The sequence below is a fragment of the Camarhynchus parvulus genome, chromosome 1A (genome assembly GCF_901933205.1).
Source record: "Camarhynchus parvulus chromosome 1A, STF_HiC, whole genome shotgun sequence".
NCBI classification, from domain to species: domain Eukaryota; kingdom Metazoa; phylum Chordata; class Aves; order Passeriformes; family Thraupidae; genus Camarhynchus; species Camarhynchus parvulus.
In genome coordinates this window covers 56,797,085-56,860,674 of record NC_044586.1, presented here as the reverse complement: position 1 = coordinate 56,860,674, position 63,590 = coordinate 56,797,085, and the positions used below count along the sequence as shown (strand labels likewise).

The 63,590-nt window shown below is 41.5% G+C and overlaps 1 protein-coding gene across 1 annotated transcript; it reads right to left on the bottom strand.

Annotated features, from left to right (window-relative positions):
* Window positions 1–21,116: 21,116 nt before the first annotated feature.
* On the bottom strand, window positions 21,117–51,474 carry NAMPT (nicotinamide phosphoribosyltransferase). Its single transcript, XM_030960238.1, has 11 exons — window positions 51,310–51,474; window positions 39,269–39,425; window positions 37,903–38,006; window positions 35,002–35,130; window positions 34,390–34,548; window positions 33,912–34,048; window positions 31,874–32,099; window positions 30,570–30,689; window positions 25,204–25,344; window positions 24,923–25,057; window positions 21,117–23,206 (listed from the first exon to the last, which is right to left on the bottom strand). The coding sequence occupies exons 1-11, from the start codon at window positions 51,367–51,369 to the stop codon at window positions 23,093–23,095; spliced, it is 1,482 nt and encodes a 493-aa protein (XP_030816098.1). The 5' UTR covers window positions 51,370–51,474; the 3' UTR covers window positions 21,117–23,092.
* Between the last annotated feature and the right edge of the window lie 12,116 nt (window positions 51,475–63,590).

The following is a 63,590-nucleotide window of genomic DNA, read 5'->3' as shown; positions in this document are numbered from 1 at the left end:
TTGTTACAGAGTCTGTTTAGAGATTGAAAGCAATGAAATGCACTGAGTAGATAATATATTTTAAATCATGAATTGCAAAAATACATAAAGGTTAAATAAAATGCAAACAGCTATGAGAAGTAAAGTGAAAACTGAAACAGAGGACGCAAGAAAATGAAAATGTCGCTTTGTAGTTAATTCAGTTATTATCTGACTGGACTAAATTCTCTAGAAATTGAAATAGAAACTAAATAAGTCTCAAGCAGCCCATGTAAATGAAAAAGCCTTTCTTAATGTCATTAAATGCAAATGCTACTCAGTTCATAAATCCTTAGTCTAAAAGTTCATAGTCCTTCAAATGCAAGGGTGTGCTCTCTTTAGGTGCCAGCCAAGTATTTGGCCAAAATCATCTTCAGGCAGAAAAAGCAAATTGCACTTTTGGCACTGCAATTTGGCAGCTGCATGTTTAACATCTTTCCTCAAGACTGCTTCAGCACCTGACATTTAGCAGAAACAAATCAAGCAGGCACACAGTGCTCCTGGCCTTTTCTTGCTGCTTTGAGTCAGGGGATAAATTGAGCCACTACTGGTACCTGCCTGTCACACTGCAGGGCTCGACTGGAGCATGACCTCTGGCAGGAAAATTGAGCAAGGAGATATTGCAATGTTGGCAAATTATCCTAGGAAAGCAATATCACAGGGAAAACAAAGGAAAAAATCTCCTTTATGTGACCTGACAAGTCTAGGTTTTCAAGTACTTCGGCTGCTAAAAGCTGGGCCTTATAGAAAGAATTTAGAAGTCATGTGTAAGAGTTGCTTTAAGACTTTTCAATTTTCAAAAAAGTTTTCTTAACTTTCTAGACCTTATTAATGCAGCATGTGCCAGTATGAATGCAGAGTAAACTGTAATAGAAAATGCAGCAGAAAACCTTCATTTCCTAAGATGTTTCAGCTGCAGCAACTGAAATGTGGCCAGGGGCCTTCCTGAACTCTGAGCCAGGTGCCATGGTGTTCTGTGACTTTGTGCTCATAAAGCCTCAGCCTCCAAACCATGGTGACTCTGTGTGCTGGTTGTAACCAGTCCTGAACCACTGTCACTCCTGAAATGTGCCTGGGAATTATTTGGGAACATGTCTACGTGACCGGTTCCTGCCCTGGAGTGCCTCACGAGTTTGCTGACTGACAGCACTCGAGGGCAGGCGGCTCCCCTTGCCACTCTTGAATTTTCCTCATATCAAAGCAGCATTTTTGTGGGAGGGCTGGAGCACCCATAGAGGGAGGAGTTGCCTGGGATTTTCTTCTCATTCCCTCTTGCAGAGACTCTCATCCCTCTCCCATCTCCCCAGGCACTTACCTGCTTGTGTCAGTGCTTGCAGGCCTGGTTTCTCCCTCCAGCCATCACCTCCCTCCTTCACACCGCCTCCGTTTCTCACAGGGCTCTCTCATGTTAATCAGTCCTGGGGGGTCCTCCCGGAATGGGAGATAGGAGGCCGCAGGAGGCTGGCAAGAAGCCAGCCAGGCACAGAAATAATAATAATGCTGCCTTTTATGCTCCAAATCCATTTCATTGTAAGCATCCTGCTATACAAGCCATTTCACGAGCCATTCATCGTGCTCATCAATGAGCCCTTTGCTCAGAGAAAACGTTGAAGAACAGAAAGCTGAGAAGGAAGATCTGTGTTTCTTAATTATGTGGATACTCTGGGGTCATTCATACCTGCTGGTATCACTGCAATGTGTCTTCCAGGCTGTCAGTAGTGCCCAGCTGTGGGACGTGCCCCAGCTGTGCTGGGGGAGGCACCCGAGTGCTGCCACCTCCCTGTGTGACCGGGAAACTCAAACACGAACCCAGGAGGCAGTTCCAGGCACTACCACGGCTCGTGTTTCAGGGTGGAAACGCTGTGTTTTGACAAGCTTCCCGGGGATTTTTCCAGTAGCTGGTTTAATCGGTCCTGCTGGAAGTCTGGCACCCAGGCAAGCGTCTGGGAACATAAAGCTGCAGCAGCCCCCGAGGAGCACAGGCAGCAAACTGCGAGGCTGTCCCAGCTAGGCTGGTGCTGCAAAGCCATAAATCCACTTGTATTTCCTCCCTTCATCCCTTCTGCACTGAGCATGCATCGAATTTTCTGTTCATAGTTAGGCTGTTCATAGTGCCTAAAATTTCTACCTTCTCCATGCTCTCCTGTTAACATCCAAAACAGACGGTGTGAGATTTTTAGGATCTTCCTCAAACAGGTATATATAGGCTTGGCATGAAATGTATGCGCACATAGTCTACATTAAGATACAAACTTCAAGCGCCTGTTTAAAATGCCTATTGTTAATAGAAGGCAGAATTTAGGCCCTAAAAGATTTGACAAAACCTTCTGTAGGATAGATTTGATTTTTTTCATTAAGTTGCTATAAATTCATTAAGTTGCTATAAAAATAATAAATGGAATAGCAAACGGAATCCCTCACCAAATCCTGTGTGTCACATCTCATTTGAGTCTGGGACAAAACCTTCCACACTTTTAGATATCTTTCCCCCAGTTTTGAGCACTGCCAGAGGGTATGGGTATACACAGGCAATAGAAATTTAAAATTTCCCATACCACACTTCTTGCACTCACAGTACATAACTGACGAGGTGTCGAGATGACCCCGAGGTGTCAGAAAGTCTCTTTTTCCCAGCCCTGAGACTGAAGAAGAAGACAGGATTCCTTGGCTCTCCTTGGTTCTCAAGGTTATTTATTTTCTCTTATCTAATTCATCGTCTTTCTGACCTGCTGTGGTCTGTCCAGCAGGTTGGTTTGTGGCACACTGACCCCGTCAGGGTGGTCTTATATTTTTATACTAAAAACTACATGTACATTATTTACAATAACTTTCCAATACCTATTACCTATGTTAGACAGTCTGTCTCTACTCTAAACCAATCCAAAAGTGCCACCATCACAGCAAAAAATGGAGGCTAAGAAGAAGCAGGAGGAAGGACAGGACACATCCAAGTCCCTCCATCTTGCCCCCTGAGCCCCCATTCTAAAACCCAAAAATTCTACATTTTCACTTGGTGATAAATTCCCATCATTCTATTCAAACTCTTGTGGCTTGTAACTCTTTGCACAAAGTTGGTAATTGTTTCCACGGGTTAAAATAGAAGGCACAGGTGTTTTTCACTCCGAGCCAAGGTCTCTGAGCCCCCTGGCAGGGTCTTGAGTCCTCCAGGGCAGTCAGAGGAATGTCCTGGGTTCTGACACATAATTGCTCTGTAGCCTCCTTTTTAGCCTCCTTTTGCAAACGCCCTTTGCCAAGTGAGAGGGTTTAATGGCTTGGCACAAGATTCAAGGGGTGCTGGGAATGTCCTTGCTGAGCTGTGATTGAATGTCAGCAAGCTGTTGGAACCAAGGAAATTCCTCTGGCCGCCCTGGAGGACTCGAGCCCCTGTCTGGGGGGCTCGGAGATCTTGGCACAGAGCCCCAAGACACCCGTGACTTTGATTTAGCCCTTGGAAAAAACAATTACCAACCTTTATATGAAGAATTGCAAGCCACAAAAGTTTAAGTAGAATGATAGTGAATTTATCACGGAGGGAAAAATAGATTTTTGGGGTTTTTAGAATGGGGGCTCAGGGGGCAAGATGGAGGAATCTGGGCGTGTCCAGCCTTTCTCCTTCTTCTTCTTGGCCTCCATCTTCTGCTGTGATGTTGGCACTTTTAGATTGGTTTAGAGTAGAAGCTCACTGTCTAACATAGGTGATAGGTTGGAAAGTCACTGTAAATATTGTACATGTAGTTTTTAGTATAAAAAGATAACATCTCCCTGGGGGCAGGCAGAGGGCCTCTGTCTGTCCTGCTGAGTGGACCTCGGCAGGACAGGAGAAAGAATTTTATAGCTAAGATACAATAAACAACCTTGAGACCAAGAAATGAAGAGCTCTGACTCCTTCTTCGAAAGCGCTGGGCTGGGAAAAGAGACTTTCTAACGCATCTCGGGGTCACTCTGACCAGCTAGAGACTCCGAGAGCGAGCCATTTGCTGGATGGTTTATTCCCGGAGGAACACTTTACTTCCATTTAAACAGTTTGAATACAAGCGAAGGCTCGCTCCCCAGGCCAGGCGGAGCCCCCGGGCCGGCAGTGCTGCTCGGTCCTGCCCCGCGTCCTGCTCGCTCACAGCACCCGGCGTGCCCCGGTCCAAAGAGCCCTGCATCCCTGGCAGCCAGCCCGCTTGTGATTTTCCAGCGGCACGTGTTCAGCGACGGCTGCCGTCGGCTTTGGCAGATGCAAGGAAAACATTTTGTAAACCTGGAAAATTCCCAGTACTCGCGCTCTGTCTGACTGGTGTCCACTGGCAGCTCCAGACTGAGAGCAGCCAAGGAGCATAAGCAGCAGGATGGAGCCTTAGAAAGGAAGGAAGAAGTGCAAGGAGGGAAGAAGAAAAAAAGCAAAAAGCAATTTTTTCCCTCTTCACGAAACTATTCAAAATTTAACAGTAGTCTTCAAAATGATGCTGTTTTTCAGCTATGCATTTAAAATTCAGGCGCTTGATGTAGCTCAGATCTCTTTGATTTGTTTTTTGATCCATAACCTTTTGGAGGTCACATTTGCCAGCTTTTCTCCACAGTCTCAATGACTAAAACCCTGCTTTTCATTATTGTGAAAGCTGAGATCCTCACATAATCATATGACTCCCAAAGCTGGAGATAGCAGTACACCGAGTTCCAGGGGACCAGCCATCAGAATGCTGGCAACGCTGCAAAATTTCCCTGGAGGACTCATCCTGCTGTGCTTAATGTCCCAAAAATAATGTTCAAAGTCTCAGATGAGATGAAGGAGCAATCAAAAGGGCACATTCAGCCCTTTGCAATTAACCAGCAAAGTCCATAGATCATGCCCCTCTCAAGCAGGACCTGTCCGTCTAGGTAATGCTGACATTCATGTTGACCTCAGGGCTGGATTGAATTTCCCTCAAGGTGCACTCAGAAGAGCCAACAGCTCTCTTGGGGACTGCAAAAGTGAATGGAAACAAAATCTCTGATCTAGAAAAGGTTTTGGGGTTTGTGTTTCCCTTTTTTATTCTTTCTTTTTTCTTTTCTTTCTTATAGATCACTTACTCACCCAAAACCTCTCAGGTGTTGACCAAAACCTATATCTAATTTAGGAAGCATCATTTGGATTAAGGTAAGATATACACAGAGAAGAAAAAGATATGAAATATTTTTATTTAGAGACAAGATTCCACTTTTACATGTTTCCTATTCAAATGCTCTAGTTTTTCCACCATGGAAGCACTTTTTATTCTGAAATATTCCTTATTTGATAAGGAGAATAAATTCTTACCTAATCAGACACAAAACATATCATTTTGGATCTGACAGAACCTTTCAGCTGCGTGTGATAAAAATGAGGTTTATCTCAACTGCCATATTCAGAAAAATCAATCCTTGGCACTTGTCTCAAACACTCTGACAAAGCTGAAAATTGCCTAGAAGCCTGTGGGGAGCCAGGGTGGGAGCAGAGCCCCTGGACACATGGGGTCATTAAACGGATTTGCTGCTGCAGGGCTGCTTTGGGCAGAGGAGGTGACACTGCACCGAGCTGCTGCCTCCTGCCCGAGGGCAGCTCCCTGAGAGCAGGGATTGTGCAAAAGCTTGGGGGGGAGCAGGGGGTGCCCATGGATTTTGCAAGCAGCTGGCAGAGCGTTTTTCTGTATTTTTCTGTAATTTTTCTGTATTAGCGTGAAACACCCAATGTGCTTGCCCATAGCCCTCGTATGGACATCAGAGGCACTGCACCCAAGCAGGATGATTTTAGGATGCTGGTTAACCCTTCTGTCTTATTATAAGAATTATTACAACTGAAAGGAAAAAAAAAAAAACCAACAAAATAAGAGCAGACAATATCTGTGGTTTTTTTTTCTCCATTATTTACACAGACAGAAGGTTTCGTTATCTCCTGGGTTCTGGAGCAAGTTTGGGCTGGAAGATGTGCCAAGGTGTCATGGTTCAACCTCAGGCAGCAATTCAGCCTCACGTGGCCACTTGCTCACCTCCCAGCCTTTCATTAGAGTGAAGAAGAGAATCTGAAAAAAGTAGAGCCTGCGAGTTAAGAACAATTTAATAATTGAAATAAATTAAAATATAATAAATATATTAGCAGAACCAACTGTAATGGAAAAGAGAGATAGAGGGAAAGGAATAAAATCCAAGGGAAAATCCATGTGACGCCCAACACAATTCTCACCTCCTGCTGACCAATGTCCCTCCCATCCCCGAGCAGAGATTGGCTCCTCCCAGCCAAGTCCCCTCGTTTACAGACTGGGCATGGCATCCCATGGCATGGAATATCCCTTTGTCAGTCTGGGTCAGCTGTCCTGGCCATGCTCCTCTGGTTTCTGGTGCACCTGCTCCCTGGCAGAGCACGAGACACTGAAAGTCCTTGGCTTAGGGGTCAGCACTACTGAGCAGCAGCTGAGCCATCAGTGTGATACCAACATTATTCCCATACTAAATCCCAAACACAGCACTGTACCAGCTACTAAGTAAAAAAATGAACTCTATCCCAGCCAAAACCAGGACCAGGTTAACAGCTTTGGGAGAAAGGGGTATATGCTGAGAGAGTAGTCTTTGGCTATTCCAAAAGTCAAAAAACTCTGTCTTGGCTACACACTTCTGGAGAAGGCATTTGGCACAGGTACTGAGGGGGCTTCTTGTGTCAGGTTTTACCCTGTGATGTTTTCCCAGTGCCCTTCCAATGGCACGGGATGGGGAAGAGTGCCCCAGCTCAGGGTGGGGTGACATGCCTGGCTTTGGTTCAGCACAAAAATAAAATGTTGAGTGATGGAACACACTCAGACAGGAAATCACTTATTTCCCTGCACCACTGCTATGACAGCAATGTTGATATTGGATCTTCCTTAGCTGAAAGAAAAATAGAGCCCGATTTCTGTACAGATGAGTCAATGCCTCACTCTGCAAGTTGGTTTTCTACAGCCCCTGTGCACAGAGTATCAACCACACAAGCTTCCAGAGGTGGATGGTTGTACATTTATCTTCCTTTATCTACAAGATGCATAGCCCTGAGTAAGGAAAAAAATAGACATTTAATTTTGTTTGGTTGTACCCAGTAAGAAACAATGAAAGATTTTCCAATTGCACTTGAGGGACTTTCATTTCTATTGCCCTTGAGACAGAGATTTATATCCTGTCACTTGAGAAAATCTGCTTGCACTTTTAAATCCTGTGATGTCTTTGGGGAAGAGGCTAATAGTCTTCAGTGACAAAAAATCTCCTCTGGTCATTTCATGTGGGAAAGCTTTGAATTTCCTGGCACCGGTGTTGTAATTTTCACTGCAGTCATGATTCCTCTGAAAAAGATGCTATGAGTTCTGCTCAGCCCACTGGCCAAAAGAACAAACCTCATCTTGGCAGATATGTATTTGTTTCTTTTTTTTCCCCTCACAATTTGCTCTTCCTGTGTTGCCAAGAACAGAAGAGACAGAAAGAGATTTTGTTTCATCTATCCTTTCCCCAGTGCTGCAGGTGGTTCTTAGCTTTGGAACAAAGTGGGAACAGGGAGTATTTGAGAAGTTGTGGCAGCAATTGACTGTAGGGGAAAAATCAGTGCTCCCCATCAAACCAGCTCAGCCTCATGTGCATACCCAGATGTTCTGTTTCCAGATTCTACATTTTGCTCTAGCTCCATTTATAGTTGTCAGTGTCAACCCAAACTCTGTGTTTTACCAGCAAATATTTCAACTTGATTTACATATTAACAGGCTCAGGTTAATTCACTTCCTTTAAAATGTGTGGAAAAGGAGACTTGCACCAAGAAGTTAGGGAATCCTTGTGAAATGGCATGTAAGAGTCTGAGAATGAGGTACAGATGGCAGTAATGCCACTCTGTGTCTGATTTGTAGTGATTTATATGAGAGCAGAGTCAGGGACAGCCACCCTATGCGTTTTCAGTCCCAGGAGAGCAAAGCCTGGGGGCTGAGATGGTGCCAGCTGTGGTTGCCACGTGCCTTGGACTCACACTCCCTGGGCTTGTTTGGCAGCTGCTTTCCAGATCCCTGCCTTGCTCACAGCAAGGATGGCAGAGCAGCAGCACCCCAACTCCTCCAGGGTTTCCTATTTTTGTTTTAAAAGTAGTTTCTCCTTGGGAAAAAAATCATATTTGTTCCTCTTTGTCTACATGGTATCTCCTTCTCTGCCTGAACCCCTCCCAGCCATACCTGCATGTACACATTAAGCCCATACGTGCTGCAGGGGCCTCACTGGGTTGATGGTCAGTGGCCAAGCTGTTCTGGCTTGTTTTCCAGTGGTTCTTGTCCTGGCAGCTCCCTGCCAGCACTGGGAGCCTCATGGAATCCCTCCCTGTGACTGTGCCCAACACAGGTGTGCATCCTGCCCCTGAGGCAAGTCATGGAAAATGTGTTTGTTGTGACAGTGTTCACAGGGGTCTGGGGGTGAGGGAAGAGATGAGGATCTGACTCCATGTTTCAGAAGGCTTGATTTATTATTTTATGATATATATTATATTAAAACTATACTAAAAGAATAGAAGAAAGGATTTTATCAGAAGGCTAGCTAAGAATAGAAAAAGAAATAATTAATAACAAAGGCTTGTGGCTCGGACAGAGAGCCTGAGCCAGCTGACTGTGATTGGCCATCAATTAGAAACAACCAACATGAGACCAATCACAGATGCACCTGTTGCATTCCACAGCAGCAGATAATCATTGTTTACATTTTGTTCCTGAGGCCTCTCAGCTTCTCAGGAGAAAAAATCCTAAGGAATGGATTTTTCAGAAAATATCCTGGCTACAGTTGGTATCCCCATAGAGCCGGGGGACGTCGCAGCAGCCAGGGGCTGCCTGGGTTGGAGGATGTGTGTCTCCTCGAGCAGAGGCACAGCCACACATTTTTTACCCACCACCAGCTAATTCAGCTTAGCCTGAGACCACAAAGTTGCTCAGCAAGACTGAGCCACTCATTGACCTTCCCCTGCCTGAAATCACTCCTTTGGAGCTTTAAAGTCCATCTACTCTCATTAAAAAGCATTACAATCAGTGAGAGATCAGCAGTCACTCTGCAGCAGGGTGACAAATGACATGGTGACATGTGTGACCCACGGACTGTCCCGTGCACTTGCTGTGCAGTCACTGGTGCTGCCACATTCTCTTCAGGGAACCCCATGGTGGGGATGAGGGTGGCAGTGTCCCTGCCAGCTGGGGAGCAGCTACTCAGCCTTCGAGCACAGAAGGAGAGAGACACTATCCCCAACCCTCCCAACAAGAAGTGCCCCAGCACAGGAGTGAGGAGGCAGCTAAGAAATTTCCTTGGACCATAGTGGGATGTGGGGAAAGTGCTCACAGAATCAGATGGTTCTTCCTGTAACACAGGCTGGTGCTGAAGATGCTGAGGTTGATTGATACTGTCTTCTCCCAAAGCTCACAATCCCATCACACAAGCTGGCAAGCTTGACCAGCAGCTTTGCTCCAACTCACTGCTGAGCACAGCCATGAAGGCATTCTGGTGTCACCCTTGAGTCAAAACACATAAATGTGCCCTTGTGTCCATGGGATTGCTCCAGCAGATCCCAGCCTCCAGGAAGCAGCACCAGCCTGAGAGTGAACCCACCACTGGGCATGAAGGCTTTGCACCTTTGAAGAGGTGCAGGATGGATATACCTGTCCATCTGTCCACAGGGGTGGGGACATCCTTGCATTTTCTTGTCCTTTGAGGAGGGCAAACGCGATCTTTCACTCCAGGAGATGCCAGCTCTCTCTTTTGGCAAAATGCTGTTCTAGATCCTAACTAGAGTGTTCCTATGTGGGGGTTTCTACCTAATTTCTTTTATGATTAGTAGAGGTTATGAATAATTTCCCCGTACAAGACCTTGTAGTCCTGTTGAGAGAAAAGAGGCAAGGGGCAAAGCTGGGGGTGATACATCCTGCCACTGAGCACCCTCAGCAGGTCCAGTACTGGTTTCTTGTGTCTGAAATCTAAAGCAGCTCAGCCCAAAGCTGTTACCCTGTGGCTGGATTAAAAGCAGCATTTTTAATGCTAGTTTGATTGTCAAAATAAATTTACTAAATAAATGTTTAAAGTAAAGATGGTCCTTGAAAGAAACCAGTTCCATCCAACAACAGAGGAGCTCAGAAAGATGGACAGGAATAGGAGGAGGACACTGGGCTGTGATGTGAGATCAGTGCACAGATACCTGTTAATTAGTTTAAAATGTCTGCTAGAAGGGAACTAGGAATTGCACGATCCAATGATTGATTAGTTAAATATCTATTAAAGGCGTCCCTGACTGATGATCTTTGAGCTTGTACTTGATTTACTCCAAAAGCTCCAGGCATTTTTATTTTTTATGGCAATGAATGTTTTATGACCCTTGAATTACCTGTTTCATTGAGCAAGGTTCCCAGCTTTCTCTAGAGCACAGGCATGAAACTTCCACCCACAGCCTGCCTGAAGCTTTCCAGGGCAGCTTTACCTGGGAGGGAGTGAACTTTGCACTCCCCAGAAAGGCACATCTCAAAGCTGTTGTGATGATCACAGTGTGTCTTGGAATAGGTCAGTTTAAATATTTTGGATTTAAAGAATGCAAAATTACTTCATTTTAATTTAAATTGTATTTATTTTTTCTACTTTTTAAGTTCTAATTTTTAAAGTTCTACCTGTAGATTGATTTTTTATAAATAAAATTTTATTAATTATATTAATTGAAGGCTTAATGCTGACAAATTGAGTCTTTCAGCAGTTCAAAAATTTTCTAAGTAGCTATCAAATGGGCAGATTCACTTAAACCAAGCCTTTCTGCAAACTGTTCTGGTTTAGCAAACTGGCATTTTTTAAGGACAAACATGTTTCAGAGAAGAAATTCCAGTCCTCTTCAGCCAAATTCTTGTATAAAGGCTTTTATAACACTCAAAGGTCAGTTTGTTTTCTTGGAGAAAGCAAGTTCATATTTTCTTTCACTCTCCTCTTCTAACCCAAAAGGAAACAAAAATAGATGAACAGCCTCCTTTTGGTACTAAAAGTGCCATTTTGTACTCTTATGATCTCTATTAAAAAATGTAGTAAAGTAGCTTAAAACTTCTGTGGCTGAGCTGGTGAACGTGGAGCTGTGGAAACACCAAACTGCCAAGGCTCAGTTGTTTCTCACTGAAAGCCAGAGGTGGCCATCAGGCTGCCTGGGAGTTCCTCCAGTGTCCTGTGGCTCCATGTGGGGTTTTTGGGTCATTGTTCAAACATGGAAGTCCTGCCAAAGCCCTCAACATGCAAAAATTACCTGGAGCTTGGGGGTCTGCTCAAATGAGATTCAGCTTTTCTGGCCCCAGGTTTGCCCTTGGGTTTTCAGAGCCAGAATTTCATGCTGGCTGGAAACCCTGCTGCTCTGCCAAGGTCTGAAGGTCATCAGGACTGGGGTGTGAGCCAAGTCCACATGTCCTGCTGTGAGGCAGTCCCTGTGAGGACAGACAAACACAGTGTGCCCCCAGGCTTGGCTGGGGGGACAGTGGGCAGAGGGGATGGTGGTGCTGGTGGCACCCAGGTGGCCACTGCTGCAGGGACTGGTGGAGGGGGCTGATGTGGTGCAGGTTTGCTGGGGAAGGACAATAAGCTGCTTTTTATAGGGCCTGTTGCAGTGGAAGATTGTTTACCCCATGAGAGACGTGGGCGCATGTCCATACCTTGCCAATGGGGGAGAAAAGGGAGAACTCAGGCTGCTACCAGGACATCACATCTACAATGTGGAACAAGCTTGTTGGGTGGAACAAGGGGCTAAGGCTGAGTCTAAGGTGCCAGGCAGGAGGGCCTGGAGCTGTGGCTGCCAGCTCCTCATTCCAACCCCTGCCCTGCCAGGGCTGTGCCATGTACAGGCAGCCCCAGGAAATCACCTCTTCTGAGCCTGGCCCTGGGTGCAAAAGGATGTCTCTGTTTAATACATGTTAAAATTCTGCCATCAGTGCAGAAATCAACAGTTTTAGCACAGCGTGGGTGGTGTTGAGGGAATCCTGCCGGCTTGATGTACAATTAAATCTGTGGTTTATCTCCCAGTCAATTAATTATTGCATCCCTGTTTGATGAATGAACAGCAGCACTCAGGGTCACAGTCTCTGTGCTTTGAGATAAGAGATGCAGCAAAGGCACACTGCAGAGCCCCAGGGCAGCAGGAGAGGGGCAGGAGATGCTCAAGCTGCCCCTTTGAGGGCCAGGCCTGCTCATGGTGCCCATCTGGCAGACACATGTGCCTGTAGCCAGCACTGTGTGGGCGCTGGGAATGGTGCAGGACCTGCAGGATATGGAAATGTGCTGTGAGACCCCTTGAGCTGAATCCACCGAGCCACCAAAGGGCACATGCAGGAATTGTATTTCTGGCTTTAAGCAAGAGGCTGTTTGCTCATGAATGGGGCATGGGAGTGCCCAGCCAGGCCCACAGGCAGACTGCCTGCTTACATGGAAGCTATTGGTCAGCTCACTGGAGACTGTCTGGACCTTTCCTGGCCCTGTCCTCATTCTCCTGCATCTTGGTGGAACACTAGAGGGCATTTCTCAGACTGCAGCAGATGCCCTGCACTGGTGATGCTCCAGGAGGTGAGCTGTTCAGAAAATGAGTATTAATTACTGGGTACACAGGGTCTGCTCAGGGCCTCACTGGAAGCTGAGGGTATGTGCTCCTCCCACTCACTATGTTCCTAGCAGAAAAATCCCAAGTCACAAACAACTGAAAATAGCAAAATGATCTCATAGATCAGTTGCTAAAAATACAGAGAGTCTACTTACAAACACTGTGGCTGTGTGGTATGTTATTCATGCAGCAGAGAAAGACATCAGGGAATCCCAGATTCTTCCACTTTTGAAATTATTTTTCCTTCCAAGTGTTGCTGCTGCCCATTTCTGACCAGCACCAAGCTGACACTGAGAGGATCTTATCTGGAAGGAAGTGCCAATGAATGAGGCAGGAGTACAGAGTGCCTTCCATGGGCCACGGGCTGTGCCACACCAGCCCATCAGCCAGGGGTGTGCTCTCCTTTTGGAGCCTGAACCAACCTTTTGGACTCTGCTGATCTGGGAGTGGAAGCACCCCAGGGGCTGCTGGGCTGCAGGGACAGCTGATGGAAAGGATGTGCTGCAGCCTGGCCATGCTGCTGACTGCAGCTTGGCATCTCCAGCTCCTTCCCTTCCCTTCCCTTCCCTTCCCTTCCCTTCCCTTCCCTTCCCTTCCCTTCCCTTCCCTTCCCTTCCCTTCCCTTCCCTTCCCTTCCCTTCCCTTCCCTTCCCTTCCCTTCCCTTCCCTTCCCTTCCCTTCCCTTCCCTTCCCTTCCCTTCCCTTCCCTTCCCTTCCCTTCCCTTCCCTTCCCTCGGACAGGTGTGATAGCAAAGCCAAAGTGTATTTCAGTATGTTATAGCCAAGATTTTAGGAGCTGATAGGTCACCAGTGAAAGCTGTACAGGAAAGCTTAACAGGACACACAAAGCACTGCTCATCCCTCTGGCTTTTCTTGGATGCACACAGAGGAATCTGGCATTCCCAGAGCTGGCTCCCTATAGCTGCACAAGCTTGCTTTGCTTTGTGCCTGTCCTGCACAGGTGGACACCTCCCCAGGCAGAGCTCTTTGTTACCCCATGGATCTCAGAGGCCCCAGGAGGCTGCTCATGGAGGCTGCAGTGGGTATCTGAGTATTTCTGCAGAAAATGAACACTCCTGACTCTGAGCAAGTGAGCAGGGCTGGAGGAACCAGGCAGGGAACCAGGGCAGGCCCTGGGAGGTGTATTGTGGTGCATTGTTCTGATGCACTATGGATAATCCCTAAATACAGCCCACGTTTGCATTTGAGCTGCTCTAAAGCTGCACAGGCTCCTCTCCCAGAGAGGTTTGTTGAGCCACCATGGGCTGTCAGGGCCTGGCTGGAGCGGCTCAGTGTCCAGGGATGGCTGGCAAAACAGGCCTGGGCTGTCCCCAGGTCACCCTGCTTCTCCTGTGACTTTACCTAGCCAATGTATAGATCCCACTTCTCCTCTGGGGCTGTGTTTTCTGCAGCCAAATATTCTCAACACATTCTTTACCCAAAGACATTACTTTTCATCATTAGAAACAAGGATTTGGCCAGCAGCAAGTCCTGCTCAAAGCTGAAAGGAGAAGGAGATCCCAAGCAGAGAAGGAAGATTGTCCTTAACATTGCAATTCAGAGCATTTTGCTAGCTGGTAGTAAAAAGGAATGAAATTGGGCTGGTGTTTTTCCTTTTGTTATTTCATTTTTCCAGGGCTCTTGAATAAAGAAAACCATGATAATGCAATGTTAATTCCTCCAAGGCATTAGTACAACGCTGCATTTGGTTTTGAAAACTCAAATAATATATAACTGCCAGGTAATTAACTATGCAGATTAAAAACTGGTTCTTTCATTGATGTCAAAATATTGATCATTGCAGGTCACCAATGAGCAGGACCACATTTAGCAGTGATGCCACAGGACTGGGATCTCTTTGCCACAATTCATTTGCTCAGTGGTGACCTAGACAATGACATGAACCTTTCATTGATAAAGTCAGGGGTAATAAAGAGGAGCAAAGACAGGTTATTGTTATGCAAACCTGACTTGCCTGATCACAGCCCCATGACATCCACTGGCAGGTACCCAAATACCAACTTACACAACCCCAGAGACAGACATGCAGTGTCTTGGCAAGAAGCAATTCAGAGCCAGAGTTGGGAGTAACCATAGATTATCATTTCAGCTTAAGCTGCCAGTCAGCTGGTGGCTGAAAAGGCTGCTTACACAACCCTTTGATGTATAAAATGAAGTTATCAGAAAGAACAGAGCAAGTATGATCCAGGTACACAGAGTGTATGAAAGATCATAGTCCATGAACAATCACAAATAGAATGTCCTTACTATTTATGGACGTTTCCTTCTATAGTTAGAATATATACACATCTGTAAACATCTGTCTATTCATATATAGATAGATTTGCATCTTTGTGTGTAGAAACTGTACATATGTACGTATGTGTGTGTGATCCCTATACAATGATTATTATATAAAATATCACTTGATGCTCAACAAACATGATAAAGGCACCCACATTGGAACTACTGCTTCCAATACATCCTTGTTTCAAGTATAGAGGTGACCAGGTTTATACATCTATCTTTTTGGGACATGAAGATGACGCCTGTAGTTTTCAAAAAAATGGCTCTTCACTCAAAAGTATTCTGGAATCTGGTTTAATCCTGAGTGTTTTGCTGAACAGAATTTTTTTAGAGTCCAAGGATAAGCACTGTGCAAACTAGGTTATCTCTGCCTCTAGCCCACAGTGCTTGGAGGGGCTCTCTCTGTTTCTGTGTCCAGCTTTCCTGCTCATCCAAGACCCTGAGAAGCATCACCAGGTGAAGCCTCCCATAAATTCGTCTGTTCCTTGATAATTGTCCCTCTTTAATTCAAACCTGAAGAACAGATTTGTCCCAAACCTGAAGAACAGATTTGTCCCAATGGCTCACTGCTTTTCTTATCCCAAGGTCCCCCACTGCAGAATCTTGTGCCATTCACCATCAAGCACTGTACTGCAAAAGGACAAAGACAGCATGAGAACAAGAATCCATTTCACAAAATTCCCTGAGTTGTCTGGAGTTGGATTTTCCAATTTTTCAAAAGACTTTCGATCTTGTGGACAAAGGCACAGTAAGACTAAGGGAGGAATTACAGTAGAAAGAATGAATTTAAGCTCCTGAGGGAGATTCTGATTGATAAATGCAAGAGAAAGTTACCTTCTTTGAAGTCCTTTGAAGGAGTCAATAAGTGTGTGGATATAACATACTTTAATTTTAAAAAGGCATTCAACAAGATTTATAACAAAGTTTTCAAGGAAGCTAAGAAATTCTGAGACATGAGGACAGGTCCTTACATGTACACAACATTGATCAAAGAAAATAATAGGAAGTTACTCAGCTTTCTCAGAGAGTGAAACTCCACTTGGTGATCTGTGCTGGAGCTCCTGCTGCTTATCACGTTAAACAATGTAGAGAAGGGTGGGTAAGGAGGTGACAGCTTGCTGGAGGTGCTGAGTCATGCATGGGTAATAAAGGTGGGAGCTGATTGTGAAGAATTGCAAAAGGACTTTATGAAACACTGTGAATGCAAATTATAATAGGACATGAAGTTTGGCATAAACCAATGTGCACAGGAGAAAATAATCCTAACCTTGCATAAAGTGACGTGCTATGATTCATCTACTACCTCTCAAATAGAAAGTCCTGGTGTTATAAAAAATAGCTTAATAAAAATGTCAGTACAGAGTGCAGAAGCACTAAAGCCAAGCCAAGCCAAACCAAACCCTGGCAATTCAAATGCCAGGCAAGAACAGAGTGTGACACAGAGATTTATGCCATTGTAGGAAAATTACACATGGGTGATTGATGGCAGTGGTACTCCCCAAATTCCATGTGTTTTAAGAGAGCAGTGGATAGAGAAAGCCTTTGGGAAAGAACCAGAGGCCTTAGCTGACTTGCCTCAATTGCCTTGTCTCTGCTGTGATGTTATAGCAACCAGTGACAGCCCTTGTGTCTAATCGATGGACTTGGGGAGGAATTATTATTTACAATCATACCACCAGCCCCAAAGTCACTCCCTTGTCTCGTGCTGGGTTACAGCACACCACAAATCCAATAACCGTATGGGTTCTTGTCTCAAAATGCCTTTGGGCAGGACTCTGTTGTAACAGAGAAGAAATGACTGAAACTCTTCCCAGGTCTTGCCTAATCCACAATGGGCTGTGAAAGACAGACCAGGGATTAACCATGTATGCTCTCTCCAAGGAAAAGATCCATGGGAATAGTCTGCACAGCTGTAACCAGAGCTGGAGCTGAATTAGGCTCAGCAAACCCACCTTTGGTGGTCAGGATGGCAGTGGGACAGGTTATTTCATGTAGTGTTAGACTTTCCCAGCAGACACAAGACCCAGGATTGTGGTCTCCATGAACTCAAGAACTTTATCTTGCTACTCCATGTGCCAGCGCAGCGCCTGTCTGATGGGATTACCTGTGGGTAACCCACATGGAACTGTCAAGAAGCACCTGCAGAACCCAAGCTCAAATGCCTGAATATTCAGCAGTGCTTCACTAATGACTATAAAAGTTCTAAATGTATGTTTCAGTATAGGGCTTTTACATGGAAACCAGTTTTCAGGAGAACATATCCTTATTTTTGCTGGATTCATGTCTGTTAACATTTTCATGGTCACAACTTGGACACAAAAGGTAACAAAGGGTCACCTCTCTGTGATCTTAATGCATGAATCTATTTGCTTTTATTTGAAGGCGTAATGATTGCAAAACCTTGTACAGAGGTGAAATAATTCTTGTTATCTTCTGGACATTTACAGTAGCAATAAAAACAAATAATGGTCTTCAAGCAGCAGCGTTGGAGGTGAGGCTGCAAAACCCACAGTGTGGGGGAGGAACAGGAGCTTTATGAAGTTTGTCACTGGCATTTGGTCTAAGTAGATGCAAGATACAAGGCTTGAAAAATGGATTAAGGTTAGACTGGGGCGCATGAACAGACCACTGCTTTGTAATCACAGGGGCCTGGCAACACTTTGTTTTGGTTGAACAGACTCAATGTTTTCACAGCAGATTACAGGATAGACTTGAACCTGCTCAGCTGAGACAGAAAGGGCAGGGAGGCACCCCCACCAGAGGGAGATTAGTTGTCATGCTCTGACTGACCTTTCTGTGACTTACAGACATATCTCTACCCAAAGCCATCTCAACCAGAGATTATCCTCTTAAATTGCTGGGCTATGTCATCCTTCTGACACATCCAACAACGAGCTGCAATTCCTTATGCTTAAAATAGGGTGGCATCTTTTGGAACAGAGAAAACTTCCTTGAAAGGGAAGAGCACACCAGCCTTGTTCTTTACCAGGAAGCTGAGGAAAGCATGTCCCAAAGCCTGAAGAAAACAGCTCATTTCTTCTCCTGTTTGCAGGAAAGGGAATTAAGCATGAGGCTGAAGCTCTTCCCTTTACCTTACAAGAGATAAGATTCAGAGTCCATGCAGTTTGTTTGACATGTGCACTACTTATAGAAATATTTTGATGATGAGTACTCAGACATTATAAAACAAGTTTCCTAGCAGAGATGATGTGGAAGCTTTAAATAGCTACATTAATAACCAAAATTAATGACAAAAAAGTAAAAATGTCCAGCCCTCAGAACCTTCCATGCATCCATTATCTACCCACTTGAATTTCTTAAGCACTGTAATTATATGAAGATGCTGAAGCCATTTTCAGCAATTTATAATTACCTGGCTATATGCAGTATGATTACTTGACATGAGCATTGGATCAACTACCAGGAATCAGATCCTAAGATCTAACAAGTTATCAATGAAGCATAAATACATATACTAAAAATTAGATCATGCTCAGGTAAATTGATCTAGTGATTAGTGACCCTGTGAAATATCTTGGATTGATTTCTATGTAAACTAAATTGCTGGGGAAAAAAAAGAGCTTATACAACCCAAATTTACTGTTATTTTTTTTTCCTCAATGGAAAACAAACAATAAATTTGCCCTTGAACTGAGAAGAGTTGTGTAAGAGGGAAGTAAAAACCTTGCTAGGGGGACGATAGCTCCTTATCTGTCCTTAGAAGACCTCTGCTCCAGCCAGAAGATTGCCATTCTGATGCCAGGAAACATCACCATAACTTGAAAATTCTAGAAATTCTGTTCAAAAAGCAATTAGGAGTACTCATGCAAAGATTAGCAAGAAAATTATATTAAACAAAATACGTTACTTGAGAAGAATCCTGCTGATTCTCTCCCGTATCTTCTGGATTGCTCTGGATTGTATTGCACCAGACATCAGGGTACCATTCAACAAAATATGGTGCCACAGCAAAATACTTTTTGGAAATTATCTACTGCTAAGTGCTTTTTTGATTAATTAAAACCAACTGTCTTTCTGTGAAGGGTGTTTTAAAATCATTACCAAGATCAGCTGTGCTGCTAGTAAAACAGGAAAACCCCCTCAAGAATATAACATCCATGGTTAGCAACTGGGATTTAGTAGGCATGACTTTACAAAGCATCTTTAATCTCATTATTTCCTTATCACCTGGTAATTTAGAAGGCATGTGGTTCTCCACATAAGGCCACATTCATCAGGTTTAAGAGGATGATCTCTCACTCAGATGTTTACAAATCTGATGGGACTCTCAGGCAGAGATGCAATTACCATCACACCAATGCAGCCTCACAGCCCCTGCCTCAAGCAGCTCAGCTCAGTTATAATTTTAATTGTTACAGTAGGATTGGAGGACATAAATAAGGCTCTTCCTGTGAATCCCCTGCCTTCTGCACAGGCCAAGGCCTGGAATTTCCCTGCCAATTTCCTGCAGCTGACCTGGAGCCATCACCACCTGCTCAGGGCTGGTGAGTGACTTGACTTGCACAAAGGCTGACAGGACTGGGGAAATTGGCAGTGCTGGAGCTCCTGGGCTTTTTAACTCCATAGAAAGCAGGCAGGAGTCCTGGCACTTGGGCTGTGTGTGCTCTCTGTAAATCATGGAACAGAACCTTTAAATTCAAGCATTATTGTGGGCTATAAGAGCCCCTTTCTGCAGCACAGCAAGAGCTGAAGGGAGCAGCAACAAATGGGGATAGCATCACAGGAGGTGCTTTATCCACCCTTACTGACACATTCCTGCTGGCACCATACCTGCTGCAACTTGAAGTCATGCAGGAGTTGAAGTGTAACTTCTAATTACAAAAATCCTGTCCAAAGGACACTCTGCTACAGAGCTGACATTATTTTTGACAGTACTGCAGCAAACTGAAGGATGCAACACTGATGGTTAATTTGCCTTCAGACAAGCATTCTAGTGATTTTAAAGTTGAAATAATGAAACTTTGAGAAAGGATTATGTCAAATATAGAGGATAATCTCTTATATCAAATTCAGAGTCCAGTGCTTTACTTTTCAACACAGACAAAATGATGAAGCACAGATGTAGTCACACACACAAAAAAAAAAAAAAAAAGGGGGGGGGAACCCCAGAAACCAAACCAAATCCCCAAAACCACACACACACACACTCCAAACAAGAAAAAAAGAGCTCAGTTTGCTTTCTCTTCTCTAGAGCTGAGCTGGCTGTAAAAGTAAGCCAAGCTGTCTGTGAGGCAGCTGAGCAGCTCTCCTTAAAGAAATGCAACGCCAGCACAGCCCTGCTCTGGCCTGGGTTTGGCAACAAAAAGCACAGCATGACATCACTGATGCCCAACATCAGAACTTTAAGACACAGTCAGATGGCTATGATTTTCACTGCCAGAACTAAACTTTATTTCCATGTGTATTACATACTGGTATTTGATGCCAAGTACATTAAAATTACTTTAACAGAGGATTTAAGTGAGGAATCCTTATTCTTCACTAAACAAGAAGGAATGTAAAAACCTATAAGAAAAGAACTGTTTAAGCTTTGTTTTGATTTTGGCAAACCAAACAGTTAAGTACTCTTCTGTTCTCTCCTCAGATCTTTCAAAGTACCAAAAAAGTATCTTTTTTTTTATAATCATGCAGCTGAAGAAAAAAAATAGTCTTACAAAATCCATTTCTTACGCTAAATATGGTTACAAATCAGAGTATTAAACACAAAATTCCCAATTCCTATTTTTAAATACAAATACTGTATTATATTATGAAATGGGGATAATTAAAATATATCAATGACTACAAATCTAGTAATTTAAAGCAAACAAACATGCTGTTTGCTTTCATGTGGAAGAATTAGGATATTGTATGGTTCAAGCACTGCAGTAATTTCTGTCAACTCCTTGATGCCCAGAATGTCAAACTACCAAACACAAAGCAACAAGTGTTCAGGTCTGAATAGCACCAGGTGTTTTTCTTTTTTCCCCCCTTTAAAGTTATTAACATTTAAAATAAAATGAGTGACATTACAACTTTCTGAAAGTGACATGCACAAGTAGAGAATTTGCTTTGAGTTTCCAACTAATAAGCTGAAAAGTTTTAGACAATACTGAACAATTATAATGTATTTCATGGTACACATGAAAACAGTGCTTCCACAGTATATCCTCAGTTCTCAAGTACAAAAATATCAGTTATGGGTAGTCAATAGTTATCAAAATTTTTATTGGTACAGAATGAAAGCAGCATTTACTTTATTGTTTTTTAAACCATACATCATAAAATTCCCTAGTACACATATGGAGGAGTGAAATAGGCTCTGTACTATTTACCTGCTACTGATCCTAAGGCCAGATTCAAAATCTTTCCGGGCCAAAACCAAACAATATAATTAATAGCTAAGGGAAGGCAGTTCCTCAGTGTGACAGGTCAGCATTTAGTTTTACTAAAACACTATTCTTGAAACAATACATCACTTAAATGTATAATTACATACACTACAAGTGAAAAACAGGTTTTTATTAACAAGAACTATTGAGACTGGGCATAAACATCTTAACCACAAACCCTGGAAATATTACGGATGCCTTGATGTGGCCCTTTTTGGTGAGAGAGTAAGAACAATGAAGTATGGCTTTTCAATCTTCCTTTAAAAGCATGTTTTATAAAATTTTGTAGGCTTAAATTATCTTAGGCCTTAACATTTTCCAGTAACATCATCTACTAATTAGAAGCATTAATTACATCAGTATATTAAGCAATTGGCTGATAGCTGATCACCAGCAGAACAGGAACTGTTTGCTTTTGCTGTTGTTTTTTTGTCTTTAAGTAAGGGAGGTACTTTTCTAGTGAGAGCCATCCTACAGTACTATCAAATATTTCAGAGGTTACTACATAGCTTCTCAAATAAAATCCTCAACAGTTTCATTTTCCAGCAGATACTTATATCAAGCATATGCAGAGAGCAAATACAATCAAGTGCAGACAGTTCAAAAGTATCTCTCAAACACATTGTTTTACAGTTACCCTCTGCAAAATAAAAGCCCCTCCTCACCCCAAACACATGGGGTGAGGAGGGGAAACAGGTCTGCCATTCATGTAGGAGTTTGGCTAGCATAGTTTTATTAAAGTTGTTAACAAAAATAGTTAAACATTTTTACAATTTAACATCCAGTCTGACAAAAGGCAAATCAATGAAAAAAATACAAAAAAGTAAAAAAGTGCACTACCCAGTCCAGTATTTTGCTTTAAATTCATGTCACTTACAGTATATGAAAAATAAACCCAGAAGTGTAATTACTTTAAAATACACCGCTTCCGTATCTCAGTATTTTACACATATATTCTATAGTGGAAGAGGAGATCTCTTAAAAACTTTACTCTTAAAATATTGAGGTGCATATACCAAGTGGGATAGACTTGGCAAATTAAGTTGCAGTAGAGAATCCTTTCAAATTTGGCATTTCACTTACATACCTTACTGTGCCAGCAAGGTCAGTAATACCTAAACCTTCTAGAAAGAACAGTAATTTTGTTTAATGCAGATTTACTAATACAGACAACTACAAGAAATGGTGAGGTCAGCAACTCTATGGGATCTTAAGGAGATACGAGTCCTGATTTAGTTGTCAAATGGAACAATGTCACAACAAACTTTTAAGGCCATGTTTTATTTGCTGATTAATGGACAAAAGGCAATGGATTCCCCCCCCACTGAATATTTTCTTGAAAGTCTGTGCTCATAAAAATTATGAAAAGTTGGAAAGACTTAATTATTGAAACTTTAAATATATTTTACACAATCTTGTTTGTACAAAAATACAAGTTAAATATAAACATAAAGCAATCATGATAATTTTATGTAAATCCATTTTGTGATATTCTGTTATATATAAAAAAGTTTCGCAGCTCTGTCTCATTTGTGAAAAGATCAATACCAGATTGAATCACTACTGGCAAAGGGCCCTAAAAAGCACACTTCAGCATTAAATATGTTTTACAAGGTAAGTACCATTTCCTGATTTCATCTTCTAAAGACTGGCAAAAGATAGGGCAGTATGTCCATAAACCAACAAATAATTTGGCTACAATGTCATAAAACACAAACACACAAATCTGTACAATAAACCAGTAGCTATGCAGTACGAACTAGTTACACACACATACACAGACATGGAATGGAACTCAGTGAGATGCTGTTTGTAATTCACTGTTCTTCAGCCTGGCATTCTGTCTGACTTCATCAAATGAATATGACTTTGTTACCTTTCCATTCTTAAATACAGTGTGAAGCAGGTCCTGCAAGAAACACCACTGTTTTAGCAAGAGTGATTTGGCAAACACAGGTTACACAAACTCCAAAGCAAGCACACAAACCCAACCTGATAAGGCTGGAACTTTAGTCTGTCAAGATACTGAATCTTTACAGCTTTTTCTGACACCTTTCACTAATGGTTACACAGAAGAAAGGGTTTGGGTCATCCTGTGCACAGACAGCAGCTTTGTGCTCCCTAGTCCCTTGAGTGTGGTATCGACACCTGGCCAAAGCAAAATACACACCAAATACACCTTGCTAGGGCAGTTTGTAAGAAAGATGACAAACAACCAAATACAATTCAATTATAGAGGTTTAAATGAAGTATTTTTCCCTCTAGGAAAAAAAAATCCTTCTTCACTGTGCCTTTTATTCATGTATTTTGTAAAACAGTGTATCAGGACAGGCTTGTGCACAGCACACACTGGAAGGGCAACAAGCACAGCTGGCAACAAAAGTCAGCACAGCAGCAACACTGAGCAGTCCCTGCATTTGCTGACCTACTGCAAGGACCTGTGGCTTTAGAGAAATGGGCCCACAGAAAGGGGACATTTCCCTGTCTTTTCCAGTGAGCCCCAGAACTGGTACCACACCAATGACCCTCTCTAATTTCCTGGGACCAAAACATTTTAATGAATAATTTGACCTGTCAAAAATGAAGGGAAAACATATTGCCTAATTTCAGAGCCAAAGTCTTGCAGTTTGTGTTGAAGAGATTTCTCATCTTAGGTCCTTTCCTCTCTACATATATATGAATGTTCATAATTAACATATGTACAGGAATATGTGCATAGAAAAGTTACAAATATATATAATATCTTCGTGTCCAGAGCATAATATCTTTAGTGTGTGTAAATCAGGTTTTTTAATCTTGAAATTTCTCAGAGATGTAAGTTTTAGGCTTACAGTTATGTAAAGCAGTGTGCCTGGCAAGTATCCTCTGCCTAGTAGCACAAAACCAGCTTCTGTATACCAGAAAACTTTCAACTTCTAAAAGCAGAAGTGCAATTTGACAACTTATTTTCAGTCCTCTTAGCCTGGGAAGAGACTCAATATGCAGTTTAATGATTCATTGTTGGAAACTGAAACACAAGACATATCAAATTGAAAGCCTGAGATTGGCATAAAGTTTGTGCTTATTTCATGGAAACAGCATTCCATTTTACAATTGTAAAGAATTCACAGGGAAACTGAATTCCTGAATCTTTAAAAACTGTGGAATTACTGTGTAAAGAGCATTAACTCCTAAAGGAGCTAAAAAAAAAAAACACCTCAGTGGGGAAGTAGACACACATTTTAGTTTGGCTGTAACTAAAGTCACACCCTTGCTAAAGCAGTTACAGCTGTTCCACCTCCACCAAGGGTCACTACTCAAATTGTGCAACACTGGCCAAACAAAACTACCTGGCCAGTACATATTCTGCACCACTAAGACTTTAGTTTTGAGGAAAAGTGGTAATGGTCTCATGTTTCTGAAGACAAAAAAAAAGACAAATATCTGTAATTGTAAAGCCTGCATTCTACTGTCATTCTAACATTCTGCTGTTACCAAATTTGCTACTGAGGTCATTTTTGAGGTAATAAAATGGGAATTGAACAAAATGACAGATCAGAAATAAATTCTGAAATTAAGTTTAACCTGCTTTTTCTCAGTCTATTTTTGCATGAAGAATGATGCAATAGATGTTGAAAATTCATACCTGTCCATACTCTTCAAGATCTCCCTTGCCCTCCTCCAGTGTCACATACTCCCCAGCAGGCGTCCTATGCAACGACAGCCGTCCTTTCTTTGACCTTTTGTTGGGATCGGCTACAGGATCTTTGAAGACATTTATCTAAAATGAAGAGGATTTTTTTAGGAGGAAAGGGCTTTGTGGGACCTAATGCAGATACTGGTAACCTAACAGGAAATGTCAAACAGGATTTCAAATGGGGAGGCCTCTCCAGAAAGCAGAGGGGTAGAAGTTGTGCACAGACATACCCCAAGGCCGTTGGTCACCACGTAACTACATTTGAAGGAACAGTTTAAGAGGTCTCTGGTTAGTTTCTGCAACAAAGCTCCACCAGATCCAAAGGCAATATTCTCAATACTCCATTTATTCTTCTTCATTCCTTCCACAATCTAATAAAAAAAAGAAAATTATGATGGAGTATACTTTTAGGCCATGCCATTTTCCCATAAAAATATACTACTTAAGCAAGATGCTTTTACAGACAATTAAGCCAACTAACATTCAGTTTCCAGGAGATGTATGTAATAATTTGGTCAATACTTGGGACACCATTTGCATTTTTATTTACAGCTCCAGTGTGGAACTGGAAAGCTTTTGCTGTAGCACAATTACCAGGCCAGCACATATTCTTCCCAAACTAAGGTGGCACAGTGATGCAATGCCCAGAAAAACAGAGCTCTAAAGAAAATAAAAGACTTCATGGGAGTATTTCAGAGCCTTCCAATTCCTCAGAATTATGGAAAGACCTGGAAGCAGAGCCTGTATCCTGAGACAATGCAGCCATTCCGCTCAATTCCAGAACGTTATTCCCCTCTCTGATCAATGACTTGAACAGAGCAATTCTCTTGAAAATCTCATTGAACTTGCTGATCTTACTCTAGAAAAAGATGGGAAATGAAAATATATAAAACTGCTCACAGAGTTTGCTTTGCCACCTTCTCCAGCAGGTACAGATCAATGTGAACTGCACTCTATCAAGAGTGGAGGTAAAAGTTACTGAACCATTTCCCTCCACCCTGATTCTACCCTGACAAATGTGACATCCTCTAGCCTGGAGTAATGGGTGCTCATTTAGTCATGCTCATAAAGGGCCAAGATTTGTTTCCCTGACCTGTTACTCTTATGACAGCCTGAAATGATGGTTATAGCACCAGAACAGGAGTTCAAACTCTCTTCTCCTAACATTTTACTATCAAAAGTAGGTGAGAAAACCAGAGTGGGTGAGACAGCAAAGTACCATCCATCCAGAAAAACAGGAAGATGAGAAGCAGAATGGAAAAACAATCTATGGGGAAAAATGCAGAGTTTCAAAAATCAGCATAGTCAGAAATCTGGTAATATTTTGGGCAATCTTAGTGTCCTGCATAAAGAAGAAATGCCAGAGTAACACTGAACAGGACTATTTCAGGAGCTACTGATGTCAAGCTGCTTTTTAAAGGGACAGCTAAGGCTCATAAGAGGGGAGAAAAAAATGGAAAACACAATGCCAGTTTCAGACTGTAACAAACTGGTAATGTAAACAAAAGAGCACACTAGTATTTTGTTTATGCACTTAGTCACATGCAGACTGTCTTCACAGACACTCTCAGTCTGAAGGCCTGACAGAGGCCACTCAACAGGACACGTGGACAGCAGAGCCATCACCTTCCCAGGACATGCTGGCAACACCTTCCCACTACACTCCTGTCACAGATTTCCCGAGGAGAAATCTTATCAGTGAGTTTCCATCATTCCAATGGTACCAACTTACTCAGCCTCACCTGGCAAGTCAAGCAAAATTCATCTCAAGCTCTATCACCATGACTTCTACTTAAGAGAACCCTTTGAAAGCTTTGTATCCTGAACAAATGCCCTCTTAAATACATGACAGTCCTGTGGATTTTAGCAGTAAACATCATACACTCTCAGTGAACAACAGCACAAGTTATATTTATTTTCAGGTAATTAGACTCTCCTGGAAGCAGTTAAAAGAGGCACTCAGGGAAGATAAACAATTGAAATTAATTAAATTCTCCTTTAAACACCTCAAAGTAACTAAAGCTGACAAAGGAAGGCTAAGAAATGGTATTCTGTATACCTTCTTGAGAACAATGCCCAGTGGAGCCATAAGAAATGAGATTTAACTGGGCCTGGATATAGACTCTACTCATCTGTGCTGTCTTTTAAAGAGTAAATACAGGTAAAGTCCACGTGGTTTTGTCTGGACCCTGAGCAAGCCTGAAGCTATGTGAGCTGCTGGCCAAGCCTGAGCCAGTGTGTTCTGCCCACCTCATTGTTGCAAAGGGCAGAAATGACACTGAGCTCACTTGAACACACCTGCAAGATAACAACTACCTGTATAAACAACATCCTACACCAAGGCACGTGGTGCTGAGGCTTCATGTTAATTGATACCTGCAGGTTAACAGATGTTAGTGCAAGAACAGCAGAGCTGGGCCATGGCTGCTTAACCCTCGTGCCTGGGTGAGAAGAAATGTGAACCCCCTTGCAGCTCCTGTTCCTGCTCTCATTTACAGATGGTTTGTTCACCTCATGCTACAGGCACAACTCCTCACTTACTCTGGGTGAAGAACTGGCTTCTAGCTTTCCACTCTCTCAAGGGACTTCCTTACTTAGTCTGGATTTCCCTTCCCCTCCTCACCAGACAAAGATCAATCTAAGCTGAAAGACAGCTCTGACTGTACCAGTGACCCACAGCCAAGGCCCAGATATTATCATTACTTTAGGTATGGAGAAGAGATGGCAAACAGCAGTAGTAGTAGGGAAGAAGAAAAGAGAGAGATCTGAAACAACTGAAGGTTCCCCCAAAGGAAAACGATACAGAAGAATTTTTTGCTTCATACTTTCACACCTATACAAGGAGAACAATTCAGGTGTCAAGGTTTTCACCAGCTTCCTCTGACCATTATGAGCATGATTAATACATGAACTGTGACTCCAGATTAGAGGATTAATTTTGTATAAAAATTTAAAGACATCTGGAAATTGAATGTTCAAAGAAAATCCTTTGAAAGTGTGGAGTTAGCAGATTGGAATGATTTTTAAAAGTGAAAATGCAAAGTAAGTCAAAAAAGTTTCCTTACCTGTTCTACCAGCATCCCCTATTAAAACAAAGAATTTTAAAATCCAGTTTATACTCTGAGTTGTTTTCTATATTATTGTTTCAGCTACTTGGATAGCTAAATCAGACTATTGGTCATTACCCATTTTTGACTTTCCTACTGTACCCATTACATTTCATCTGATCTGTAGCAATAAATCATGCCTAGAATTGAAAGCTGATGCAGAATACTTGGAATAAAAATCTTGCACAGGCTACAAGAGGGGGGAAAAAAGATGGCCACAGTGATAGATTTGTATTTGTTCATGTAAGCTCCTTTTGGAAAAGAATGAATTATACCTCAGTGTTGGTTTGGTTTTGGTGGGTTGTTTTAGGGATTTTTTTTAAATGTTATGCTATTATACAATCTTCTAAAAGTCAGCATGGTAAAACCTGGGCTTTGCTGACATAAAAGGATGAAGAGATTCACGATATTTAAATAAAACTAAAATTAGGTTGCAAAATCATGGTAATTTTGCTCCAACCTAATTTGCTGCTGTCAAATGAAAAATGACACTTTCCTCCCTGCCCATTTCTCCCAGCTCAAAACAAGTTTGTTTTCTTCTGTATAGTGCTGGTAAGTATTAGCCCCTTTCTGGAGTACAATTAATTCACTAAACCACAAAAGTGATCCCCTTTTGGCTGAGCTGGTTTGCTGCTACATGTGGGGGTCTAAAGTGTTTTAATGACTAGTGGTTCAATGACATGAGGCACAGCAAGATTTGAGTCAGGAAGAAATGAGAAGATATCACTGGGTAGCAGTGATCTGTCTGCTCTGTATGTCTTGGGGAACTGGATCTTCTGCTCTCTTTTATTGCATGTTACAGGTAGGTGTTTCATAATCAATTACAGCTTCATAAAGAAAATATATCAACCTGCAGATCACCTGAACAAAGGATTGCTTATTCTGCCTCCCATTCTCTCTCATTAGCTGTTGCAATTGTTTTACTGCTGTATTTAGAACTTGGAGAGCAGAGCATTTTTCATTGTAATGCCAAGATTTTTAAATACTTGCTTTAATATTTAATTAGAACTGATGCCATATGACATCCTTGAATTTTGTCCAGTATAACTTAGAAAAAGCAACCAGAGTTCCTTACAAGAAAGAAGAGTCCAGTTTCTGTCCTCTCACAAGTCATGAAAATCTCAGCCATAACATACTTGCCTAACACAGCCATGAGCCCTGTTAGATCACTGGTCAGAACAAGCAGAAATGTTTTTCTTCCGTGTGGGTTTTGCTCTCTTTGACAGAGTGTCTTCCCCTGCTATCTAATGATTACACTCTGTTTCCAGCTATTAACCTCTCATGCTTGTGTTATGTCAAGCATATTAGCATAGTTGTACATTCTCAAAAAGCCACATGGGACAAAAAAATAGAACAGAATTTACTTTCAAGGCCATTGGAGGGGGAAAAAAACCTGCAGAGCATGACTGCACTCCAGTTGGTCTATCAGATTACAATCTCAGTATTAACTGCTCTCTAGGGATCTGAGTGACAAATCTCAGTTCTGTCATTGAGGTTCACATTATGTGCCCACATTAGACATGCAGATAACTTCAGACTAACTAAAACCCAAACTGATACCTCCCTTGCTCATAATTTTGAGAAGCAGCAAAAGTCAGCTTTGTTGAGAAGAACCTAAAGATGTGTCAGTCTGGAAAGCTAAGACAAGTGTCAATAAATTCAAGTAAAATTAATCTTAACTTAATTCCACTTATTTCTGGGTTTGAATTCTAATACAGCTGAAGATGAAAGACTCAGGACAAACCAGACAAAATCAAATCCTCTTCCTCTTACATGCCCTTTGTCATCTGTAGCTAATGCAGTCTATACCTTTATAGCCATATTGTATTACCTGGTATCTACCTCTAGTCAATAGTGGTGAATTTATTACTTATTTCAAGAATCTAGAATTTACTAAATTCATGTCTCAGTAAAATTACAATTTTGACTCAGACTATAGCCTAATCTTTTACACATATTTCCAGGCTTTTCAACTAATCCTTAGTCCACTAGTTGCTCAATCAAGGAACTTGCTTTCCTTACCCTAGGTTTTAAAAAGTCTCCTTCAAAACTACACCTTCAATATGTGAGGACAAGCAGACTTCAGCTGGTACATAACTAATGAGCCAAAGCAGTTAATTACTGCTGCAGCACAGTGATCATGCAATGTGCCTTAGACATCAATGAAATGACCAAACACTGCCACATTCTGATCTCAATGAGACTTGACAAGCATGATGAAAGCAAACAAAAGGAGAGACAGTGGAAAGAGAAGGTTTACAACAGGGGGATTAGAAAATGCCTTTTAGGGTTTTTTATGCATCTTAATAATTTCCTGTGGAGTGTTAATGAATTTGTTTTATGCATTATGATATCACTGCCAGTGTCTGGAATGAAGGGCAGGGGTGGGGTCAGCAGTCTCTGCTGCAACATCTGACTAGTTGTAACAGAGTCCAGACTAAATATCAACCTTATCAGTGTCACCCTGACACATGAACAGGATCTCCTACCTCTTGCAATGTGTTGATATCCACACCATCCCCTTGAATAACTCTGAGATACGGCGGCAACAACTTATAGCCTTTTGAATTCTCTGTAATGGGAAACCTCTTCCCCAAGATCTCCAAGACCTATTGAAAAGTGGAAAGAAGATAGTTCAAAATTAAAATAAAAACCTGCCATTCCAAAAAAGAAACAATTTCCACAATTGAGTCATGCTTTTGCTAAAAAATTAAAATAAGTCCATAAATATACCCACATAAACATGCTCTAAATCTATCCACACACAAAAAAAGCATGCGAGCCATTGTGGAGGAAGCCCTTAAAGCAGTCACAGACAATTTGATCGTTAAGAAGTTGCACCCAAGAGCTAATCAGAACCATGCTTCCACCCTTTCTCCCTTTGCTTGATGTGACTTGTTGTTATTAAATGTGTCAGCTGAAGAGTCTGATCTTCTTTTGACCTCCCTTAAGATGGTGGATGAGGCTTTCTGTTTTTTTACTATTTTGTAAGCCACAAATATTTAAAATGAAACACTTGAGCTAGGAGATTTTCTTATCAGCTCTGACAAAGATGATTCAGAGCTCCTATTTGTGATATGTCACTTATCCCAAAGGAAAAAAGAAGTGTTAAATCTGTATAGATCTAATTTGATAGAGTACCAATGTAACTAACATTGCCCCAACCTTCTGACTTGGACAGTGCTGACAGTTACTCAAATTCAGAGGTATCAACAGCTTTTATTATGAAACTCAAACAATCATTATGCTTTCTAAAGAGCAATACAGCAAGAAGCATTTTTCAATGTGGAGTCAGTGCCACTGACATAAATGCACATCTTATTAAGGAGAGAAGAGGGCTACACATGTATTTATAGCACAAAATAGTGAATTACATTAACATGGGATGCCAAGAGACCTAAACTTAGTAGGTAAGAATTGTTATTGGCCTGGCATTTACTAGCACTGAAGTGGTTTCTCATTGCATTTGTTAAGTGATAAAAGTTTCTCTTTATAAAAGCATTCCAACATCCCTACATCAGCAAAACTGGTAACTTGCAAAAGCTTCAAGAATCACATGCAAGAATGGGATTGATGAAAAATATGAAACTATTTGGACTGCAAAAGAGTTTCCATATATATACACTGAGGTGAAGTAAACGTTTACATTTTTCATAGGTCCCAATCAGCCGGTATCAAATATATACAATGCATACCAAGTTAGAGCCTTGTATGTTTGTTAGCCAGTCATTACCAAAAAACCAAACAACTGCCCTCCCAATCTTGTATAGAAATGGCTTCAAGAAAGGATTACCTTTAGAACAGTGTCAAGGGGATTCCCAGAATCTGGTCTAATAATAAGTGGTGCCTCTGGACTTCGGGCTTCAATTATATGCCTTAGGTCATCACCCCATATTTTTTCACAAGCATTGTAAATGTCATAGCTGTCACTAACCACAGATACAGGCACTGAAGAAAACTGTGTTACTATGTGTTCAAAAGCATCTTTTTCATGATCTTTCCCCCAAGCTGTTATGGTACTGCAAAGGTAATTGAAAAATTCACATTAGAATTGCATTTACATGTCATTCTGTATTTCCTACCAGCATCAGTTCAAGGCAATGATAAGCAGTATGACTACACAACAGCAGAAACTATGTGCTTATCAGCTCTGTGTTGCATGGATTATAAATACACTATATAGTAAATAAACAGACAATTCAGACAGTTAGGGAACTACAGATGCAAGAACAGAACATCTGCTCTGACAACTTCATGCTACAAAATGGAAAGTTAAGAACGAAGCACCTCACCATGTGTTAGAAAAATCTAAAGAAGAAAACAGAATTTATTTTCTTTTTTAATAGTGATATAAAACAAATATTCTCACTTATACAAACAGTCCTCTAGAGGAACCTCAGAACATTACCCTTGGTACAAGGCCACAGGAGAGCACATAAACCAGAGCTGCTGAGAGCAGTAGTAAATTACTGAATGCAGTTGATCTGCAGGAGCTGCTCAGACCAGCTGACTTTAGTAACTTGTGTGCAAAGACCTAAAAATGCTCTCATGCACAAGATAAGAGTCAGTGGGCACTGAATTTTTACCTTAAAATTGCAGCATTATCTGCTGTGTGGCCAAGTCTCAGATCTTAGCAGCAGGGAGACAAACAAACTTTATTTCACAGAGGTTGGTGCAGTCTCAGAAGAGCCCAACTGACATGCCAGGGCAAGCACCATGCTCACAACACCACCTTGTATTGGAGGTTGTAGAACAGTAAAACAATTCTGTAAAAATTTGGGCCTCTTGTATGAGACCCTTTTTGTGTATTAACTTGGAGAGGGTGACTGCAGTCTGCATTTGGTGGTGCAAACTTTAGGTAGGGCAGTTTAAGCTCTCTGCTCTAATGCCACCACTTTAATATCCTGGGCAAAACACACTTGATCTTGACTCCATGTGTTTGTTTTTGCTTTCATTACAAAAAATTTTATAGTAGTTTTGCTCATCAGAAGTTTCAGACAAAAACTGTCACATCTATTGGTCAGGCAGGAGTTCTAGAGTGGCACTACAGCAATGGTACAAAGGTTCTATGAAGCAGTGCTGGTTTAGAGATGATCACTACCCTAGAAGGGCTATTAATGTAAGCCTTTCTGGCAATCCTAAGTGAATAACAACTATTTAAAAATTAATAGTAAATATTTAACTGGGTTTTGTGCTCACTATGAAACACACAACCAACCTTGTTTTATATTCTCATTTCAGTGCATAGACATGCAACTGAAATTCAAGGATTTGCATTCACTCCCAACCTTGTACAGGACATGGATTTGAAAAAAAGTAAGAGCTCTCTCTCTCTCAAATGTTGGAGACCAATTTCCATTCACCATTCTTAGTGATATAGCAAGGATTTACCATTACAAGTTACAATGATGGGAAGCTTGAAAGCAACTGCCTCTTCTGGAGGGAGAACATGAACAGTGAGAGTCCAGAACTGTAACTCACAGAGTTTGTCAATTTATATTGACAATATAATATTCAAATAATATTTAAAACAAAATTTGAACTTCATAGTGTGAATTCTCAATATCTATAGACCATAAAATTTCAAGCTTATTCTAAAAAGAACTGATAAAAAGGTTAAAGTTAAAAACATTTAAAATACATTTATAGCTAAGAACAAGCATGCTACTTATGTGCCCCTAGAACATACAGAGGCATCAGTACAGAACTGCAGCTTCAACAGCTGGATCAGTCATGGCTAATAGTGTATGGTGTACATTTCTGGGTACAAAGAGGGGTAAGAAAAGAATTTTGTTAAGCTATTCTTAGAAAGGCTTAGACTAGTATCTTACCTGTGTTCAGCAGCTGGAACAGAGTATCCTGGAACTGGATCTTTTGTACCATAGTATTTTTTAATTAATGCAATTCCTGCTACAGTGTCTGTTCCTTTGAAGTTCACCAAGTGAGCTGAAGCTCCTATTCCTGCAGTCTGAAGAAGATGCAACTGTCAGTTTCTGTGCCAAATACAGAAGCCTCCAGTCACCACCCAGCACTAGTTTGTAACAGCAAGACTCTGACTCAATTCCCACTTTACCAGTATTCCCTTCATTCACTTACACTGGAATACAGAGAAAACCTCTCCCAGTCCAGTGCTCACAGTTCAGACATTGTACCCACCCCATGCCAGACCTCCCCCTCCACACTTAGCTCAAACAGAGGGCTCTGGGCATTCACAATTTCAGAGCAGAACAGGGCCACAGAGGTTAACAGACATCTACAACTCTGATAGGAACAATCAGACTTTTCAAACTGTTAGACAAGCAGTTTCACCTCTTGTGAAGAAACTCCTCTGTAGCCAAAGTCATGCAGTTTATATTCCAGTCCTTCCAAGCTGCCTGAAGTTTCCAGCAAATATTTGGCCAAAATCTTTTTCTGCTCTCTAGAGTTTGTAGCCACTGTGATTGGGTACCATGACTGCACAAGAATTGTCTAAAACAAAATCCATCATAATATTAGTTGCATATTTGTTTAGAGCTTGACAGTGCCCAGCTGGCATTTATTCAGGCACAAAAAGGTCTATTTATTTTCATTCCCTGCTCAGAAAGCACTGATGCCTCCAACAGTTTGCTTTAGGGCTTAAGTAATTAGCCTTTATAAGGTAGGCAAGGCATTGACCTTCTCAGGAGTTATCAGTAGCAAACTACAGACACACAATTCCCCCCATCCTCCTTTTTTATGGATAAAAGTACTGCTGTGAATTTCCTGTAAAATTATTATGATCCCTTGCCAGGTGGGGGAAAAAGGCTGTGTAAGATGACTACAGAAAAGAACTAAAATAGAAACTGAAAGTTGCCAGAGATTTCCCGTAAAGAAATGCAAGATTCAAGCTTTAAGTGCATTAATATTTACTTACAAAAAATGTGTTAAATTTCCAAACCTTACCTCAATCCAATTTGTGAGCCAGTAGCACTCTGGATCTGTGTTTTCTACTGTGAAAAGAACATTTCCTCTTGGAATTACAGAGCCCTCAGGTACAGCCTTTATTTCTATGGGAAGATGGCCATCATATTTCTGTGTAAGGAACAGTAATGTTGTTAGACAACAGGAAAGATGAGGACCTACAGCTCTTTTATTTAACTGCAATGGACAAAAGGCTATGAGTGAATAAAAGCTTTCTTCTTAATTTCTTTCAACTCTAAAAATAAACCCACCAGTCCAAATAAATGTAAAAAATCCCTATCTATCAAAAAAGGACAAAAATCACGTAACTTAAAACCCAGACTCTTTATCAAAACAAATGATGGTTATCAGTTGTATTCCTTGAGCAAATTGTGCCAGGAAAGCTTAAGCATTCTATAAAAATACCTAAGTTCTACCCACAGAATGAGAAATACTTACTACTCATTTTCTTCAATGCTTTGACATGTAGTAATCTAAAAAAAGTTTAGCTACTATTCATATTTTTTAAAAAATTCACTAGTTTTGCTTAGTATGAATGTGTGCTTTGCTTATTTATTACAGCAGGATCCATTTAATAACTATTTTAGAGAATATTTTCATCTTAATTACCTAAACTTCTCAAACATGAAGTCTTACATTGGAATGTCACTCCTTTGTCAGTCTTTTATCCCCAAAGGACTAAACATTGTGTAAAATATGCCCTTTGAAAAGGAGTAACCTGCAAATAGCAACTCTAGAAGACTAATTATAACTTTCTGAAAGAGCTCTGCAAGCTGTACTGGCAATACTGAAAATGTTTTGGATGGTAATATATTTTGACAGAAAGCTTCCCATGAGATATCCTGTTAAAGGCAGCAAAAATTGCATCAATTCAGAGAAATTACAGATTCATAAGTAGCACCAAAACATTCTCCGGTACTCAACAGACATCAGAAATCTCTTCTACCTTACAGTTTAAAAGTTTATTCAAAAATGTAATAACCTGAAGGAAACTGTGTTTATATACCACACAGGGTCTAGTTGTGAGATTTGAAGATATATGGATTAACAAAAGACAACAAAGCCTTCAAAAAGGCTCAAAATAATTTATTCACAATTCAATAAAGGCAATAGTATAGTTAAGTGGAAAAAAAAAATTTCAAAGTTGCTGTAGGTGTTGATTTTGCCCGTGGAAAAAAATTATATGATCATGCCATGGCTCTGTATTATTGCCCTTTGCAAAAATTTTGGATAGACTTGACTTGTACAACTCAGGACTTCCATCTCATCACTCATCACCGATTCCTGCTAACTTGCAGCCTTTACACCAGCCCATTGCCCTCCAGGAAAACCTTTTCTTTCTTCCAGCCCTTCACCCTATCAGTATTTACCCATTCATTTAATCTCAAGTACCAACTGAGAGGTGTACATTTCAAATTCATCCTGGCACTTCACTCCCACAGCCACTGCACCCTCCACTTTCCCTACCTCACCTGAGGAACTGAGCTAGGGAGGAACAGGGGCAGCTGTGTGAACAAACACTGGAATTCAGGGAGCAGGAACAGGGACTCTGGGCATAAAGGGCACACAAAGACTCAAAGAGCACATACACTTCCAGTCTGAGAGCCACCAGCATATAAGATCCACACATGAAAATCATGTTTGGGTTTTTATAAATATACAGACACACAATTTTAATAAGAAAAGGAATAAACATACACAGAAGGTATGCAGGAATGCTTATTTTGACTAGAACAAAAGTTGAATGGACTTAGTCAAGCCACATTACAACTCAGTGAGGACAGACATGCAAAATTAAAAGTGTATTAATTCTGTTTATCCAAAGAGGGATCAAGCTTACTTTAACACAGATGAAAGCAGTTCACAATGTATAATGTAGCTTAAACACAAATATGGATTGAATTCACATTTGTAGTTATTTGAACTGGATGCAAGTCCTCTACAAACCTCTCCATAACTCTCTTAGAAAACTGTGGGCTTATTTACCCAGTTGCCATTTGCAACACTTAGTTGAAAATCACTCTTCTCTTGCACACCTATGGTCCACCCCAGTGGCAGGATGACATCCAGATACATTAACAAAGAGATGCCACCATAAAAGTACATACAATTAGGGGATCCAGGGAAATATAAATGCAGAGGACTAAACACGGGGCTTTCAAATGCTAAAAATATTCACTCACCAAAACCCACAATGAAACGAAGCATTTAATTACTCTGCAGAGATTAGTACAGCTCTGATGAATGCTATTAGTCTGAATCTGCTGCTTTTGCAGAGAATAGATGTCTGCAATTACTTGAAGTCTAACACTTTGTTAAACAAAAGGGGAAAAGGATAATTGTGAAAAGACTAAAGTTAAAAGGTTTTGTGTCAGAAGTGCTCAAGCCTTGTATTTCATAATAAAATTCAACACTCATATCTCCGAAAAACTTCTAAAACAACTGAACAAACGTGTATTTTCTCCAACTATTTATACAGCCAAGAAGTTGCAATGTTCTCTGCATTAGAGTAAACACTGTAATGACTAGTTAGAGAGAGAAATGTAAATGATGCAGGAAGCACTGAGTGCTGTATCACACATGGAGAGCTGCCAACAAGCCCCCACTCACTCACTCACAGGAGCTGGCTGACGACAGCCATAAATCCTTATTACCTGCAAAGCTGCATTTGGCATCTGAAAGGATGGAAATTACTTTTCTCTAAGGAATTACAATTATATGATTATTCTTTGACAGCTGCTACTCCCTGTACACTAAACATGAAAAGCTAAATTTATCCAGTCTTTACTATCAAGATTAAAAGGAGAGACTGCCATATTTATTCTACTGTTGATTCAGAAATCCTTCACAATGATCTCCAACTATTTTTGCAAATGTTTTTACCTCTAGAATATAGTTCCATCCCTTTTCATTGAAGACATCATCTTGAAAATGCTCCCTATATACTTCTTTGGCTTCCTTGATTTTCTCTTTGGTCACCACTTTACCTGGAGTTTCAGAAACAGATTAAAGCTTAGAAATCTGCAATATTAATCAACTGATAAAATAAATAACAAGAAGGTTCAGGCACAGTTACTTTGCCTTCAACAAAGATAAGAAGGAAATGTCAAATGCAGAATGTTTAAACCAAACTTTAATTTATTATACAGATTAGAATGATCAAGAAACCATGAGGGTAAAATACACTTGTGGTTTACAGATGACTCAGGAAAATTTTGAGATTGTTCCTCTTTTATGACGGTCAAAAACCAGTCAAGAGGTTTAACAGCAGTGCTTTTCCCAGAGCAATGTGTTGATTGTGCAAGCTGGTACATGCAGCAAGGACATATCTAGCACAAGGGTTAAGCTGTGCCATTCCAGGGGGATCCCCATGGAGAGACTTTGCAACCAACCTTTGACTGACCACTTGTGCTAGGAACCAGCAGACTAACCACATTATTTGAATAAACATGCTGCTGCTGTAGGGCCCGTCTACCTTAGAGAACAACCCTCAGATTGCTAAAGACAAAAGAAACAAAATTATCAAGTGTTTTGATTATACTGAAATTTCAATCTTTGGTGGAATTGGCAGAGATGTTTATTAGATCAAGACAAAATCGCAAGATGTATGAATAAAGTTTTCCTTTAAAGCTTGGCAGAAGGCAACATGCACTCAAGTGAGAACAGGTGATATTTGTACAAAAAAGATCTTAAACAGCACCAAGAAATTTTCAGATGTTACTCCTAAAATTATGACTATAAAAACCACTTTTACATGTAGCTGCCCTACTCAATGATCTAAGGTGAAGGCCATCCAAAATTTAAGGAAAATTAAAATTTAATTTAAGGAAATTTGAAACCATTATTGGTTTACACAGTAAACAAACCAGCAAATACAGAACTGAAGTTAATGCTCAACATGCAAAATGTATTTTCCATCAAATCCTCTCTCTGCTTGTGACTCTATGCACAGCTTTGGTCTCTTTCCAGTTGTTTCAATTTTGCCCTCTGAAGTTGCAACACCTTTTCATTTTTAACACACCATTGGCATAAATAAAGACAGTAGAGAGGTGTCTGGATTAAGAAGTTAATACCAATTTATGAGGGTGGACAACTTTTTTCACAATCACATAAATAAGATACTATGCATGTCACTACTTGTGGTGTATCAGGATAACCTGGAATTGTTTCAACTGTAACACTACAAGCTTGAGAAAAAGTTAGACAATTTAATTAGAGAAAAGGTTTTACTGGAATTTAAGACAGTTACCTTTTAAATATTTATTCAGAATGTACTGCAAGCCATAAAAAACTGTTTCTTCATATTTCACTTTCTTTAATTTGGAATTTTCAGTCTTCTTTTCACGACATTCAAAGTAGGAATATACTTTGCTTGTGTTCGGTGGATATTGCTTGTAGTGTGTAACCTACATCAAGAAAAATTTCAGTAAGAACTCAAAACATCACTACAAAGCACAAGAGAAATCATATTTGTACATTAAAGCTTAAAAGTAACTCCCAGCTCTTCTGAACTGTGATTATTTATCCATTCACATTCTACACAAGTATTTACAGAATTTCCAGGTTTTTAACCTCTTTCAATTTTCATTTCCAAGGACTGTCTTCCCTCTGTTATTATTTGCTTCTTTATCAAGTCTTCCTTCCTGAGGTTAACCTCCCCCTTCCCTGATGACCTGGCTTTGATTAACTGGGAAAGACACTGGCTGGGATTTTAGGAGCAGCACTAACACCAATGTGCCAGGTCAGTTTTTGCTCTGCCACACCAAGCCTAATAGCTACAGGAAGCCCAAAATTCCATGCCACTACCAAACATCTGCTTGAATTTGACTTCAGTTTTGCAGGCTACCATCCCACAGCTCAGATAAACCCACCCAGACTGAGGAAGGCAGTGGCAATGGCCTTTACCCAAGTGTCCCATTCCCCGTGAGCAGAGTGGGTCTCAAACTCTGGTTACAGCAAAGCCAGTTTACAAACCTGTTACTGTCAGTAATGCTGCTAAAAATCTACCTGAGGTTTGCACCTCCCTACAAAGTTTGCTAAACGGGCTTTTTTTCAAAATTGGAAAAAGTTCACATAAAGGAAGCATGAGAAATTGCTGCCTGTGTGTACTATGTGGAAACTGGCCATAAAACACATAATGCTAAGCTGAACTCAACTATTACAGCTTTTTAGAGCTCCTCATAGTAAATCTAGCCAGAAATTAATAACAGCATTTGAAACAAGTACGCTCTAAACACCTAAAACCTTAAGCCTGCAAAATTTCATCTCCTAATGTGTAAAAAGCAAACTCCATGCAAAATCCTTAATTCCATACTGAACAAAAAGAATACACAATGACAGAAACTTCACACTATCAATGTTTCAATTACGGAATACACAAATCAAGGTAAAGTATCCCCAAAGTTGAAGGTATCAAGAGTTTTCTTAAATTATGATGGGAAGCCTTTAAACCAGTCTATACATTCCATAAGGAAAAACTGTTCCTACAACTGAGAAAGCAGCACTGCACATCAGAACAAAATTCAAATGGTTGAAAACTCCTGTCTGAATTTTTTTCAAACTCCCATATTTACAGGTTAGAGTATGAATTCATTATACGTTTCTTGCTGTTACTTACTCAAAATAACCTTAAAAATTTCTGTTTCTAATACCACAAGGAATTGGAAAAGGGATAGTTTTACTGTTTCTCTCTTCTTGTCCTGATTTTTTAAACATATCTCTGACAGTCTCAAAGAAAAATATTTGAAGGTTGCTTTACCTCTATTCCTAAAACTGTATATTAAAGCATTTTAAAAGGACAGTTTCCCTTCTCCTCCAAATGTCGTTTAAATTTAGTATTTCACTCAGATTGGACAATGAACTACTCAACTGAATTTCTGGTTCTCCTATACCAGCACAAGGCTGTTATAGTTGTGTTTCCAATGCTGCAAGGAAACATTCAAGGAAGGTCAATTTGAAGATCATTCTATTGTCTTTGCTTGTATGAGGTTTACAAGGCCAATCAAATAAAACCCAAGCTTGTCATTGCACGTTTTCTGCCCTGCCTTCAAACAAAGCATGGCACCACAGGCATTTAATGGAGTACAAACCCATTCTGTTACAATTCCACAGCCACTCAAAAGCAGAATGCCTAAGAGTAGCAATGTTAGATCCAAAGACAAAACCTGGCTTTTAGATTTAGTTCTAGCTATCAATAAATGTCTCGCTTCACAAATTATAACATGCCCTTTTCTAGTTCTGTGCAGAACTTCCAGGAAGTACATCACACTGCCAGCTCAAAGAAAACTCTCTGCATGATATCATCACATTTAAAGGAAAACAAAATCCCTGCAAAAAAGAAAACACACACACCATCCTCTCTTCTTTACTATGGAGTAGACAAAAATAGGCTCCATTTGACATGTCTTTCTAACTAGTGGGTATATGAAAATACACATATTGTGTATTAAATTGTATTAAATGCACTCTGAGAAAAAGATCCTGTAACAAATCCTTAGAATGTTCATGCACTGTAAAGACAGAGTGGGAACTCCTCCCCTCCCACTGGCGCCACCAAGATAACAGCAACCTCATGAAAAATTTCGCTCAGTTTTACAACTGGTACTGGACTTTTGAGTTTGTGATTTCAGAGTAAAGGCTCGACACAGAGCTCAGCAGCTGCAAGTGTACACAGCACATGTCCCAGGACCAATTCTCCATGAATATCTCAATTCCTTGTGGCAAGCTCGAGAGCAAAGCAAAGCAATGCTGCTGTTCTCATCACAACAGGTCAAACAATGAAAACTATACCTGCACGAGATGGGATACTCAGGTTTCCTTTAAAAAGCTTATACAACTTACCAACTATGGGCAAGTTACTGAAGCCACACCTACATTGTAATGAAAATCTCTGTGATCTTCCACTCACATCTTGAAAATATATTAGACTTTGACAGTTCAAAGGCATCTCCTCCTGCTGTATGTTTCTCTCTGTCAGAATGGTTACAGGCCCAAATTAACTTAGCACAGTGCACCCACTGAGCTGGTGCCACCTTTTCTTATTGCATTTAAGTACATTCTTTTAGGGACTTATTCTAGCTCTGCTTTGAAGCATGATCACAAAACAGTGCTCTGGCTGTAAAGCAGAACTTGAGAGCTGAAATCAGTCTGAAATGCTAACAGATGTATTTATCCTTTATACTGCATACCTGGGGACACAGCTCCTCCTGACTACCTTGCTGACAGTTTCAACCTAAAAAAACCCCACTCAGGTTTCTCAAACATTGCATCACAGGTTTAGCTATCTTTTCTGACATAAGATTAGATCCTAACCTGAAAATACAAACTAGCTAGTGTCCAGAAGATAGTTCCTTTTAGGGATTAAAACATATATGAAAATTTCATGTTTGACAGAAATATAATTTTATTGATTAAGTTGCTGTAAGTACTTGAAGGAGATAAGGAACTAACTTTGCAAGTCACATGTGTAGCATTCAATTATATTCTTTATACATTAAAATCTATTTAAACAATGAAAATACACATCCCTGGCAATTAAAATATTTACATCTGAGCAAACCTTATAGCTGTAATTTTAAAGATACTTCTTTTGACATTGCACAAAGCTGTTAGTTTTACCTACAAAGCTGAGACACCCTTTTAAATATTACTCAATATTCAAAGGCGCAATCACAAAAATACCACATTTCCCAACCACTGGCTACTTGAAGGGGGTTTATAAAGAAGATGTGGACACACCTTTGATCAGGGCCTGTAGCAACAGGACAAGGAGTGATGGTTTTAAACTAAAGGAGAGTAGATTCAGACTAGATATAATAATTTTTTTGTAATGAAGTTAGTGAAACACTGGAGCAGGTTGCCCAGAGAGCTGATAGATGACCCATCCCTGGAAACTCTCAAGGTGAAGCCGGATGGGGCTTTGAGCAAATTGGTCTAGTTGAAGATGTCCCTGCTCACTGCAAAGGGGCTGGACTAGACGGCCTTTGAAGGTCCCTTTCAACCCAAAGTATTCTTTGATTCTATGTTGTATAGGTGTGTAAGAAGTTAAGCACAAGACCTACCCCTGCTGAGTTATCTGGCCATCTTTTTGCTCCCAAGCCCTCAGACTTATCAGGAATATCTGCCCACAAAATGTCACAGCAGCTGATTGTATTAGCTGTCATTTCTGGGTTTCTACACGGGGAAATAATACCCATCTGCCATAGTGGTGGTCAGGAGGCTTGGCATGTAGTGAAATGCCTGGTGGTAAAAAAAAGGGTGGAAAAAAGGTCAAGGTCTAGGAGTGGGAACAGTTCACAGAAGACACAAAGAATACAATTGAAAACAAACCAAACCAACAAGAAAAAACCTGACACAACACTAAAAGGCACTTGGACAATGAAAACTATGCTCCAAAAAATGCCTGATCTTTCCTTGTTGTCTGATGAAGACTTGCATCTTTCTGTATCCTAAAGGAGAGTAGCAAGAACAACCAGAGGCAAGGTACAATATTTGATATTAAATTTTATGTGACTTAAGAGATTAAGGCAGTATTGATAACTCCATGCTTTCAGTTAGGGGACGACAGAAGCAGGACTTGCACAGACGAGCTCTTGATAAGTAGGAGTGACTACAAAGTCAGTAGGAAATCCCTTCTCTTCAGGAAGAAAAAAAAACCCTAACCAACAAACAGAAGAGCAAACAAAAGCCTCTACTGGGATTAAGAGACCCTTACAAGAAAACAACTCTCCAAAGTATCTTCAAAGGCCTTTTGATGTTTAGTTCAAAGGCTGTGGTTTAGGTTTTGTCTCTAAAACATATGACAAACAGCTTTGGCACTACTACCTACAAGATTATGTACTATGACTGAAATAGAGCACTTTTATTCCAGTTGTGATAGCTTCTTGTTTAATTTAATGCAAATAAAAGTATATTCTGAACAAAGAATACTCTCAACAAGGACTACAGCTATTTAATTAAATCAAGTTGTTTGAGGAAAAAAAAGATGAACCACAAATTGCATTTATATCATCAAAAAACCACCCCAAACATTAAGAGTTAAATTTTAAGAAAAAGGAATTAATGGGTATTCATCATAAAATAGGGATGACTAAGGTAAACACTGCATTTTTCTAAGCTAGATAAGAGATATTTGACATAAAAATATAAAAATGCTTATAATCTACAAGCTTTGTTGTACAGGATATTGTAACAAACTTACTTTAAAAGGTTATTTAAGCCTATGTAATTCAACTATTTGAAAACATGGGAAAACCAGATAGGACACAAGAAGTCAGGTGTGGCCAAAATGTCCACTGGTGGTAATTCCGGATGCTCCCCTAGGTCAGATGCCAACATGAACCATCAGAAAGATGCTTCCAAGCCCTGTCTTCAGTGCAGAAAGCAAGCCCCCAAACATTTAGCCAGCAGGATCTTGCCTGTACTGTAACTCTCATGTGACAAGATGATACCAGTTCAAGTAAGACACTATTTGAACCTTCTGCAGCTATTTTGAAAAATCCTTCGTGCTAAATGGGTACAGAACAACCTGGCCACTGCACCCATGGTGCCACACAGCCACAACAATGAAGACTCAGAGGGACAGGTGGCAGGTAAAGCAGAAGTAGCACGGCCTGGACTCGGGGCCACTTGGCCAGGACACGGCAGGTCTGCAGCACAGGGGCCAAAGCAGAGGCCTGGTCACTGCACTGCAAGAGACATTTGGGGATCCTCACCCCCAGTATGCCTCACTGAGTTAGGCAATTTTAGTGCAGTGGTACTGCTGGTATTTACACCAGGGAGACTTCTGCAAAGCACCCCAAGACCTCCATGAATTGTGGTATTACATCTTATTTACACACATTATGAAAAAAGGCCATGGATGCAATACTGCTTTACCTAAACCTCTAGGAGATTTAGCCAACAGAGCAGCTAAAAGCAAAGTTTACCAACAATCTACATTGAAAACAACATTATTAGCAACAATAAGGAGATGAACCAGGACTTAGGAGCAAAGGGACTGCTCTATCAGATATACCTCACTGAGACAAGACAATTAACAGCAGTGATAAGGCATTGTGACCCTCTTCAGGAAACAACCCAACACAACTGTGACTAACAGTTATATTCAACAGGGATGCTTTGGTAGCTTTTAAGCAATCACAGAAGGAATGCACATCATGACACTGGAAATGAAAACCAAACCAAAACCAGTATGGTTAAATGATAAATTTATTTCAACAAGAGAGGAAATGCCAGAAGAATCAATCTTTAATAATTCAAGAAAAAGGGCATCCAACAACAGCAGGTAAAGTGCAAGACATTCTTAAGTGAGTTAAAAAAAGAAATCTAAGAGTCAAGTAGAATCTTACTATTTTGATTACATGAGCTTTAGATTACCATAGGGGGGACAAAAAAAGCCTTAGAGAGACTTCAGGCCCCTTATTAGAATGCATAAGATTGAGACAATGTCCAAGAACCAAAGTGAGAATATTGGGAAATATCAGCTCTTACGAGATGAAAGAGATAAGCTAATGGAGGTTATGACTGAATGATGACCTTGTACCACTTCTAATGTCTCCATACTTGAGTTCATCCATCATTTCTTATATGTGTATTGAAAAATAAGAGAACCAGAGGTGAGAAAAAAGTTAAGAGATCAGTCAGTACTATGAAAAATAAGGAAAGCACATGCAAGCAAGTGAATTCCTATGGAAGCTGCACATTATAGCAGAGATGCTGTACATGACCAGGTCCACATTCATTTAAAACACAAGGTCAAGTGTAAGCACTAGAACTGAATGTGTTCTAAATTTCTCAGACAAAACACAGTGCTTAAAAACAGCTACATTTTGCAGTTGATTACTTTACCACTAAAGACTTTCATGGCTTTTGTTGTGCTTTAACCCCAACTGGCAACCAAGCCTCAAATGCCACTCATTCACTCCTCCTAGGGAGACAGGGGAGAGAATCCAAAGGGCAAAAGTGGAAACCTCATGGGTTGGGATAAAGACAGTTTAAAAGGGAAAGCAAAACTTCTCTGCATGTAAGCAAAGCAGAACAGGGAATTCATTCATCACTTCCCACGGGCAGACAGGTGTTCAGGCATTCCCAGAAAAGCCGGGCTCCAGCCTGTGTAGCATTTACTGGGGAAGACAAATGCCACTACTCCAAATGTTCCCCCCTTTACTCCTTCTTCCCCCAGCTTTATTCACTAAGCATGATGCCATGTGGTATGGAATATCCCTTGGGTCAGCTGGGGTCAGCTGTCCTGGTGTCCCCTCCCAGCTTCTTGTCCCCCCCCAGCCTCCTTGCTGGTGGGATGGTGTATGGGGCAGAAAAGGCTTTCACTCTGTGCAGGCCCTACTCAGCAAAATCAAAAATATCCCTGCATTGTTTTCAGCACAAATCCAAAACATAGCCTCATACCAGCTACTAGGAAGAAAATTAACTCTACCTCAGTCAAGGCAGCAGTTTTACATCCAAGACTATCACAAAAGAGATGACAAAATGCCTTATGTTTACTGTCTACACATTTGTCACTAGTCTGCTGTACTACTGCACATGCTGTGGTAAGTTTCCTGTTCCTTAATGAAAAAGGAAAAACATTTACCTTTCAACAATAAAAGCTGCAGTGCTTCTAGAAGGGCTGCTTCCCATTGATTTAAAAATTGTCTGAATACTCTACAACTGCAGTGCTCCTTTTGAGCAACGCTGTCTTGGGGTTTGTAACAAGACCATGTGACTGCAAATCAAAACTTGGAAAATAATGAAGCTAGAGAGTGTGAAGATTGTGTCTTACAAGGAGTGCCGAGCCAGACACTTCCGATGCTTTGCACTGGCAGAATTACAGGAGATAACACACTCACACTCCCACCACAAGATTGTAATTAAGAAAAAATATATATATGGGCTGCTGTAAAGAATATTTTGCTGTCATTAAGTACTAGTCAAATCCAGTAGGCTAAAGAGTACTCATGTTTCTTCCTCACATACCTCTAGTCTTCTAAATAAAGAATACACAGGCTGTCAGAGCCTAGAATAAACACACACTCACGTGAAAGGCTTCAGAACTCAGTGCTCTCCTACATCCACACAGAGTAAAAAGTCATCTGAAGTGACAAATACTTAAAATTCAACATGTAAGGCATACAGAATTAAAACATACATTTTGGGTTTCCTCGAAGCATCCAGAAAGAAATCAGTTCTGAAATAGATCTCATTTACAGTCTAGATAGCAAGTCAGCTCCTCCTAAGAGGTAATTGCATGGCAGCTTATTATAACTATCAGCTTAATTACGAAACATGTCAAGCAACAGTAAAGATCTCATTGGCAAAAGCAAAATAAGCTATTACTGCAGCAAACAAGGTTCAGTCAATAGCAGCTCATGGTCCATCCAACCCAGGCCAGGTCCGTACCAGTCACGGCTGTCCTCCCACTGAACAGCACAGCTCTGCCAAGCTGATCCTCTCAACACAATTTCAGACTACCTATACTCTGGACTATTTCTTGCCTGTGCAGAAATAAACAAATATAGGCTAAAAAGAGCGCTGGGAATCAGAGAGAAAGAAAATGCAGAGGAGGTGTGTCAGCAATGTCAGACAAATGAGGCACTGAGGGCATGGACCCTTTCACTGGGGAAGTGCAGAGACTGAACAGAACCCCACTGTGTCAGAGAGACAAGACTGCTATAGAATATTGTATAATGTATATACAGCTAGCTGTATAGATGGAGCTATATAAATTGCGTCTTGCTGTACACACAAGACTAAGACATCGGGCAACACAAACAGTGATTTTCAAGGAGCCAGTTGATACCCTCTCACTTGCAGCTTTCTATCAACAAGGACTTTAACTTCAAATACTTCCCCTTTTCAGTAATACCAAGTCACCAGCACAAAACTTCACTAATAGAAATGCCAGTGCTAGAGTGCACATAAAGACATTGAGGTTCCCCGGATAACACTGCATTGATGAATCTCTTGAGAGTCTCATGATCAGAAGAATTAAAAGGACTGCTGTTACTTATCAGCATGTTGCACACACACTATACCAAATGCCCATGCTCAGACTCTGAGGGGATGGCATATAATTCCCAGCATACAGGAGGAATTACACTTTTGGGGGATTTGTAGAAGCTTAAGAATACAGAACAAAGTACACAGGAAGAAGAATCTAAGTGATGTAAAAACATTTATCTTGTTATTGGGTTTAGAGATAAACTGTATAATTTGAAACCCAGCCTCAAAATCCTGGAGCACTTGTACAATTGAGTAAGCTCCAGTCTATAATAGAAGCTTGGTACTGGAACCAGTGCATATTCACCTACTGGGAACTACTCCTGTCTAGGAATATTCACTTTACTAGCAATCAGTATGATACTCAGCAGTTTTTCAAAAACACTTGAAAGATTTTGAAACTGAGTATTTAATATTCTCTATTGTTTAAGAGGAAATGTCCTATGATGCACATGCAGACAGGAAAATAGTGTAGAAGGCGGGGAGGCTGGATAGGCTCTCAACAGACAAATCTTTGCCTACTGAATTACTTTGTTTCTGAAATTGTATAGGCACTAAACCAGTAATGAGTTATTTTTTCACCCCAAATTTCCAACTGCAGCAACAGAGAACTGGGACACTGGAGCTAGTACTCAAACTAACAAACTGTGACAGACGTGACCCTGAGATGCCACAAATTTTTTTTTTGAGGGACAACTGCCTAAGCTGGGGTTGTACCACTCACTATGGTCTGTATACTATATGGTGTTTATGGTATTTAAACCTGTATGGTTCAAATACCATACAGGTGTTTATTTCTACGTGATTTTTGTCACCAGCATTAGCTTGTATGGACTGGCATCTACTGCAATTAGATCACAATGTAAACTTCTGAGCTGATTCATGTTTTTTCTCAGCCTAAACGTTATGTACAGACAGTTCTGCATACACAAACAGATGCTACAGTTGTGGATACAGCAGAACTATCTAAACAAAATAAAAAGAAAAGAAAAAATTCCCCAATCAACTCTCAGTTGTTTTAATTGCTAATAAGAGTGCTTGGTAACTCCTGTAAAAAGCTTGACATTGCAAACTACGAGATATTTTAGTGCAGTTTTACTGAAAGTGCTCTCACTAAGTGAGTTTCATTGATTGGGAAACAACAGTATCATCCAGGGAGAAGATAAGTGATGTTTGCTCATATTACCTAACCAGATAAAAGCTGCTACTTGTTTAAGCATTGTTCAGAGACACTGCAATTCCTAAGATTTGGAAAAAAGCATATGGAAAGACAGACAATTTTAATAGCCCTAACAAAGCAACTGAGGGGGGGCAACTATTCTAAATATAATACAAAATGCTCCTAAGCTGCCACAGAAAACCTCATCTAAATTTGGTTTTAAACTGGGAAAAAAACCCGAAAAAACACCTCAGGCCTTTATTTGACCTCTTTAAGGCTTCTACCACTCCTGGAATGTTACCAATTCACCTATACTATGAAACAGCAAACAAAACAGAAGCAAACTGGTTTTATGTCACTCCAGTGTGCTGCACTACCACCAATCCTTGAGCACACCCAGAGAATTTAGAAAAAGCAGTGTAGAACTTAGATTTGAAGTAGATACTGTTTTAACTCAGGCCTGCAGTATTTAATGTGATTAGTCTCAGACATGGAAAAAAGTGCATCTTCCATATTTGAATAAGTTAGATAACAAAACTTAAACCCGGTTCACAAAGAGCACTGTGGTCAGACTACACTCGGAATGGACGCAGCTTTGCAAGCCCTCAGTTGCAGTTAGGATGCCCTGATTGAGCTGCTCCAAGATTTATCAACATCTCCCAAAACTCCTTCCCACAAACAGCAACAATAGCTGTTAACTTTCTTTATGTCTTGATGTAACTTATAGTAATGATAACAATAATGAAAATAATAGTAATAATAATATCACCTCAAGTCAGCAACTACTGAGGTTTGTACTTTGGTAGCTACTCAGTAGCAAGACCTGGTCACAACATAGCTTTTGCTTTTTCAATTCCTCTATCCAGAAGTACCCTCATCCCTGAGCACTCATCCCAGCATCCCAACGCTCAAAGAGCTAAAACGCAGTAAATGCTTTACAACGACAACCAGGACTGTTACTGTAGTTTTGTTGACAACAACCTCGTGGACATTGCAAGGCAACTCCTGAAGGAAATAAGTGATCCCTGCAGCCCCGGAGAGGCCGGGCACTGGTGCGCAGCCCGGCGGGGGGAGTCACACGGGGGCTGTGCCCAGGACCTGCCGGCTGAGCGCTCCCATGAACGCTGCACAGGGGCAGCTCCAGCACGGGCACACTGGCTGCGAGGCACGGCAGGCGCTGCCGGGGCACGGAGCACCGGCCCGGGCACATTGGCTGCGAGGCACGGCAGGCGCTGCCGGGGCACGGAGCACCGGCCCGGGCACACTGGCTGCGAGGCACGGCAGGCGCTGCCGGGGCACGGAGCACCGGCCCGGGCACACTGGCTGCGAGGCACGGCAGGCGCTGCCGGGGCACAGAGCACCGGCTCGGGGCGCGGACAGGGCGCCTGCACTTTGTCACCGCTGTCAGCCCCGCTATTTCCAGGAAGCGAAGGGAGGGCCGTGCGTGCGCCTCTCCGCTCTAACCTCTACCTTTGCCGAGGGAATGTGACACCGCAGTGCCCGGAGCTAAGCACGGGGCTAGCGGACACGGATTTTGCGCCAGCCAGTTCCCGGAGCGCGCTGCATCGCCGCCAGGCGCACGACCGCAGGCAGGAGCGGCGGAGCGGAGCACAGCGGGAGGGACGCGGCGCGGGAGAGGGAAGGAGCGACTGCCCCGCGGCAGCGCCGTGCGCGCCCTCCGCGACCCCGGCCGGGGCGGGGGCGGGCAGCCCGGCGGGGCCGGACGATGCTCGGGGCCGGGCGGCCCCGCCTCCCGCGTGCCCGCCATGGCCGCCCCCCGCGCCCAGAGGCGGCGGGATGGCGGCGCACACCCCGCCCGCTTTCACTTTCTTTTCTGGCGCCGCCGCCGCTGCCCCCCGGCTGCGCGGCCCCCGGCACCCCGCGCGCAGCGGCTCGGGGCTGCCGGGGGCGAGAGGGGCAGCCCCGGCCAGGCCTGCGCCGTCCCCCCCGCACCGCCCGGGTGAGGCCGGGCACCCTCACTGGCGTCCCGGGGGATCTCCCAGCCCCGGCCAGGCGGGCAGGGGGCCGGTGGCGGCGGGACCGGCCTGGCTCGGCGTCCCGCGGACGGCGCGCACCGGCGGGTCCGGTGTCCGCAGAGGTGACCCCCTCTCTCCCGCCCGGCTGTCCGTGCCCACCTTGTAGGAGTCGGTGGCGAGGAGGATGTTGAACTCGGCTCCCGCCGCAGCGCACTCCATGTCGCCGAGCCCCGGGAGGCGCCGCCGCCCGCACGGACAGAACCGGGCTCCGCCGCCACCGCTGGCGTTTTGAGCGGGGGGGAGCACGGAGAGAGGGGGCGGGGCGGAAACACGGGATCGCGGCCTGGGCGGGCGCGCGCGGGGACGCTGATTGGTTGGACCGCTCTGCCACCGAGGGCGGTTCCCTGACGTCACGGCGATGGGGACGGGGCCTGGGCTCCGCGGGGGCTCCGATTGGTCCCGGCGCAGGCCGGTGCAGGGGGAGGGGCGGGCGGGGAGCGTCCCGCGCCGCACGTTCTCTTTCATTGGGTTTGGGCGGGGCCGGCCCGGTGACGTCACCGCGCGGCTGGCGAGCTCCCTCTGGCTGTGGCAAGCGGCGCGCGCTTCGCCGAACGGGCGGCGGGGCCGAGGTGGGCGGGGGCGGCGCGCATGCGCGGAGCGGCCCTGGTTTTGGTTCTCGGCAGCCGCGGTTCTGGGAAAGGGGAGGCGGCGCCGGCACTGGCACCAACCGGGCACGGGGGAACCCCCCCGCCCGCACCCGCACCCGCACCCACACCCGCTCCCGGCCGGGCCGGGCTTCAGGGCAGCCGCTGCACCCTGCGGTCCCTTTTACCAGGGACTGAGGCTGATGCTGTGTGGGGAAGGACCTGCCGGCCTTCCCGAGCAGCCCGATCTCCATCCGCCCCCACTGCCCACGTTCGGCACCGGCTGCCTCAGTGGAAGGACATGACACTTTTTGACAGAAATACTTCCGAGCATTCTTTACAGTTGCTGTTGATCGGAGATTACATATAGAGTTACACCTGCTTTCCAAAGCTTTTATACTCGTTACGACTTTAACTGGTGTTCTCATTCGAGGGAATACTTGAGGTTTTCGATCCGTATTTATCTGGCATTCGCATAGAGGAGGAAGAGGAGGCTCGGGTGGCTTTATCTCCCCCCCGGCCCTGACAGGGCCTTGTCGCCCGGTGGGGGTCGGTCATTCCCCCAGGGAATGGCCTCAGTCTGCCCCGGGCAGGCTCAGCTCGGGCACTGGGGAGAATTTATTCACAGAAAGGGTGATCCGACATCGGAACGGGCTGCCCAGGAGATGCTGCAGTCACCGTCCCTGGAGGAGCTCGAGGAAAGGCTGGATGTGGCACTCAGTGCCAGGGTCTGTGTGAAAAATGCGTATTTTATGATTGGCTTTTCGCAAATATTAAAATGAATATTATATGTGTTATGCTAGAAAGTTATTATGTATTAATTCTCTTAAGTAGTATGTTAAATATAGTTTTAGGTTATAACAAAATGTTAAAATAGAAACCATGCTATGTTAGATGCTCTTTTTCTAAAGAAAGGACTCGCCCTGAGATAGCAGCCACAGGACACCTAAATCTTTCAGAGAAAGAGAATTTATTGCTCTCTTATCAGAAGAAATGAACTTCTTCATGCCTCGCTCAGCCCTGAAGACGCCATTAGGATTCAGAGGAAGAAGTTGAGGATGACCAGACAGAATCCTGTGTTTGAATGGAATTTATGCATCATGTATGAGGTGTATGAATATGCAACAGGTTATTGTTTTTAAGTGTTAATCCTCTGTTAACATTGTGCTCTTTTGGGCTTATGCAGCCCAGAAAGAGGTACCTGGACTGTCCATAACTCTTTGTTTCTATTGTCTCATATTGTCCTAATGCAAATTGTCCAAATTATTATTACTCTAATTATATTGCTATTTTTATAACCATTTTATTATAATTAAACTTTTAAAATTTTAAAAAACTAGTGATTGGTGTTTTTCACAGTCTGGTTGGCACGGTGGTGTTCGGTCAGAGGTTGGGCATGATATCTCAAAGGTCTTTTCCAACCTAAGGGATTCCATGAGTCCCTTAGTGTATTGTTCTGAGGTGAGAGAACACTCTTGGTAGTATTAGAACTTGGTAGTATAGAACACTTGGTAGTATATAGCACTTGTAGTATATAACACTCTATAACACTTGGCAGTATATTACAGTTGTAGTAGTATTTAACACTATATAATACTTGGTAGTATAGAACACTCTCTGTATTTGCTTCTCCAAAGCAGCAAATCCAGTTCCTGTCACAGCCATGGCTTGTCCACAACTGGAAGATTGTTGTCTCGCTCTCTGCTAATCAGGTTATGGAAAAATAACAAACTATTAACAATTACTGCATTAAAAAAAAAAAAAAAAAAAGCCGCTCGGTTAGCCTTTTCTGTAAAACCATTGGTGAATTAAAACTTAGGTTGTTTGATCATAAACAAATTAAAAAATTGTATAACTGCTGTTTATTAATATGATTCAGACACATTGGGTTTCACCAGTCCGATTCTGGTAGAAGTAAGAATGTCCAAAAAAAAATGCAAAGAATAAGGTTAGGAATGAGATCTAGGTATTTCTGACATCATTCTGTATGTATAACATCCCTGTCAGCCATATTAATTTGATTACCCTTGTGAGTTCCTGTTGACCTCAGCATGCTCTTGTTTTATGCCATTCCATGAGAGAAAAGCACCAGTTTTGTATATATCAATAATATATACCTTGCCCAGAGAGGCTGTGGGATTTCCCTTGCTGAAGATATTCAGGAGCCATCCAGTCACAGTCCTGTGCCATGTGCTCTAGGCTGACCCTGCCTGAGCAGGGAGGTTGGACCAGACACCCTCTGTGGCCCCTTCCAGCTCTACCCAATCTGTGATTCTGGAAATTACTTTCATTAGTTTTCTCAGGAGGGAAAGGGTTTCTCTAGAACAGGCAGAGGTCTGTGAAGAAGCTGGAAACATTAAGAAACTCCATATATCAGGAGTTTCATGTACACTTCCTCTGCCATCTTGTTTGAGTGCTGTTTTTCACCAAAATAAAAAATTAGCAATGGTAATTGCTGTATTGCTATTAGCCACCATGAACTTGCAGCTAATTCTTGTCTTAGACATTCTGCTTGCTTTTGTTCAGTCTCATGGACACAGACTTATCTTCTTACCATAACTTCCCCATCAGAGCAAAAAACAAATTAATTTCCATTTTCTTTCTATGGTTTCTTTGTAGCTCTCCCCCTTTTTATGTCTTCTGTTGCTGCACAGACAACCCACTCTGCTCTCTTCTACTGGCAAGACCGATCTAAAAGTGCTTGCTAGTTTAGAAAGCTGCTCTACCTTTTTCACATCCCCCTTAAATAAAAAAAAACCTTTTCTGAAATTGTCCAAACTTAACTCTTCTTTAGTTCCTTCTGAGGATTTCTTTTGTGGAGCATCCCATCATTGTGACAACACTATCATGTGATAATTTGAAATTATCTTTATATGCAAATCTCCCATGTTTTGTCACAAAATTTTCTTCTGTGGTGTCACATCAGGACTTTGCCCCTTAACACATCCTTTATCTGTGTTATCTGTCCATACCTTTTTCATAGTTGAAGACTCTCTGCTGCAAGGGACAAAGCTTATGTTTTAAAAATTCTGCTTTAATATAAAGCTGACTAGTAAAAAGCAAAAGTTATTTTATCAGATCAGTCTTTTGTCTAAACCTTAGCAAGAAATTGGAAAAATCAGAAAAATACTACAGGTTGTTCTGTTTTGTTTTGTTTTGTTTTGTTTTGTTTTGTTTTGTTTTGTTTTTAAATGACATTTTTCACTACAGAATTCTGCTGATATATCTTCAAGCCTTCAATGGAATAATTAATGATTATTTGTTCAGACAGAATTTTTGTCAGCATCTTGTTCCCCCTTCTGCTGGCTGTTTCTGGCACCTTACATTGTGCCAGATCTTGAATAATGGTTTAATTTAGCTCATATGAACATATCTTAAGCTGCATCTATAATGAAATATTGTAAAGTTAGGGCATTTCAGAGTATTAATAGAAAATGGTACTATGCTAAACAGAACTATGTTAAATCACTGTTGGCTGGTGAGAAGAACATATTTTAAGTTTGGAAAAAATTAAATACAACTCTTGCAGCTGTAGATGGTGGGAGTACTGTCACAATGTTGAAAGAGAAATAATCCTGGGAAAGAGAAATAATCCTGTTACTTGATTTCTGTGCTGTGTCTGTCCTCTATTATCTGTAAACTCTTCAACTGTTTCAGCTGTTCAGCTTGTTGAAATCAGGATTTGTAACTTATATGGGGCTTAACTTTTCCCTCCAGAAGGAACCACACCAAGAAATAATGTTCTTCAATTTAAATGTGAGCTCAGCTAAATTGTTTCTGATACCATTTGCCTACAGACAGAGGTGAGGTTCTTCAACAGTTATCTTCCAACATTTTCCTTTAGCATGTGAGAGATTTTTAGAGGCACCTGTTTAGATATTTTTAATAAACAAAGCTCTAAGGGTAGCTTTAATAAATTTATATTAATCCAGGGAAGTATTTTGTTTCCCAGGGATTTCTGATAATAAATGATGCTCTGTGTAGTAGAATTGTGCACTCAGCATTTTATGCATATAAAGTCCATGATGTGGTGCTGTATCTGGAGGAGGGCTATCCTGAAAATATGTCCTCAGGCTGATGTCTTAGGAAGTATGCAAGGACAGTCAAATTACACCATATCCTTTCTTCACTCACTACTGCAAAACTTGATATTTATTTAATCTATCAGTGAGAGTCCTGTTGCCACTTCATAGAGGATTGCTGTGACTAGAATTTCTGCACACACCATGACTATGTGCAGGTCATGAATTTTCCTCTTTAGTGTTTCTGGTTGTTTTGGTTGTTACTTCTGAGCCTGAACAAATCCCCTGTGCTCCCTTTATTTGGGTGATAATTCCAAGGCATATTGACAGATTGAATGTCAACATTGTTTCTTAATGCTGTTGTTTTTCTTTTCAGATATGCTGGCAAAAGGGCAGAATTTTAAATGTGCTTCTTTGTGCTTTAGTTACTTGTGGTAGTTTTTAAACTTACAATTTTTGCAGCAGATCCCTTGGTGCCTGATGTCCAGGCTGGTGCAGCTGGAGTTTATCAGATATCTGTCACTTGCCACCTTGCTGCATACAGTTCTTTGCTGTGAAGCTGTAAGGAAAACAGAGTGGAACCTGTGGACTCTTTCTTCCTCCAAGACCATATTCCTTTTGTCCTTTCTAAACCTTCCCATCCTACACCATTCTGCAACATCTAGTTGTGTTCTTTCACCTTGGATAACTGGCTGGGTCTCCAGAATAAATCAGTGCATAATTAGTTAAAATCATCTAAGCAGATTTTAATGCTCGAGAATTTAATTCTCCTTGCTAAACCATGTCCATCAATAGTCCTGTTAAATGGTATCCCAATCACAAGGAATCACAGAGAAGTATTTTATTTTCCACAGAAGTGAATAAATATTTCTGGCCTTCACATATTTGTCAATTTTTTTGCTTCTGGGCGTGACTCACTGCAAGTCAGCTTTTCTCTTTTCTTTATAACTTCTTAAGAACTACATCTGGCCCCTAGGTCAGTTCTCTGGAACCAATGCCTATGTTTCTGCTGGCACTTGGATTGGTAAACTTCCACACATGCTGTGAGACTTTTGGAAGAGGCAGATTTTAGATTACGGGGATGGCTTTGTATCACACCACATAAATAGTTATTTCTTGGTATGCATTGCATAACCAGTACTGAGGTGTTTACATGTTCTTCAAAGAGTAAGAGAAGTTCAGTCCCTTCATTGCTCAGACTATTGTAAAGCTGGGATAGCTTGAAATTGCTGTCACACAGATGGGTGAAATGCCACAGGACATGCTGAAAATTGCTGTTATAAATATGCCTTACTGGTTCTGAATTGGCACTGTGGATCCAGCACAATTTACACCAGTTTTGGGTGTACTGAGGCTCCCTCTACCAAGAGACACTCAGGTGGGCCTGCTGTCTCTTTTTTCCATGCTGGCGTCTCCTCAGGAGCTGGGTGGCAAGTGAATGTTGCTCATGGGTTTTTGAGTGCATCTGTCCAACATCAGCTTGGATCAAGAAGCATCTTCCTGAGCAGGAGCTTGCTGAATCCAATGTGGCTTTTTAAAGTTAACAGTGCAAGTCTTGCATTTCTGGCTTTTCTTGGTTTTGTATCATGGCTCAGATATACAGTTGTATAGAGCTGGCTTGGGTCAATAAAGCTGGTTCTTTATATCTCAGGTCATATAAAAGTGCCAAAACCACTTCCTGAACTGACACCAAGCACTGTGTAATGTGGTTTGTGCAGGCTATACCTGAGCCAATAAACTTTGTAATTGTAACCTCTGAGCTATACTGAGTGTGTCCCTGACACAATGTGCAACTAAAACAAGCCTCTGCAGCTGGTCAGGTGATGGCTGTGGAGTGTGGGATGCAGTGCAGGAAGGGAGCTGACAGGAATATTAGACTCCATCACCTGTACTTTGTCCACACACCGAGATTCCCAAACATCCAAACAGCTGAGTTTCTTTTCCTTTTGAATCAAATCAGCACAAAGTATTTTCTCTGCCTCCCAAACCAGCTATCCTCCACTTCATTACAGTGGTGAGTATCAGCTTTGTCAAATACAGTTCATAAGAATGAATGCCTCTGTCTTTTATGGGAAAAATAATGAAATATTTCCAATACATTTATTTCTGAATTCAGATATACTTCTAAATTGTTTCTTCAGCAGTGTTTGGCCAATGCAGAATTCGTGATATTCTGTCACAGTGTGAAGATTTTATTGCTGTTTATCTAGAGTTAAGTTTATAATTTAATCAATGTTTACTGCTCTGGAGTAAATGCTGATTCCTCTGGAGCTGAGACCATTTCTAGTTATGTATTTGTTTATCAGCTGATGTGTGAGAACCCCTGCACTAACAGAGCTACAACAGCAACCACAGTGTCTGCAGGGCATAATTGAGCTTTCTGTGATGGAGGGATCAGAGACCTGGTGCTAAACTGATTGACTTTTGTTTTGTATTTCACAATACACAGTGTGTATTATTCCGTGGGACAGACACACACTTGTGTGTCCAGGTGAAAATACAAGGTTTTAACACTTCTGCAGCACATGCAAAGTTCAACCAAGCTGCCACAGTTATGTCTGAGGATCAAATGCCACCTGTCCAGTTTATAAATACAGAAAATGACTTTCTAATGATTCAGGTCTCCATTTTCATTCTAGCAAGCTGAAGGTTCTATTTTCTTCATTTGATTTGTGCCTTCTGTGAAGGGGGAAAAAAAACCAAAACCAAAAAACAGAACTCCCTAGAAACACCAATTATCCTGAGTTTCTTTTTTTGAGGAGTAAACGGCATGGAAGATTTTACATATGTACTGATTGCCCAGTTTCTGTAATATTCATGCTGGCTTTGTAGGAGAACACCTGAAGCAAAACAAGATAAATCAACACATTTGTAAAAAGCAGTAGAGGGACAGACAGTGGGCATTTTGCTACAACCCATCAGTCAGAGTTACGGTTTCACAGTTTATGACATCAGCCACTGTCCTCACATGAACTTCAGCCTTGAACTGTGTTTTTCTCTGCTCAAACACTTTCTAGTTCAGCCTGATCCTGTAAAATGCAGTGGCATTCTAGTGAGCTGCTACTGACTTTAGTACACTCATGATCTTGTGCACTGTGTCTTTAAAGAGAAGGGGAAAAAGAAATTGAATAATTTATTTATGCTCACTAAAAGAATTGTATGGATGGCAAGCTCTACTATACAGACAGTGTTCTGAGCAAAAATATCACAAGGTTATGAAATTTGTTGCACTATAATTTTAAAGAAATGTGATTTTTTCCCCCTTGGTGTCCTCTTTGAAAAGGTACTGTGAGGTTTATCAGGGAAATACCTTGCTCCTGTTGTTCCTGGGGAGAGTGAATATAAATTGATAGGGATTGGACAGACCCCAAGCATTGTCTATTCTCATAACAGTGCATCACAGATACAGTTTGTCTCGGAGACAAATCAAGACCATTTCAGTCAACAAGGGTGTTTGTAACGTGGCTGGGGCTGTGATGCTGCATAAGGATGCAGTGCTGTTCTGCCAAGTCATCCCAGCTGCAGGTGAGGAATCCCAGCTCACAGATGCAGGAGCATTTCTGCTCCTTCAGAGCTGCTGCATGTAAATTGCTGCTGGAGGTTGAAGTACAATTGTCTTGTAGGATACCTTTGAAAACAGGGACATCCTCATGGAAATTTACAGGTCTGTATTTTGTTGCTTCTTAAGGTAAAAATGAAAGGGAAAGATTTGTCTTTAGAATATTAGCCTAAGCTGATAACAGGCAAAAACTGCCTTGAGTGCTTAAATTTAGGAAATTTAGGATGTTTGCAGTCTGTTGAATTGAGCGGGGTTAAAATTGGCACCTTTGGTGAGTAAGTGCAAAAATGATGAAGTTGTGTCTAAGTAAACTAATTTTCAGAGCGGGAAGTCTTTCTCTTTGAAGTCTCAAACATAAATAATCTCTGAAAAAAGGTTTCTGGGCTTTTGTAAAGTGGTCTTACACAATATTTGCACAGTGCAGGTCACTGTGGTTCCCAAGATCTCTGTGGACTGATTTACGGGAAATGCAGTGTCACTGGAGCAGTGGACGCTCTCCTAGAGCACTGCCCTGCAACCCCTACAATGTAGATGAGATGTAGGTTTCTTCTTGGCCTTCTTGCAGACCCAGTGCACCTTCAATGCTCCCCACAGAGCACAGCCTGGCTGGCAGCAGCCTCAGGAGCCGGGGCTGGGGCACAGAGTGGGAGCCCCTGCATCGCCCTTGGCTCTGGGGCTGCTGCTTGAACACGTGGGCAGTTTTCTGCTCCTGCTGTCCACATGGGAGAAGATTGCAGCTGCATTTTGTGAAGAGCTTAATCCCATTAGTGTGCAAGGAGATGGCCTAGAAATGTGCTGTGGATGAAAGCAGAGGAAGGGGCTGAGGAGAGGCAGGCGCTGGAGCAGTCAGGCACACACAGAAGCACCGACAGGCATCGAGGGCTCCCTGGGCTACACAAGGCACCTGCTCTGCTACAGAGTTTTCTGTGAATGCTGCATTTGGATTTAGCTCTTTTTCTTTCTATTAAATTCTACTCCGTGTTGGAATGCATGAAATAGAAACCTCTCTGAATCCCTCAGAGAGAGAAAGGAATGCAGGGTTTGAATTAGAATGTCTAGAGAATCTGAAATCTATTAAGCCACGCAGATATGAAATAGAAGTGTAAGTTTTAGTTTTAAGTAAGTAGAACTATATCTTAAATGCCTTAAGAGGCTGTGTTAGCTAGTAAAAGGCCCTAAAGCCTAGTTTAAAGGTCAGTAGTGTTACAGATACATTTTATAATATTGGCTTTTTGCAAATATTAAAATGAATTTTATATGTGTAGTGTTAAAGTAACTTTGTTATAAAGATATAGTTTTTATTTTGGTTGTTAATTAAGCTTAGTCATAGTAGTGAAATAGCTGATATAACTATTCTTGTGTTAAAATGCCTGCTTGGATGGGATAACATCCAATGAACGTATGAAGAAGATACCTGCTGATATGCCAACTATCAGCATTCACTGTCTGAAGACAGTGTGGACCAAGGCCCAGAAATTGGAGGTGATAAGAATGGACTAAAACCACAACCAAGGAATACTCATGCTCTAAAAAAAGCGGATCCAAGGAGGAGCCATGCTAAACAATTCTAGGAACATGTAAACTAGTTTGGGAAGGAAGTTTACTATGCATAAGGGTCTATGAATATGCAAGAGGCTGATGTAATGAAAAGGTATTTAAGGGATATCCCCAAAGATAACAGTGTGCTCTTGGCTGAGTGCCCAGATGCACCCAGCTGTAATAACTTTTGCTCTATGCTCCTTGTCTCCTACTGTCATTTATTAAACCTTTTACATTTTCACAGGAGAGTGAACATGTTTTTCACAGTAGAGTTACCTTTCACAAAATTAGTTCCAGACATAATGAAAGCATTGCAGAACATTACTTGTATTTCTAGATAGAGCAGCTAGAACCATTTGTATAAATAGATAAAATTATATGTGTAGATTCTGTGTAAGAACTAACACTACTTTCACATATTAGAATCAAGCTAGGATAGGTTTAAGAATAATGTTTTAGAATCTTGCTTTTAGCTGATTGGATGATTTAGGAATAAAATCCCCATATTGGCGTGCAGACTTTGTGCAGATTTTTTACCTTAAGAAGCAACAAAATACAAGCCTATAATTACAATCCTAGAGGATGTCCCGGCTTTTAAAGGTATTCAGGAAAGAAGAAAAGGAAGGAAGAAGAAAAAGGTGTGGGAGCTGCTGCTGCTGCTTCTGCTCAGGACTTTGTGCCAGAAAGCTTTTAGCATGGACTTTAATACTCTGAACTCCTTGCCTTCAAGAATGATGTATGCATGCAATAAACAACTTTACTACAACCAACAACTGCTCTTGTCTCTTTGAAGACCCAAGGCCCATGAAAAACTCCACAACTTTACTCATAGTTGTCCTAATTTTTATTTAGTGCTTTGTAATTAAACATTAAATGGAAACTGTAGATTGGAGCCTACTATGGCAGGACGAGACATGAATGAACTTTATACCTCAATTTCAATACAGATCAGACTGATGCATACATTTTAAAAAAACACACATTATCCTGAATTATGAGGCTGAGGAGTAGAAGGAAGAGCTGCCTATGCCTATTAGGGAGAGAGACGGCAGGCATTCTGTGTGACAGCTTGTGCTGCATCAGGAATCAACATGGGGTCCCAGTTTGAACTATTTGATTTGGATTGCACCTACCTAACAGATACCTGTAGGGTCTGGCTCTGCCCTTTCCCTGTGGTGACATTTGGAGAGTTTGCCAATGTGATAAGTTGGAATGAGCTGAATTACAGCATGGCCCCTGCACACAGCGTTTCCTCATTCCCCCCAAGATTTGCCCAGCTCTCTGACTTCAGTTCCTGACTGTAGTCTAATTTCTTCCTCAGTGTTCTCAAGAAATGAACCAAGTATTGGAACATACCCCTGAAATTCACAGTTGTTTTTAGCTTGTCCTTTCTCTGGACCATTAGCAAGGTATCTTTTATATTTCTCTGTCTGAAATTTGATGCTGAGATCTCAAAGACAGTGGAAACAGAAGTGAGATTTTAGATGGCTTATTTTTAAAGGTATGATTTTTGTGTCAAAACAGTACTGAAATTGGGATAAAACAATAGTCATATCTAAGTATTATTTCTTAAACAAGAATATGAGATAATCTTCAAGGAAAAAAAAAGCTGGCATTTATCTTATCACGTAGCATTTAATAATCATTCCACAAATATTTGGGAAAATATATGGGCCAGTGAACTCACTGAGATAAGTAGGTTGGGTCAAATCCTTGGTGTCAGATAAAATGCAAACTTTTCCACAGCCCTTGTTAATTTTACAGTGTTGAACCAGTGCCTTCCTTCTGTTTTCATTTTCCATTCACTTTGTTTTTCTGTTTAATGCATCTATTTTACTGCTGCTGGTAGGAGTTTCTTCTTGCTGGGGAATCAGAAGTGATCTGATTTATTTTTCCTGTACAGATACCTCCTCCAATGTTTTACATAGTAATGTTTCTCTCTCTATAAACTGATCATAGTAGTGAAAATTAATGCATATTTCTGTTAAGAGGATTTATTTGTGTCCCTTCATTAGTGTCTGTGTATTATCCAGTCACTTAACCTATATTGTCACAAAGATCTGCTATGCTATTCCAATTAAAAGATTTAAATTTAGAAGACTTTTGCAATTTAAAGAACAACTAACTGATAAATGTTGTGCAATATTTACTAATCCCAAAGGTCTTCTTCACAGAGAGAATGGAAATCCAATGCTGGAAATTTGAAGGGGAAATGTCTGACCGTGTAGTTAAAGCAACAGTGTTCTAATTGATGCTGAAATACTAAAGAGCCAAAACTTTTCCTCACAAAGGGAAATATTCAGAGGACAGTGAGGGTCAGCTAACTAGTGTCACTGTCATATTTTATGAAAAATCCCTTTGCCAGGATTTTTCTCCTGAGAAGCTGAGAATCCTCAGAAAAAAAATGTAAACAATAACTATCTGATTGCTTGGAATGTGCTTTGGAGGTTGCTTACCAACAGGTGCATCTTTGATTGGTTCCATGTGAATTGTTTTTACTTAATGAACAATCCCAGTCCAGGTGTGTTGGACTCTCTGAGTCTGTCACAGGTTTTTTATTATCATTCTTGTCTAACCTTCTGATGTATTCCTTCTCTTTCTTTAGTATAGTTTTAGGATATGATATGATATGATATGATATGATATGATATGATATGATATGATATGATATGATAT

Excerpts from the sequence above, each read along its gene's own strand:
- NAMPT (XM_030960238.1), bottom strand. The coding sequence starts at position 51,369 with ATGGAGTGCGCTGCGGCGGGAGCCGAGTTCAACATCCTCCTCGCCACC. Across the intron at positions 39,426-51,309 it reads TCGCCACCGACTCCTACAAG|GTTACACACTACAAGCAATA; the intron begins GTGGGCACGGAC and ends TTCTTGATGTAG. Across the intron at positions 25,058-25,203 it reads TGGTGACCAACGGCCTTGGG|ATAAATGTCTTCAAAGATCC; the intron begins GTATGTCTGTGC and ends TCTTCATTTTAG.